This window comes from Xiphias gladius, chromosome 11, assembly GCF_016859285.1.
Source record: "Xiphias gladius isolate SHS-SW01 ecotype Sanya breed wild chromosome 11, ASM1685928v1, whole genome shotgun sequence".
Taxonomy (NCBI): Eukaryota; Metazoa; Chordata; class Actinopteri; order Istiophoriformes; family Xiphiidae; genus Xiphias; species Xiphias gladius.
This window is the reverse complement of record NC_053410.1, coordinates 25,505,267-25,566,703: the sequence shown is the minus strand read 5'-3', so window position 1 is coordinate 25,566,703 and position 61,437 is coordinate 25,505,267. Positions and strand designations below refer to the sequence as shown.

The 61,437-nt window shown below is 40.0% G+C and overlaps 2 protein-coding genes across 3 annotated transcripts; both read left to right on the top strand.

Annotated features, from left to right (window-relative positions):
• Positions 1 to 20,264: 20,264 nt before the first annotated feature.
• si:dkey-191g9.5 (rap1 GTPase-GDP dissociation stimulator 1) lies at positions 20,265 to 39,512 on the top strand. Of its 2 annotated transcripts, none has more exons than XM_040139693.1 (14): positions 20,265 to 20,396; positions 26,277 to 26,381; positions 27,075 to 27,197; positions 27,809 to 27,934; positions 28,299 to 28,427; positions 29,109 to 29,234; positions 30,071 to 30,214; positions 30,985 to 31,116; positions 32,404 to 32,538; positions 32,899 to 33,024; positions 33,995 to 34,134; positions 34,292 to 34,352; positions 36,456 to 36,584; positions 38,164 to 39,512. In XM_040139693.1, exons 1-14 carry the CDS (start codon positions 20,384 to 20,386, stop codon positions 38,289 to 38,291), a joined length of 1,617 nt encoding a protein of 538 aa, XP_039995627.1. In that variant the 5' UTR covers positions 20,265 to 20,383; the 3' UTR covers positions 38,292 to 39,512. The 2 variants fall into 2 exon arrangements, with proteins under 2 accessions (XP_039995627.1, XP_039995626.1); XM_040139692.1 differs by having other exon boundaries at positions 34,292 to 34,418.
• Positions 39,513 to 42,628: 3,116 nt separating this feature from the next.
• galm (galactose mutarotase) lies at positions 42,629 to 57,674 on the top strand. The gene is made up of 9 exons (XM_040139992.1): positions 42,629 to 42,736; positions 44,685 to 44,878; positions 45,700 to 45,854; positions 46,838 to 46,951; positions 47,418 to 47,510; positions 49,756 to 49,837; positions 56,265 to 56,415; positions 56,503 to 56,677; positions 57,298 to 57,674. The coding sequence occupies exons 2-9, from the start codon at positions 44,692 to 44,694 to the stop codon at positions 57,373 to 57,375; spliced, it is 1,035 nt and encodes a 344-aa protein (XP_039995926.1). The 5' UTR covers positions 42,629 to 42,736; positions 44,685 to 44,691; the 3' UTR covers positions 57,376 to 57,674.
• The last annotated feature ends 3,763 nt before the right edge of the window (positions 57,675 to 61,437 follow it).

The following is a 61,437-nucleotide window of genomic DNA, read 5'->3' as shown; positions in this document are numbered from 1 at the left end:
AAACTGAGATCCCAATTTGAATACAGAACTTTAATTTGATATGAGAAGGCATTATTTTCGTCAGGTTTGGACATGGCATCATGGTTCAGTATGGCTTGTTCTCTAGTAGTTTCAGTTTGGTAAAGCAGTGACATGTCCCAGGTTTATGCTTTCATAAGTTTAAATATCATCAATTGTAAAGTCACCCGCAGACAAAATTCTTGTTTTCCATAATTCTTCGTCATGAATGACTTTTAAGTACAAATGAAATGTAGGCTATGTGTGTGTGTGTGGGGTTTTTTTTTTTTTTTTTTTTATCATTAGAGGTAATATATTTGAAATGAATTAGAGAAAAAATTAAATTAATTAAATCAAAAGTTTTTGGATTTTTTTTTTTTTATATATGAATTTGACAGAATATAAGAACCATCCGATATATTTGGCCTGACTGATTTGTGTTTGCGCATGTTTTGTGTTTATGTTGGAAAAAAAAAGAACATTTCAGACAACGTAGCATGATGGCTTTTAACTCAAGTATTGATAGAAGTATCAAAAATCCTATTTTGTCCTAATTAAATATTTACTTTGATCAGCATCACAGTGCACAGTGGTTCTTGTGAACACCATGTGAACAACATAAAGACAACCATGCATTTCATCATGCCTCATCTTTGCAAATATCACTTTTCACACTGGCTGAGAGAGCTCATGGCACTGCAACAGGCATTCATCAATTTGACAGCATGTGCACATCTAAAAGAAACTGGCTTCAAATACAGAAAGAAAAAAGTGAAGAAAGAAGAAATTATTTAAAAGCAAGAGATTACTGTTGTTGCCAGTAAATATACATGACAAACAAGTGTAAGAGTTCCAAAACAAAAAAGAAAGAAAAGAAAAGAAAAATAAGCCCAGAAGGGGTGCAGTGTAAACAGTCTACCAGATTTTGCCAAATGACATGACGGGCTCAGAGACGAAGGAAGCTGTCTTAACAACTGATGGTAAAAGTAGAATGATGCCTTCATTACAATCCAAATTACTGTAGGCCATATTGTTTGTACTCATACATTTCATATCACTCCTGCTATTGCATGGTGTTAGTGTGTGCTACCAGTGACAGTGATACAGAAAGGTTGCGCACAGTTTCCTGTGGAAAAAGTCCTCTGCTCTATGTTCTTCTGGCACTCGGCCCATGGCTCCATGACATTCAAGGAGAATACAGGGCAAGTCAAAACATCAGCCTGTGTCTGAGGGCATGTTCAGTGTGGACGCTGTGTCAGCATATATTAGAGTTGGTACGATGTCAGACGAGATCAGGTTCAGTTTAACAACATTAGCCCTTGGGGGAAACAACACGCCCACATACTAACACCATGGTACTCACATTTCAGCGTTTCCAGTTTAGACTGATATGTAACGTAACAAAGCTCACTTCATTAAACACCAGGAATGCTTAAATATAAAGGTCACAGTCAGCTTAGCTGCACTCAAATAAGTATCATGAGATTTCTCTTGTTACACTTTTTACTATAAATAAGTGGTTCTCAACTTGTGACCACTTTAAAACATAAACCATTGATATACTGTAGATGAGTTGTAATTAAATAATGAATGGTAAAGCACACACCAAAAACAACCACAGAGGTTTTTTTTTTCACGTGAGATTCAAGACAACACCATGAGCTCTGACTTTGGTTAACATCTTTATAGTTTTTTTTATATTAAATATATGTTTTTATCTGAAATTACAGTTTTAAGACTCCCAAAAGAAAAAGCAATCTTAATCTTAGCGGCCTCTAAAGTAAATGTTTCCAAAAAAATTTTCAGCCCTGATGATTTGAGAAGACACATCAAATGATATCTGTTTTTTTATTAGAATATTGGATCGAAGTTTATCATTAAACAATTACGAACTGATCTGAGAAAGTAGTTACCAGTAAGTCAGGTTACAACACATTCAAGATATGTCTTTATAATTATGACATTGTTTGATAATCTTCACATAAACAGTGAAAATGACTTTGCCTGCCAATGTGTCTGCCAGTCACCTCAGAACTATTATTCTTCTCTTACTGCAGAGCATGAAATACAAGCAGATAGACACAGCTCAGAGTGTGTTGTGGGTTATCAGCAGTAATAAGGGGGGTGGTAAATCATTTCTGTCATTTCATCCTATCATAGTCCTGCTGGCTGACTGCAATCGAGGAACCAAAATGAATCGTTATAACGATGTGAGTAGGAATAGTCGTTGTTTTCATTACTACATAATCAGTATTATCTTCAGGCTCAATGAACTTCCAAAGGTGAAAAACTAATAGGCTTTCTGATGATTGAATGTAGACCTGCATACAAAAAATACAGTGCTGCTAAAATCTGCTCAAAATTTTACGTAAGTGAAACTTGCTGGCAAAATTGCACTGCAAAAGGACTGGATGACGATGAATATGCTGAGGAGATGGAAGCCCAGCATTTGTAAAGAGCTATTTTGTATCTTCTTTGTCGATTTTGTCAAGTGTGTCAGTGGACAGAGGATAGACCAGTCCAGACCCACTGTCAAGAGGCTCTGTAGCTTTGGTTTGCTCACATAATTCTGGTCGACAAATACGTATAAGGCAGACAGCTGTTCCCTTTTTTAATCAGTTAACTAACCAAACAACTACTCACCAACAAGCTTTTTGCACAGAAGTGCAGCACCTGTGCACCTTTGTGTAACTGTAAGCATCTGTTTAACATGAACAGATGAGATGATGCGCAGATGAACAAATGAGAGCAAGTTTTACTGCTGACTGGGTCTGAAGCGCTGATATCTGAGAGCAGTTTTTGTGGATATTATGAAAGAGCACCCGCGGCTGCAAGACGTAAAAAATAAGGTGATCCATGATTGTTTTTACGTGCTATGCAGCTGTTGCCATGTGTGAAATCACTGGTTGTAATTGCTTGAACCTGTCTTATTGTATATGAAAACAGGAGAAAATCAACCTTGAAGGGAATAAATAGACATGCCACATTTCAGGATTCCTGAAGCTGTATATTGTTTCATCCAGTGATACGTTTTTACACTTTTTTACAATTGCTCACTCACATTTCTCTACACTGAGGTTACTTTTTCAAAACCCTTCACACAGTCAGCACAACAGCAGTCAGTGTGGACTACACTGTGGATTGCTTTTAATTGCCTTGACGAAAAAAGGGGTGCAAAGACCACATCTTTCAAAACTGATTAACTGTTTTCACTTCCAGCTCAGATACAACCAAACCTCTGTGGATTTACACTTGTTTACATGTATACAAACTGTTGTAAAAACGGTTAATGTTCAAAACCTACAAACAGAACACAAACTGTAAACGTAAATTAAACTGCAATGTACTACATTCTGCTACGTATACATCTAAAAAGATTTTTTTTTTTTTTTTTAAATAAATAAACTCTTAATTGGGACAAACAACAGTGAGGTCTGATTCCATTCCTTGATGACCTCTATGAAAGACTTGTGCCAGGTAAGGAAAGGAGACAGGTGAGACAATGTCGTGTTTCACCATTCTCTTCCAGTCACAGAGTGGTGTAAAGCCCATCCCAGGACGGAGTCACTTTTCCTGCCACTTTACTCTCCATTCCTGAGCCCCACAGAGGAAATCTTCCTCTCATGGAGGTGAACATTTTATGATCAGACGCGCCTTTTGGACACAATTAATGCTGGATGTCTGGACATATCTGCAGATTGTCAGGATGGATCAGGCTGCAAAAAGATTCTGTCTCAGGTGTACTGAAGAAAGGACAGAAGGTGTGATGAAGATGAGGACTTCAAATGGCCAAATGCAGAAGTCAGGGTTGACTAGCACTGTTGTATATTTATATCTGTAGATATCCTGCACAGGTATGTATATTGGATATATTTAGTTTTGTTTTGCATTACTCCAGTTCCTTTAGTTTCATTTTGTGCTCTTGGAATAACTCTATGCAAAAATGGCAAAAAGATAAAACCTATGGAAAATTGTTGCAGCATTTCTAATTTAGTGTATTTACTGAAAGGAAGCACAGACCATGCGGTAAAGAAAGAGTGTCTTTCTATAAAAAGGTTGTTAGTGCAAGCAGCTTATTCCGACCCACATTTATTTTGTTAAGTGACATGTAGCGGTTGTGTGAGACAGCATCAGTCTTTTCAGCAAATGCACCGAACAACATGTTTACTTTCAAGTTCCCTCTACTGGCACTAATAATTATGATGCAAACACTCTGCAGCCTTAACCACATGTTTACTAGTTTATCTGTGGCATATCTCTCCTAGAAGCTACTTCAAAGATAATAGTGAAACATACTATACTGCTACTTGCTGTTAGTGGCTTTTCGGTTAGTTTGTTCTGAGTGACAAAGTTTTCTTGTCGGGAGACAGATGTTGTCAGTGTTCCGGTACCAGACTTGATCCTGAGATTTGGATCTAGTGTTACATTGCATTAGTGCAACCCTGGATGTGAGAATAATTGCTCTGCTGAGCTGCATGTTGGTAAAGAGACATGTGTGAAGAGTTTTTAAAAAAGTGTACACAGTATAGAGAAATGTGGGTAAGAGATGAAAGAAAAAAAACACAACATGCAAATTAAAATTCACCCTACATAAATGTGACTTTCCACAGGGACATTTAAGGTATTATCAGTAAAATCCAAAGTAATGGTTCTAATTAGATCCTCACTGCTACTGGACTTTACTTACTGGATTAAAATGTAAGCAGTAATTTAATGTTGAAGCTGGTCCAGATGGTCCAACAAGTCTAACTAACTCGTACGCTTTTAGACACTGCCTGAGTTTGTCATACAAGCTCTCTGGATCAGGATCTGTTTGGTGCAGAGACCAGACTGAGATGGCAGATTGAGAAATGCCTTTCAGCACCTCAGCTTTGCCTTGTCTGCGTTTCTGCCTCTCCAGCTGTAACATGACCTTTGACCCCTTCTGTCTTGTTTGCCTTTAGTGCCGCAGAGTCTGACTCAGCCCTGAAAGCCCACCGCAGATCTGCATATTTCCCAGTGCAATCTGGGAGGCCAGGCTGGGTCACTGCTGCTTTGTTAGCTCTGACTTCTCCTAGAGAGGCCAGACAAGTGTAGCGGCTGCAGACAAAGATGTCAGAGAAGATCTGTCTTCCCCCAACTATAAACAAAAAGCAACTGTTTCATTTCATAATTTGAATCTTTTTTTATTGACAACTATAGCCCTTTTTCACTGCAGGAACAAAACATATAGTAACATGTAATAATTTTTACAGCCTCTGCTTTTGGGACATTGTGACATCATATCACAAAAAGCACGACTACAGCAAACACAACAACAGTAATCAACATTTTACTAGTGCATCTGTATGGAGCAGCAAATGCCATCCTTTAAAAAAGAACAACAGTGGAGAGTGCTGAACTAACCAAGATGCCCAGACCCTCATTGGGGTTTGTGTTTTTCCTAAGTGTTTGGTTGAAACGGGGATATAACACACAACCAAGCACTGCAGCAAAAATAAAAAAGATGAAACAAGATTATAGTAAAATAAAGTGAGAAAAGTAAGTGCGATGGTGAAGGGGAGCAAACTGACACTACAAAGTGGTTTGATGGGCTGTACACTTTGTCAGATTACAATCATTGTCATAGTCAAATAAAACAAATCATATTGAGACACTGGTGAGTTTTATTAATGGAATTCATGTTGAACGGCCCCCAGATTAAAAGACTCAAGGGAAGCTACAAGGCTGGTTAGTGTTTCCCCTCTGTTAGGAGGCTTTCCACAGCACCACAGTAGAAGGTTCTTTAGGACCCTCAGAGAGACTCTGAGTTTCTTAAGCTGTCTGAGGTAGTAAAGGCGTTGCTTCGCATTTCTCAGCATATCTGTGGACCATGTCAGATTCTCAGAGTGGGAAGGAAAGAAAGGAGGAATATTCCATTCTTGTTGTCCGCTGACAAAATGCATCACCATAGGAAATGAAGTGGTGAATTGAGGCCATACTGTTGAATGCCACTTTACCACTTCATAAGTATTTGTTGTTGTTTCAAGGCTGCCCAGTGGTACATGACTGATTGATTTTTGGTCAATATTGACTCTCTGCATGTGTGTGTGTGTGTGTGTGTGTGTGTGTGTGTGTGTGTGTGTGTGTGTGTGTGTGTGTGTGTGTGTCATGTGTTTGTGTGTTTGTGAGTGTATGTGGTTGTCTGTCTTTTAGAACTGAATAATTAATGGAGGCACACGGTTTGGGGAAAGCAACAGCTGGTATGATGCGGAAAGGGCAAGGAGGAAGTTTGTGTGTGTGTGTGTGTGTGTGTGTGTGTTTGTGTTTGTGTTGGGGTTTGGAGGGTAATCACCTCGCCCTTTCCCCCCCTGCTGAGTGCCTGTCCAGAACCACATCTGTTGGTAACAGAGAGACAGAATGGAGTAGTATGTAAAGTGTGTGTTAAGGCAACAACACATGATGACCTGTAATGAGCAGTCGGAGCTTGGTGACAAGTCAGTGCTGACAGTTCTGCCCAACACGAATACACCAGTATAACCACACAGCTGTAAGGCTGTACTATTGGCAGCAATGCAACATAAGCAAACAGACTACATTTTGTTGCATAAGCTCTAGGAAATGTTACTGTCATGTGAAATCAATGGCAATCATTTAAATTTTAAATGCAAACCTAATGTTTTAATAGTGATTACAAAGTTACTGATAAAAGATAATGGTAAAAGCTATAAACAAATTTTTTAAAATGAGCCCTAAACTGTAATAAACTGGTATGATCCTTTAATAATTTAAGCCCTAATGCAATGATATCGTGAGTTATTGTGTGCAATGTTTGAGGCTATGGTATTTAATGAACATGTCACATAATGGACAGCTCCTGACTCTGAAATGAGGTCTGATACATATAAAGTGGAGTAAGCAGTTGTAATCCAATACACCTTTTTTCAAATTCAGTGAATTATCTCCTTAAGGTTCACTGGCTGTCCGTTCTGTGTGTGTGCTGAAAAAAAAAAATCTGATGTGCCCACACAGCCCTGGCTCTGTGAATGGGAACCAAACAAAATGTCTTGGACCAAGCCACACAACTCTATTCCTGCACATCAGCAACAGGGTTTGTGTTAGAGCACAGGGCAGGGGAAAGAAAAAAGAGGGGAGGGGAGATGGGGGAAAGGGGACCAGGGGACGGAGAAGGAGCTGCAGACAGAAGACCAGCAATGATGTTAAGGTAAGTGCAGGGAAGGAATACTCCGCAACATAATCAAAATCATGGCCAAGGACCAGCCAAAGATTATAGGAACAAAACTTTAAAAAAAGAAGGGGTATGACCAGGCAAGGGTGAAGGGCCATGTTAACACTGGTGAGACTTTCCAGTGGTGGAGCCTGCACAGTTGTTCGGAATTTCAGCCTTGGATTTATCCGCTGGGACTGGCCTTCACCCCCAAATGATAGGCACATTGAGGGGGCCAGTAAAGAGACTGAAGGGGCCGGTAAAAACTTTAAAACATTTTATGGGTGTTGTGACGGATTGGATCATCGGATATTCGGCATTTTTACGATGATGGTTTTATTTTTTAAATCTCATCACCCATAAAATAGATTAATTTAAAAATCCGCTATGATGCAGCCCCCCTCCACAGTACTATATGATTGGTTACACCTCACGAGTAATAGCCTATCAACACTGATGGCTGCAGGCACAGACGGGTTACAAAAAGAAGGCAGATGCTGACTGTAGCAGCTCCAGTGAGGGAGCGGAACTATGTGCTGAAGGTCGGTCCGAGCCTTAAGGCAGCAGATGCTGCTGAATTTGCAATGAACATTGCGATCGAATACGCTGAGGCTTCAAAACGACAAAATTTCATGAACAAGTTAATTTGTTGATCCAAGACACACCGACCGAGAGAGAGCAGGAGAGTGAAATGGAGAAGAAGAAACCATCACTAACAGGTCTCAAGAGCGTGTGAACAACTATGGGATTAGCGAGAAAAATCGCTAAGAGAAGGAGAGAGCTACAAGTACTTCAGCAGAGCTAGTACAAATAAAGTAAATGGCTAAATTAGCTGGGTTGAGATAGAGCAACAAAAATGCTAAAAGTAGCACTGAAACGCTGGCAACTGGGAATGAGACAATACGCCTACCCCACCAGGTCAGCACGGTAGTAAACACTCACCACTATTACCTAGAAGACAGTTTACCCAAGTTATACTCTGAGTCAACTTTACTGCCTTACATATTTAAAAAGGGGAAGGGGAGGTAAAAAAAAAAAAGAAAGAAGCTATGCTGATAATAATGATACATGATCAAACTGTGTCTTGTCCTCCCCTGTAAGTTTTTGTGTTTGTGTGTGTTGTGGGCACAGTTTACCTGATCTGGCTCCTGGTTCCACACCTGTCTACAATAATCTCATCAACTCGCTCGTTCCGGTATCCCAGCTCTCCTTCCACTCATCGCCAGATTGTTCAGTCAGCCCAGTATTCTGTGTACTTGAGTTATTATTGTGATTTTTTTTTTTTCCTTCTGCAACTTGCTAACATGACTTTTCCTGTTCCTAGGACTCCATGTGCCAGCTCATCCGCCATGGCATCTCCACCCATGCCACCATAAGCCCATTCTTCAGCCATGCCGTACTCCACCAGCCACGAGCTGGTCTATGCCATTCCAAACAATCGACAGCCTGCTGGCCCCTTGCCATCACCAATCCTACCATTTTGCTAATTAAATCATCCTTATCGTATCCTACGCTGTGTCCATGTCGTAACACTCAACACACATATTACAGTCTACACAAGAAGGTCTGTGGGCTGTAATATAATGTGGGGCCGTTCTCCACTTTTTACTCTTAAATTACACAGTAAGAAAAAGGTCAACACTATTTGTTCCCAAACTCCAGTTTTGTTTCCCAGTGCTTTACCTGTAAGTACCTAGTATCTACAAATATACTTGGAATTTAATGTATTTCTCCTTTCCTCTAAAATGTCTTCCTTCTTCCCCATCATTTATTTTCTTCCACCGTACTTACATTTAAGTGCCAGTAAGAAACAGTCAGTATTTTATTGGTACCTAATTCACACAATGAAATTCAACTGTAAATCACAGGCTGTATTATAAAGTATTACCATCATTTCAGATGCTTCTTTCTAAATCTGTACGAAATGCATGCAGCTAACTGGATTAGCTATTGCAGCTAATCGCATAGGGCTCTACCTTCAAGTTTGATTACCCAGCAAGGCATCTTGTTGTTGGCTCAACCTGCTGATGGAGATGACACAAAGCTCCAGAAAAAGCTTGTAATTGACTCTTCTTTAAAACTATAGTTCCAAGGTCAAGAATGAACTTTCCCACTCTATGGAATGCATTTTGCTGTTTATGCATCTTCAGTGAACTGAAATGATTTTTCATTGAACAGAATACAATGGACCTGAATTAAATTTAAAATGAGAGCAAGAACGGAGAGAAAGAGAGAATGCCAGTACTTAGAGAGAAGTGAGTTGGAGCCAAAGGGAGGTGAAGGACAGTGTGGTGGGAAAGCATCAGACTATCTACCTGTCTGACAGACTGAATTGATTATCCTGACAAGTCCATTAGCTAATGAAGCTCATGTCTGTCTGGAAAAAAATACCAGTATTTTCCTCTGAGAAATCACTATCCTCCCTCCCCACACACTAACACACAGCTGCATCACTGTTGCTTTATACAGGAGCAGCAACACTGAACATCCACATTCATGTGCATATATAAGTAGGTATAAAGGAACAGATTTTCTCCTTAGACAGTTGCAGTGATCTTGCATAAAATCCAAAAATTTTCCTCTAACATCTGCCTTAATGTCCAGTTAATGAATGACAAAGCTGTTCTCATGAGCCAGTGCATTAGTTTGAATTATGCTCCTGTATGACAAAGAGGAGCTGTCTGAATACTAATGACTAGTGCTACCTGTTTAGAAGAGTCCTTGCGCTTGCAGCAGGAGGTAATGTGTTTAGTCACTTCTCAAATAGCTTTTCTTAGGCACGGAAGGAAAACACTTTGGCATGTAATATTTTGGCAGATATTTGTCTTTAACAAAAATGTTGGAAGCAGGGGGGAAACATCTAGCCTTGCTCCTCATAAACACTCCTACCAACACCTCCACCCCCACCAGCTCATTAATTAATATATTATTTGGTTAATCTGTAAAAAAAAAAAAAAAAAAAGAGAAATGTAAAAACAACAGTTGGTAATTTTTTATGGGAACTATTTTTTTTTTACAGGGGTCTTGTAGTGTGGTTGTCATGTTCGGTATGACTGTGGCTGTACAGAGACCAAAACCTGGGCTGAACAACTGACTGACTCACCATGCCCACAGTTTCACTTTCATAACATGCATAAATCTCCAAATTTATTGGAATGATTGCCATGAGGTTTCCTGTGCACATTAATGCTCCCCAGAGGACGATTTTAACCATCTGACATTTTTCTTTTGGTACCACTACCTACATTATAAGACTCCAAGAATACAGAAATTAGCAGTATGTTTTTCTTTCTGTCTAGTCATGTGGTGTGTATACAATAAACATTGCAATCTAGTAACTCCTAAGAGTGGTACATACTTGGAATAGACATTGAATTCACTAAAGAGGCCGATCAGTGTGGCTTAACTGCCATAACTGGCTAGTTATTAATAACGTACTAAACTAAAAGACAGTCAAAAGAGAGGACAGACAGTCGTCCCATGGCTTGGATGCCAACCACTCACTGTTGGAGCGCTGGCAGTATCCCAACTGTGAAAAAGATAAAACATATCACACTCCAAATAAAACACCACACTAAAAAATGTGCCACCAGAAACCATATCACCATCAATATGGCAAACCACTGACAGGAGGCCATCACCACCTGTGGTACTACAAACAAAGACAGACTGAATTAAAACCATACTTCATAAAATCAAACCTAAAATGAATAACACTAAAAACAATAAGATTTGACTAACATAGTCCACTAAAATAGCACTAAAATATCCGGCAGTCAGTGATCTGCCTTACACAAATTGCAGTTAGTTACCTCTTTTCAGCTTTTCTACCAGAGCCACAAGTGTACAGAGCAACGTGGAGGGAACACAGGATGCACCCTAAGCTTACGGTGTGTCTGCACAGAAAGCGTTTCAGCTGTTTTTCAGTCGTCCATCTCACTCTTCTGATTGAACAGATACACTCCTATTTCAATCAATCCGGCTCTCTGCACAGGCGGCATAACAGCTCGTGTTTTACTCACATTATAACACTCTTTTTACACTCCAAGTCTATTTTCTTCTGTTTTACGTGTGTGAACATAATCCACTAACCGGAAGGTCGGTGGTTCGATCCCCTCCAGTCTGCATGTCGAAGTGTCCCTGGGCAAGATACTGAACCCCAAATTTCCCCTAATGTATCATCGATGTGTGAGTGTGTGTGTGTATGTATAGAAACTGCTGTATGTATAGAAAACGTTATACTTTATAATGCTGTTTTCACATATGCAGGACTACGCCCATCACCATCCCGAATCACATCCCTTTAAGACGTCTTCTCATTGCATTACACTCAATTCCTTAAAAGTTGCTAAAAATGTGTATCAAAAGGCTTATTCTTTCAAAATGAATCCTCATTGCCTTTGATTACTTAACCTTGAATGGAAAAGTGTGTGTACAAAGTGTGTTCAAATGTGTCAAAGGAGCTCTTCAGACCATGGAGTACACTTATGAAACCCGAGCACAATTAGATTTCCTGCATTAATAATATTGATTAGCCAGACATGGGCATGCTCCCTTTAGTATAGAAAAATTTATTAACTGTGTCACATTTGGTTATTAGACGGTGTTCAAACTGTCAACCAAAAGTCCAGTTTTTCCACCTGCACTGCTACTGTAGTGCTGTTTCTTCATCCATGCCCATGTAAACCCTCTAGTGATGATTGATTGTGTAATTCAGGATAGATTCACATAGGTGAACAACTGCTGCTGCTACAGGCACTAGTCCAGTGTGCAGTATGCTACACGGTGGAAGAAGATCCTATTCAGATCCCTTATTTAAGGAAAAGCACCAATACAACAGTGTAAAATACAAGTAAAAGTCTTACAATCGTAATCCCAAGTAAAAGTACAGAGGTACTATTGACAAAATGTACTTAAAGTATCAAAAGTAAGAGTATATTGCAGTTTGGCAAACGGTAAGAAGCATTTTAGAATTTTAATTTTAGCTGATTTATACACTGTTGGGTAGATTAATCAAGAAAATGCATCATAATTTATAAGATGATCATAGGTTTTGTATTTAAATCTTAATCTACAAAGTAACTAGTAACCATGGTTTACAGATAAATGTAGTGAAGTAAAAGGTACAATAATTACCTCAGGAATGTAGTAAAAGTATAAATTGGACTAGAATAAAAGATACTCAGGTAATGTGAAATAATCTCAAAACTGTTCTTAGGTACAGTACTTGAGTAAATGTTCTGAGTCACTTTCCCCCTTACTTAAAATTTAGCATAGGGCGCTTAAATACATGCCTTAAAGTTACTTATTCAACCTGTAAATGTAAGGACAGTCTAAGGAGCATAAGCAACATTTAGAGTTGGCTTTGGTTTTAGAGGATTGAAATCAGTTTCTTTATTACGTTGTTTTACTTATTCCCATCACATTAGATCTTGCTGTTATTTTAGGGGAAAGGAGAAGTAAATTATACTTTAAGTATTCTTGCAAATACTGGGTAACTGCATAGTACAACACTAGGAAAAGAAACTGAATTTTGGAAAAAAATGAACAATGTTTTTATTGTGTAATCAAAGAGTAAAAAGGGGAGATCAGCCACACGCAGCCCATATACATTATTCTTACTGTGTCATGCAAAAATCCAAGTTGTGGCAAATTTCTACAAGTTGTAGAAGATACAATATAGAAGAGGGGTGCTCAATTTAAAGGTATGCCTTTACAAAATAGTTATAGCCACACCCCAGAAAATATAGTCCAGAAATGGGACTATATTTTTGAAAATTTGCTCCTAGCAGGCGTGTTGGTCCAGCAGTGCAGCAGCTCATAACAGGTAGGCCGGTGCAGAAAACAAATTTACTTTTGTCAAATGTACAGGAATGAAAGCACCTTGTTGGTTGAATGGTTACAGCGCATGCCACGTAACCGCCACTTCCTTGGTTCGAGTCTGGCATGGGACATTTGATGCATGTCATATCCCCCTCTCTCCTTGTTTCCTGTCTCCCTCTATCAACTGTCTAATAAAGGCAAAAACTTCCCAAAAAATGTACAGCTATGGAAGGCCTCTATTTCCATCTGAGGAGTAAAAACTACAAAATATAGTCATGTAATAATATAACATACAGAGGTAAGTGGATCAAACATGACTAATATTTCATGTTTATGAAGGAGCCAAGTAATTACAAATTTAATTGTTACAATTATACTAAGAATAAGGTCTGTGGGCTGTAATATAATGTATGGCTGTTCTCCCCTTTTTACTTTTTAATTGCGCAATAAAAAAAACGGTTCTTAAGACCATTTTTCCCAACCTGCAGTCAATATTTTATTAGTACCTGACTGATACAGCTAAATTACTCTGTAAATCGTGGGCTGTATTACAAATTGTTACCTAATAATATTTAATATTGAGTACTGTAAAGAGGTTTTCTGGCTAGACAGCATCTTCGGCCTGACATTGTCAATAAGACCTACAGTTAGGTACATAACTGTTTGGACAGTGACACAATTTTTGTAATTTTGCCTCAGTATATTTTGGGTCATTGTCCATCTGTACTGTGAAGCACTGCCCTATCAGTTTTGCAGCATTTGGCTGAATCTGAGCAGATAGTATAGAACTATACACTTCAAAATTCATCCTGCTACTTCGATCAGCAGTCGCATCATCAGTAAACACCAGTGACCCAGTTCCATTGGCAGCAATACATGCAGATACCATGAAACTACCTTCACCATGTTTGACCGATAATGCGGTATGCTTTGGATCATGAGCTGTTCCTTTCCTTCTCCATACTCTTCTCTTCCTATGATTCTGGTACAAGTTAATCTTGGCTTCATCTGTCCAAAGAATGTAGTTCCAGAACTGGCTACGCTTTTTTTTAAATGTTTTGTAGCAAAGTCTAATCTGGCCTTTCTGTTCTTGAGCTATACCAGTAGTTGGCACCTTGGAGTAAACCCTTTGTATTAACATCCACGAAAGCATCTCTCGATTGTAGACCTTGAAAATTATATGCCTCCCTCCTCAAGAGTGTTCTTAACCTACCTAGTTGTTGTGAGGTGGTGTTTTGGTGTTGCTGAGCTCAACAGTTCATTCCTTCTTTTTAAGAATGTACCAAAATGTTAATGTGGCTTACTTTCTGTCATCCGTCTGATAGAATTGTTTTTTTTTACAGCCTTATGATGGCCTCCTTCATATATATATATATATATATCTGTCTCCCTCTGTCTCACCAGAGGGAGACAGAGATAGACGGATAAAATGTACAGATGAAATGTATAGATGAATTTACCAGCTAACCTGATGATGCACCTGAAATTTTCTCAGGCCGATTGATGCAGGGTTACATCATGCCTTGGTATCATACTGATCTCCAGATGATGAAACTGGATGTAAGCACAGCTCAGGAGGGGTGAGGTTTTGTGGTGGTGACTACCACCTGTATGCACAGTCCTGTTTACAGTCCCCCATGAGCAGATAAAGGTACAAGTACTCCCTCTGCTGTACAGAGAGGAGCAACAGCAGAAATCCAGCCACTGGCCTCCCTCTCTTTTAGCTTTCCCAGCTGTGGTTTTTGCCTCCTCTAGCAGTGAGCACTGCTTAAAAACTTTACTACAGACTTCGTGAATTAACTTAGTTGTTTTAAAAAAAAAAAAAAGGTTTTCTCAACTGCTGTGGGGCATGTTGAAATCACAATCACAAGTCAATAGCGATTTCATAGATAATGTTTTTTTAGCTTGTTGTGAAGTTCCTCTGTCCCCAAGGGGCCAAAAAACACAAAAAACAAAAATGTGTTTAAGCATTAATACTATGAAACTACAATGAATGAGTTTTTGTTGTTGTATTAAAACCACCAACGCAGCACTTTACTGGCAGTGAAGCTGCCTATTAAGACTGACCTCTTACAGAAAAATGCTGACTTTGTATACTGAGACAGAATGTTGCACTGTTTGAATGAATGTCTAAGGCACCAGGGATATTTTGAAGCCACAATGTGGCCACTAGCCGTAATGCATCTGAAGACATTTCACTTACGCATCAGCATTTAGTCATGGTGGTGCTGCTTTGTTTAAAATGGAAGTCTGTATTGTGAGCTGTACTATATACTATTGTTCCTCACAAAGATAGCTACTCCAGTTGTCCCCCACCCCCTCTTCTCCTTTCTGCCCACATACAGTTAGGTACATAACTGTTTGGACAGTGACACAATTTTTGTAATTTTGCCTCTGTACACCACCACAATGGATTTGAAACAAAGCCATCAAGACGTGACAGACGTGTCCACTTTTTTAGATGTTTTCTGACCAAGTCTAATCAGGACTTTCTGTTCTTGATCATCTGCAATCATCCACTAGATGTCTTTCGTGGTCGTCCAAGCCTTTTGGTTCCATGCCTTTCGCTATCTTTAAACTTCTATTGAGCTTTTAAAGAGGAAATAATGAAATGTGTATCACAGCTGTGAAACTGTATCAACCGTGTAACTCACCAGTGAGGGCCAAGCCGAGAGGATAAATTCTAATAACTTTGGTGATCCTGTGACTTTTCACCTGGGGCCTGTTTCAGAAAGCAGGTTTAACAAATTGATCTTAAAGCTGAACTCTGGGTTGACTAACTCTGAGCCGTCAAACTTAGAGTTTTCGGTGTCAGAACAGGTATTAAAAATTAGTTCAATCAACTCTGAGTGATGTTAACCCTGAGACCCAGTTCCAATGTCCCCTCTAAGACCTAAGCCCTGAACCCTCAAAGACTTGACTGACGTCAGCTGAAAAGTGATTAAGTGTGAGAGGCTGCAAAGGCTTAAAATGGTGTAAACAGGAATGGGACAACACTTTGCAACATATCAAATTACCTCGATAATGCCAAAACATGCTTTGAATTATTGTGGGTTTGGGACTTTTTATTTTACTTTACTTCACGGCCAAGGCACTTAAGGGACCAGCTTCCTAATTTGAACGTCTTCCAGGCTCTTGGCTTACAAAGTGGACTACATTTAGGTACATAAGTATTTGAACAGTGACACAATATTCATAATTTTGCCTCTTTATATCACCACGATGGATTTGAAACAGAGCCATCAAGATGTGATTGAATTGTAAACTCTCACCTTTAATTCAAGGGGTTCAACAAAAATATTCCATTAACCATTTAGGAATTACAGCCATTTTTATACATAGACCCTCATTTTCAGCGGCTCAAAAGTAATTGGACTAACATAATTATAAATATAAGGATTATTTTTTATTATTCTTATTTTTATTATCATACTTGGATTTAAATCCTTTGCAGTCAATGACTGCCTGAAGTCTGGAACCCATGAAATCACCAAATGCGGAGTTACCTCCCTTGAGATGCTTTGACAGGCCTTTACTGCAACTACCTTCGGTTGCTACTTTTTTGTGGGTCTTTCTGCTTCAGTTTTGTCTCCAGTAAATGAAAAGCATGCTCAGTTGGGTGAGGTCAGGTAACTGACTTGGCCATTGAAGAATATTCCATTTCTTTACCTTGAGAAGCTCTTGGGTTGCTTTCTCATTATCGTTTGGGTCATTATCTGTACTGTGAAGCATCATCATATCAGTTGTGCAGCATTTGGCTGAATCTGAGCAGATAGTATTGCTATATACACTTCAGAATTCATCCTGCTTCTTCTATAAGCAGTCACAACATCAATAAACTCCAGTGACCCGGTTCCCTTGGTAACCATACATGCCTATGCCGTAACACTGCCTCCACCATGTTTGAGAGATGATGTGGTATGCTTTGGATCATGAGACATTCCTTTCTTTTTCTATACTCTTCTCTTCCCGTCATTCTGGTACAAAGTAATCTAGTTTCATCTGTCCAACAAATCTTGTTCCAGAACAGGGCAGGCTTTTTTAGATGTTTTCTGGTAGAATCTAATCTGGACTTTGAGTTCTTGAGTGTTACTAGTGGTTTGCACCTTGTGGTAAACCCTCTGTATGTACATTCATGGATCCATCTCTCGATTGTAGACTTTGACAATGATACGCCTACCTCCTCAAGAGTGTTATTGGATAGATTTTGTGAAGGCTTTTTTTTTCACCAAGGAAAGAATTCTGCGATCATCCACTTTAGTGGTCTTCCAAGGTCTTCTAGGCCTTTTGGTGTTGCTGAGCTCGCCAGTATATTCCTTCTTTTTAAGAATGTATCAAATTGTTGATGTGGCCACTCCTTAAGTTTCTGCCATCTGTCTGATCTGTTTGATTTGTTTTTTCAGCCTAATGATGGATTCCTTCATTTGTAGCGACACACCTTTGGAACACATATTGAGAGTTCCCATGAACAGCTACCAAATGCAAAGTCAACACTTGGAATCAACTCCAGACCACCATACCTATCTGCTTAATTTGTCATGAAATAAGAAGGGAACTGGCCAATTCTGGCCATGAAACTTTTGGGTTTCTTAAAATAGAGAGACTATGTATAAAAATGGCTGTAATTCCTTAACAGTTAATGTAAAATTTTGGTTAAACCCCTTGAATTAAAGCTGAAACTCTACACATCTTGATGGCTTTGTTGCAAATCCATTGTAGTAGTGTACAGAGGCAAAATTCTGAAAATTTAATCTTGATGTTAAAAATCTATTTTAAGGTGACTCAGAGTTATATATTTGAAAATATGTCAGTATGATGTGGCCTGCACACTGTTTTAAAAATAAAATTCAAATTAGGTAGGGCACTTCTCTGGCTAAAGTTATAATTTAACTGTTTAATCTTCATCTTTTACCAGTAACTGATGGTGTAATATGTCTAGTGGAGCCTTATGCCATAACAGACCTCCATATAGTTGTAAGCAGTCAGATTTTTCATAACGGGATAGAGTATAACACAGAAATTGCTCATTTCTATTACAGCAGGATGATGAAGACACCTCGTCAGCTGCCACAGAGAGGGAAAATACAGAGAGGCCTATTGAGGTTTCGACCTTAAAAATAACATTTAACAGTTATGTAATAGTGTTGTACCATCATAAAACTTGCACCTTCTTTTTATCTAACAGAGCAAAGCTGAAAATTACAATGACGAAGAGGTTCCATTCACCTCCTCAGCACAACTTCAGTAAGATATTGTTAAGCATTGGCCCATGACTTGCGATTAAACCAAGTAGACCTGGCACTGTGAAATTAAGTATCATTTATTTGTGTGTTCCTATAGCTCCCTGTGGAATAGCTGTATAAGGTATACTTAGAGAAACAACCAAGCCTGGAGGCTGGAGAGTCGATGAGCAGGACACCTTGGGCGGACGGCCCAGGGGCTTGACAGTCAAACAAAACTGGTTTGTTGGGCGTTGGTGAAGGCAGGGATGAAGGAAGAACTGCTCTGTTGAGCGTTAGAATTGGCAGCGGTGAAGGGTGAATCGCTCTGGTTGGCGTCAGTATGGGCAGTGGTCAAGGCAGGATCCACCTGGAGGTTGAGTAGGAGGCCGACAGCAAAGGCGGGATCCCCCTGGGGGCCGAGGAGGAGGACAACGGCGAAGACAGGTCCCCTCAGGAGGCAGAGCAGGACGGAAATGCCGAAGGTGAAGCTGGGTCCCCTCAAGAGGTAGAGCAGGGTACTGGGGTCCAGAGGAGCCAGTGAAAGGAGGCCCTGACTGACCAACAGGTGAAGCTGAAAACTAGATGCAAGAGGCTGGCAACTGGAGCATCAGGCAGCCAGCCTGGCTGGTCAGCTTTGGGAGCAGACTCGTTGGCGGTGGCTGAGACAATGGCTGATGGTCTGGGAGGTCTGGCAGTGTGTCAGTAGGGACTTTCACACAGATCACTGGCAGGGACGACTGACTGGAGATCAGAAGCAAGTATCAACTGGGCAACCAATTGGGGAACAGGAGCAGACTTGACGTTGGCTGACTACAGAACAGGCTCAGGAACAGGTGAGTCTGAATGTGATTTGATCATGGCACTTGGCAGAGGAGGTTGCTGGGCAGCTGAGTCTCTGTGGTGGTGGGCAGCTTAGGGGGTTGAAGTCTCTGAGAAACACTTATCCTCCTAAGGGCTCCGACCCCTAGATACCTCCAGGCAAAAGCACGGCGAGTCCAAAGGAAAGAGGACTGCTCATAGTCTCCTGGGTCAGGATCAGACACGAAGCTAGCCGACTCGGGGACAGGGTCAGACACGGAACTACCTAACCGGGGTGAAGCCTGCAGGCCAAAGGTTAGCTGACACAGGTGCAGACTGGAAGCTTGAAGGCTGGGAGACTGGCTGGGAATCAGGGATGTTTAAGAAGTCCTTAAGCCAGTCAGGTAGGGACTTTCTGGGCCACGGTTTATAGGATGTTCCCCTGCCTGCCACCCTCAAAGCAGCCGCTTTGTAATCCCGACTAGGGGCTCTTTTCCACTGTCCATACAAGCAAACAAGGGTATACGACAATTAATAAAGTTCATCCTCAAATAAGCCTACTGGGTCCTTGGCTGGTTGGTTCATTCTGTCACACCTGGAAACCTTAAAATATATCAAATTAACTGATTAGTGCTTCAAGTCTCAAAGATGAAGTGAAAGTGAATGTGTCAGTGCAAGAGTCATATCTCTGACAGCCCGACAGATGGTCTCCTTGGAAAAATGCTTGGCATCACTGCTGTTATATAGAAAACTCCTGTTGACAAAGTGCATTACCAATTTATTCTCAACTGAGAGCACGTCAAAGATGTGTCCTATGAACGCTACAAGGGCTGAGAATATTGTTCAGATAAATAATCAATCATGTTTATCATGTTCTTATGTATAGTAGAATAGACAAACACTCTTGTCTGAACAATAAAGCTTATTTGAATTTGGAAATTGTAAGAGAGAGTGAAAGAGCGAGGTGGGAACAGAGAGCAAACAAGCAGAGAGGACGCAAGCGCAGTGGGGGAAGGGAGGAAGGCGAGAGATAGAGAGAGACAGAGAGAGAGATCTGGATAATGGGATTGAGGGAGCGTGAGTTAGGAGTAGAAAGAAACAGACAGACACAGTGAGAGACAGTGTTGGGGTACACCTGACCTTAATAAGGGAGAGGAGCTCCTTTACAAGCCATACGGCCAGACACACACACTCACACACACACACACACACACACACACACACACACACACACACACACACACACACACACACACACACACACACACACACACACACACACACACACATATACACATACAGTGCTAGCAGGCAGAAGCAGTGAGCCAGCCAACAGAGAGCCTGTCGACCAGCAGCCATGACAGACACCGGTGAGTAGCTTCATATCTAACACCGTCTACCGTGTGTGTGTATGCGTGCATGTGTTTGGGCGTGTGGTGTCATTTGAGTGATAACATATAATACAATCTGTCGTTATGCGATTTTAGGCATCACACACAAGGGAATGTGAATATGTGTATTTCAATGTGTGTATGAGGGCATTTGTTAGATAGATCGATAGATAGATCAATAGTTAGATAGATAGATAGATGACCTAATGTTGGGTATCTTGACAGACAAATCACACAGATGTCAGGCTCTAACACAAAATGCCTGTAAAATCATTGTTTCCAAATAGTAAAGCATGCGCTCCTCTCTCAGTTTTTGGAATTTCATAAAATTCAAAATATTTCCATCTATTTTGGTGCAAGGCGTGGAGTTGCACCAGTCCCCAGTGTCACACTCAATCCAGACCACTCCAGCAACACCAAGCTGTTTGTCTTACTAGCCAGTAAGAGTGCACTGTTTAGCTTGAGAACGGAGGGACAGAAACTATTCAGTAGCCAGTGGCTGTCATGCATTACAAGCTGAAGACAAACCACCACCCAAGAACCCAGCCTCTTCAGAAGCTACTGCTGCTGCTGACTGTTATTGGCCTTGCTAACTGCTGATGTGACACATTAACCCCACTGGAAGCATTGTAAATTTACAGTCTAAGCACTGCCAAACATAAGAATCTTCACAGTGACTGGATTTATTGCTGGACTGTTGAATTGGATTAGACTGTGCACTTGTTCCTCATATTGCTTCCACCCCCTGCATATATGTATGTTAATGTAAGTGCATATACATATATGTTTTTATATGGGGAAAGATGCATGTAGTTGAAGCAGCTGCAATAAGCACCCTAGGGACTCCCTTGCAGCACTCTGTGGAACTGATTAGTAAATTGCTTGCCTGCTCTCTTGTCAAACACACATGGAAGCACATAGACACATGGACATGGTCTCTTTTGCTCTCTCGCTCTCTCTCTCTGACACGCAAACACACACACACACACACACACACACACACACACACACACACACACACACACACACACACACACACAAACATGCACACAAGGACATGAGGGTTAGATCCAGCCCTTGCAGGTTGTGTATTAGTCTGATAGCCCCCTCTACTCAGGCTATTTTCATTCGACTTACAAGGGATTAGCTGAAGTGATTACCATCTGCAGGTCTCTCACTGTGTGCGTTTGTTTGAAAGGCATTGTATTGTACGTGTATTTGTTTAAGCAGTTCCTAAAGCTTGTGTCTGAGCTTTATTCCATTCACCAGCAACATTATTCTCACTTTCTATTTCTGCACCTGGCAAATGGGGTATACAGTGCATTCAGAAAGTATTCAGACTCCTTCACTTTCTGCACATTTTGTTATGCTGCAGCCTTAAGCTAAAATCATTTCAATTCATTTTTTTCTCTCATCAATCTACCCTCTACGCCCCATAATGATAAAGCAAAAAAAAGCCTTTTTGAATTTTTTTTTGAATTTATTAAAAAGAAAAAAAAGAATATCACATTGACGTAAGTATTCAGAACCTTTGCTATGACAATTGAAATATAGTTCATGTGCCTCCCATATTTCTTGATAATTTTTGAAATGTTTCTACACCTTGATTGGAGTCCACCTGTGGTAAATCAGTTGATTGGACATGATTTGGAAAGGCACACACCTGTCTACATAAAGTCTCAAGGCTTACAATGCATATCAGAGCAAAAACCAAGCCATGAGGTTGAAGGGACTGCCTGGAGAGGTCAGAGACAGGATTGTATTGAGAAACAGATCTGGGGCAGGCTGCAAAAAAAAAAAAAAAAAAAAAAAAATCTGCTGCATTGAAGTTTCTGAAGAACACAGTGGCTCTTACATGAAAGAAGTTTGGAACAACCAGGATTCTTCTTAGAGCTGGCTTCCCGCTAAACTGAGCATTTGGGATACTAGGGCCTTGGTACGAAAGGTTAGCAAAAACCCAATGGTCACTCTGGCTGAGCTTAAGAGATCCTGTGTGGAGATGTGAGAAACTCCCAGGACAACCCTCCCTGCAGCACTCCAATGATCTGGGCTTCATGGCAGAGGGGACAGATGGAAGCCTTTCGTCAGTGAAAGACACATGAAAGCTTGCTTGGAGTTTCAAAAAGGCACCTAAAGGCCTGTAAGAAACAAGATTCTCTGGGCTGATGAAACCAAGATTGAACTGTTGGGCCTAAATTCTAGACGTCATGTCTGGAGGAACCCACGCACTGCTGAACACCTGCCCAATACCATCCCAAAAGTGAAGCACGGTGGTGGCAGCATAATGCTGTGGGGGTGTTTTTCAGGGCGTGGACAGGGAGACTGGTCAAGGTTGAGGGACGGTTGAACAGAGCAAAGTACAGAGACATCCTTAAAGAACACCTTCACCAGAGCGCTCAGGACCTCCAGAATGGACCAAAAGTTCACCTTCCAACAGGACAATGACCCTAAGCACATACCCAAGACAACGCAGGAGTGTTTTAGGGAAAACTTTGAATATCCTTAAGTTGCCCAGCCATAGTCCTGACTTGAACCCAATTGAAAATTGTTGGAGAGACCTGAAATTGGCTGCCCACTGACGGCCCCCATCCAACCTGACAAAACTTGAGAGGACCTGCAATGAATGGCAGAAGATCCCCAAATCCAGGTGTACAAAGCTTGTCGCGTCATACCCAAAAAGATTCAAGGCTGTCATCGCTACCAAAGGTTCTTCCACTAAGTACTGAGTAAAGGGTCTGAATACATATGTCATTCAGATATTTCTGTTTTCCCTTTTCTGTTTTTGCTTTGTCATTATAGGGTATTGAGTGTAGACTGATGAGGGAAAAATTTCAATGGTTTAGCTAAGGCTTAAACATAAAATGTGAAAAAAGAGAAGGGGTCTGTATACTTTTTGAATGCACTGTAGTTAATGTCAGAAAAAAGACATGGTTATGGAAAATAAATTATGGTTGCAGTAAGCCAACTAAAACACTTCACTAAGGTTAGGGAAAGTACCTGGTTATTTTTAATGAAAAGGCATTTTTGTAATGACACTAAATGTTAGCACTGAGTGTAAATCATGTGGTGAAGTCCAACATGAATGTAATTCGTAGATACTGGACTGATTTATGATCATATTGAAATGAGTGCATTCGGCAACAATATTAAATGTCCATTACCCATCTAGAGGCCAATAGTGGGGTTAAATAGGTAATATTTGTCCTGAAGGTGATGCTAGCAGAAAGATCATGGTGTAATATGAATCCAAATGGTTCAGTCACTTTGCAGCATTAATGTGCCCTGCAAATTTCACGGCAATGTGAGATTTCATGTGGGCAATGTTGACATTTCACTTATCAGTGATCAGAATGGAAAGGGTATAGTTAATTCTAATCTGCCCTTTCTTGTATATAAGTGATATGACTTGATGGTGGAAAGCTCAGGGGGTCATAATAAACATTATGCTTCATCCTCTGGGGCCCATCAATATCCAAAATAAATTTTATGGAAGTCTAATAATTAATTTCAAGATACTTTGGCATGTTTCATCCTTTGTTTCTCAGGATGAAACCTTGATTGGGCAGTTATAGAAGAATAGTCGGGGTCAGGACAAATATGCGGGATCATTTCCTCGGGACCATCAATATCTGTACCAAATTTTATAGTATCCATGCTAGCAGCTATTGAGACATTTTTTCTGGGACCCACAGCCAAAGGCTGGACCAACTGATTATGTAGAGACAGGGCTATTTCCAAACTTGATTCAGTTGTTATCAGGAAGCTTGTTTTCAGTGATTAGTTTGCATGGCTTTAATTTCAAAGTGTGTTTTGAACAAATATCATGATGTATGCTACTGTTTTATTTTCTTTTTACATATCATTACAGGTATAAACTGAAATACGGAATAGTTTTCCATTGCCCTCTGTGCTCAAATATTTAAGCTAAGCTGATGTATTACAGTAGATGTCAGTTATTCAACAATAAAGCAGATATGTTACACCATAAGCTTTGGGATGCATGTTACATATAGAGCTTTGGTAGCCCCTGTGCAGATAGTTTTTTTTTTTGGCTCTGGTCATAGAGCAGAGACTCCACAGGTACTTTACCTGTGGATCCTTAGTATTTTTATATTTGCCTACTGGATACAGTTGCACAGTGCATAAAGTAGTCTATGGCAAGCCTACATTAAAATAATTTAAGTCAATCCACTTTTTGTGCACCTGCATCACAGCTCTCCTCATATGTTTTTTTGGTAATGTAATGTTTTACTGTACATAGTATCCAAAGAGACTGGAGAGGTGTGGATGTGTGTAGAAGAATAACAGGATTTAGGCAACCTCTTTTCATTTCCAGCATCAACAAAAAAAAATATCCAGTATTTTAATGGAGCACAATGGGGTGTTTTCGACAAATTGTATTAGCAGAGTGCACTTTTGTAAGACACAGAGGATTGGAAATGGATTACGTTTTATACATGCCTTAATTGGCTCTGACATATTATTGGTATTGGTGTGGATATATGCTTTTGGACCTTTGACAAAACAAAACAAAGCACACAACTGTTTATTTCAGCTCAGCACACAGCAAGTGATTCTTACTTCAAGACCAGTTTCTGGTATCATGTAGTGCCAGTGAAACAATTAAAATCTATGTACTGCTGAAAAAAAAAAAAAAAACACAACAGACCAGACAAAGTAAAGAGAACAGATTATCCACCACAAAATACAACAGTGAGCAGTACTGCACAATAATGTTTATATATATATATATATATATATATATATATATATATATAAACATTATTGTGTGACAATGAAGAGCTTGTAATTTTTTTAAGACAATAGATTCCTTTAAACTTGACAGATGAGCGGATGTGGTATATTTTATTTTGTAAGTAAAAACCACAGGTCCATATTCTGTGTCAGTAAAGTATCTTCATGGTGTTATGTTCAAACAGGTGGCAGAAGTGGGATGGTGAATAAGACATGTTCATATTTTATTTTTGGAATCAGTCCATGTTGAGACACCATTATGACTGAATATCTTACCTATCGACAAGTTGGAATGTGGCCAAGGGATGGCCGGAGGCCAAGATTAACAAAAGTATGCAACCTACTGGTGTTATCCCCTTGTATGGGAAAAGGTAGGGGGATACCTAAAATAAGCCACACAGAAGGGAATGGTCAGAACACAAACGGGAGTGTCCAGCACGATATTTAAGGTGAGAAGGGTTTAACTCAGATTCAGTGTCTGTGTTCTTGAACCAGACTCTGTCTGTCTTTGGGTTTTTATTTGTTTAAGTAGTTGAGTGATTGAAAATTGCCAGTTAGTTATTAGAAAGTAAGTGTTGTGGAAGATCTAAAGATCTACTGGACCATATGAAGAGTTTTCCCCCAAACAGACATAATATATAAGAAATAAGTAGAAAAATATTGATTGTCTGATGTACTAGTATGAACTATGAAACTTGTTTTTAAAGGAAATTGGGCAATAGTTTAGGCAGAGCACAAAAGTTGCACTTGCGGTTGCTGACTACCATCATATTTCACTTAAGCCGCACAATCACTGGCTTTTTCACAGCTGTGTTGGTATCAGCCGACTAGTCACGTCCCATCATATTCATGCAGATGTGTAGCACAGCCAATTATAACCTGACGCTTCTAGCTATTACTCTGCTGATACACTCATGCTAACGCCATTTACTGTACCCTATATTCCTTTAACGTGATTTACTTTTTGGTATTGTTAATTTATCCAAGATTTAGTGTTCATGTATGTGTTTATTTAGGGGGATAAGGAAGTCTTTTGATGTTGGCTTATTGTTAACTTTTATTGTTGTTGTTTGGTGATGGTGCATGTTTGTATGTGTGTTGCAGACTCTCTGAGCGAGGCACTAAAGGCTATCAGCGTGAGTACAGAGCTGATTGAGGAGGAGCTCAAGCCTCATTTGGACACAGTTCTGGCTTCTCTCCTGGAAAAGAGTAAGTCATGTCACACACCTGCACACACACTCTCTCTCTGTCTCACACACACACACACACACACACACACACAGACACACAGTATCAAATTCTCGCTGTGAAAAGCAGAAAAGCAGTTCAGCTCACAGAATCACTAAATTCAAAAGAGTCTTTCTGGGGAACATGAATTTGCTCAGCAAATGTCACAGCAATCTGCCTACTACAGTATGCCCTTTCCAGATAAGGAATATGTAACATGCTGTGTTTATCTATCTGTTAAAATGTCAGCTTTTGGCTCTCAAACATAGGATTCTGGAACATAAATGTTCTGTAATTCTTCTATGCAGACATGATGGGTCCGTCACATTGAACTGCAGTACATATGGAAAATAATCATATTAAAGTTCAAAATGAGACCGGACTCTACCTTAATTCCTTTTTGCTCACTTACTTCAACCTTGTGTTATGTAACCTTACAGAAATGTTGCAGGACTGACCTCATCAGACTGATTTTTAAAAGAGACTCTGTGACGGTGTCTTTTTTAATGTAACCACTTGGAGCCACATACTAATTGATTTGCAGTCACATCAGGGCTTCAGTGTGTAAACTAAAAACAACCAGCCAAAACTAACTTAACATATTTCTAGTATATGCTGTGATCGGATATCCTGCCATTGTTTTCTTTCTAAACAAATGGATTTGTGTGTCCACAGAGAAAGATGCTGCTGTTGAGATTACCAGAAGTGGGATTCTACCCACACTGGCTGAGGTTTTACAGAGTAAAAGCAGCCTGAGCTGCCAGGTGGCTCTGGTGGTGGCAGAAATGGCCCGTGAAGGTATAGTAGGATACTGCTACATTTTTTATCAGTTATGTTCTTGGTTAATAGAAAACAAGATAACGTTTGTGGTGTTGCAGCTGCAAATAATAATAAAATACAGCAGGCTCCTGGAAGTTGCGTCACGTCCTCCCAGATCATATTCTATAATGTAAATCTACTAGGTTGCTCTATTCTGTACACACAACATCTATTTCCTTTCTGTCCACCCATGAAGAGGGATCTCTCGGCTGTTGCTCATCCTGAGATTTTTTCCACTTTTTCCCATTGAGGGTTTTTCTGAGGGAGTTTTCTGTATCTGATTTGAGGGTCTAAGGACAGAGATGGTTGTATGCCGTACAGATTGTAAATGGGGTAAATTTGTGATTTGTAATGTGATTTGTGGCCTGTATAAAAAAAATCCTATGACTTGAGGAAAATAATGTTGATTGATGATTATTTTTGATTATATTTCCACACGATGATGTAGTGTGGCGCTGTAGTACCACGCTACAGGACATACACAGCTGTGTGCTGTCACAGGTACAAAAGAGGTTCAAAGGACTTGAGGGGGCATTTAAGGGAAATGCCAAAGTTCAAGAGGTAATATCTTATCCTTGTGTGTGTTGTAGCTGCAGTCAGGGAGCCCTGCATTGAGGCAGGCCTGGTGAAGGTGCTGGTTCCCCATCTGAACAGCAATAACCAGGAGGTGCTGCTGAACACTGGCCGGGCCATAGGACGCATCTGCTTTGACAACTGTGAGTTGGTGTGACAGTGGTAGCTCAGTCAGAAGGGTTTACTGGTGATGAACAATGTGCTGATGAGGCAGAGACTGTGTTCTGTTGAAGGTTACAGAGAGTGACAGACAGCAAGTCAGGCTTCAACTTTAACTAGGTGCTATGTATGTGGCTTATAATTCTGAAATGCAAAATCATTTTTTGTTAACACTCAGTTAAATTTGATGAATTGTATGCAATTATCATGATGAAAATGGTAGTAAACCAGTGAAACCTTGAAATGAAACTATGACCTTAAAAATTCTTTTTGTATCAAAAACAAACAACAAAATAAATCTGTCACCTTATTCTTGATCACTTCTACTGTCTCTCTCTGACCTCCCAGCATACCAACAGGACCAGTTAGTCCAGAGTGGTGTCATCCCCAGACTGGTGTCCATAATGAGGGAGTATCCAGAGAACGACCCACTGGTTAACGTCTGCCTGCTGGCCCTCTGTAACCTGGCTGACATGGGTGATTATTTAGTAATTGTACTTACTATAGTAATTTAAAATTAATTAGCTTTATTTGAATCACACCATTATTTAGACATGTCTTTTATGGCTACCTCACTGCCCTTTTCATTCTTGGTCATCTCTGTGTTATGTTTAAATGTTCTCCATGTGCTCTGATGGGTTTCCCTCAACAGTCATATAAAACACAGACTCTAAATTACTCAGAGGTACAAAGGTACAGTAAATGCTGGCACACGCTTTCATTTCATTTCATCATTCAGTACTGTGGCAACCCCATCAGCCCTGTGTTTTTTTTTTTTTTAAAGTGTTTGTGTACAGTGCGAAGGGAAATCAGTGGGAAGAAGGAACAGACAAATACAGATCTGACTCATCCTTGAGTGCTTCCCGAACTCATGTCATTATGGAGAATGTCAAACAATGAGCCTGAGTTACAGTTTACACAGCGACGTCACCAGGATAAAGCAACAAAGCTTGTCTCAAAATAAGGAGGTTGTAATTACTCTGTTGTAATTTTGTATGTTTGAATTGAAACCCTTATCAAGAAGAGGGCAGGAAATTCACCATTTCAAAAAGCTGCTGTGTTAAACCAGCAGTAGATGTCAGATGTATGATCACGGGTAGTCAGGATAATTAGTTACCTCCAACACTGTCTATAGTTATAGACCCCATATGTTTGCAGACTCAGCGAGGGAAGCCCTGGCAGAGCTGGCCATGGCAGATGTACTGACATTTCAGCTGAAACGGGCGCCTGATGCTGAACGCCGACATGTCATCCTGGAAATACTGGGCGCACTGGGCGAGAGTGGTAAGACCTGCAGGGCGCTTCACGAGGGAGGCTAGGAAAAGGAGGCCTTATTGATGAAACTCTGGTTTCATCAAGCATGAGTTAATATTAGATCTGAGATCCATTTGGAAACCACTCAAGTTAGGATTGATAAAGTAAGGCTTCATCATGAGCCAGCAGAGATTTATACTAGTTTTTATACTGAGGTAGACATCTCTTTATATCTCTGGTTGTATGAGGCCATTGTGGGTAATATTATAAATCAAACCCCCCACTTGACTTGTACGGCATTTATTTCGATGGAATAGCTAATAACAGACCTTTCTGTCTGGCTATTTTATCCATGTATTGTGTATTGATTTTTCATAACATTTGCTGTATCGCTTTATATAGAAAAGAAGACCAATAGAAGATTTCATCCCCATTGTTCACTCTGCATTAGAGGAATGCACAATTCAGATTATCAAGGTTAAGAGAACAATAGCTGATAATAGTCACCGATCACAAGCACATAATTATCACAAAAGACAACTGTTCTTTAGATTCATCAGCAAAAAATTCCTGAGGACATCTTTTGAGTGACAATCACTGAATCTGTTTTAATGCAATCAAAATGAAGAAACACATTCTTCTCATCAACCTGCCATAATAATGTATTACAAAAAATTGTAATCTACTGGTATGACATCAGATTTTCCAACATGAAATAATGCTCAATACCCTGTACTACAAGTTTAAACATTTGTTTTTGTGTTTTCTGTTTTCATAATGTTATATTTATTGGAAGATGATGTTTGCTGTTCATAATGGTTAAAAAAGACAGTAGGAAAGCTTAACTGGTTGTACTGTACCACCAGATACACTGAAGCTGCAGTTTGCAGAGTCGGGAGTACCCGAGGCTTTATCAGAAATGATTCAGGGCCTGCAGGGAGGTTCTGACCCCCACGACCTCTGCAGCATCAAGATTGCCTCCAACCTCATAGTCTCCCTGCTTTTAGGAGGTGAGTGATGCAGGTCCTTGTCCTCGTTGGACATCTCTGAATGTATTTGTGTATACAGCAACAACTCTGTCTCAGTGTAGGTATTCATTGCCTTTTTTGCCTTTTTTATGTCTTTCTGTCTGTCTTTCACCTCATTCACCTGGTCAGACTTTCCTTTAAGTCAAAGAAATTTCCCCGCGCTCCACACTGAATGTGCAGAATGTGATGTGACAAGTCTGATATAGGTAACCAGAAAATTCAATGCATGTAATTTACGCTGCATATTCAGCTTGCCAGTTCAAATAACACTGACTGTCCTGTTCTTTCCTCTATCACTGCATCCATACAGTCTGTCTGAATGCACCATAAATGTAGTGTGGACTCATTGTCATCAGCTGTGATTTTAAAAAAAAGAGACATAAGAGATAGAGATAGAAAAGCACACAGGGTGGGCATGACATGACAAACCAGCCAAGCAGGTTATTTACAGTATTATGATTCCTTTCTGCCTCATTTACATTGATAGCGTGACCTTTCTGGGTGGTGGTGTGTCACAGATAGTCCATTATGTGTCCATGTGTCTGAAAGCAGAAATCTCTGACGTCGTTGCACCAGTGTTGTTTTATTACTAATTTGTTTACCCAAGTAATATGAAGCAACTCATCTTTATATCACCTACAATACAATATATTATTATACAGGGATGGTAATGTCAGTGCTGCTTATTGGAAGAAATTATGTGTTGTTTGAGGGTATCATAAAGATTGTGTGTGTTTGTGTGTTTGTGTCAGATGAGTCTATGCAGAAGTGTTTTGGTGAGGGCTCAGGTCTGGTGTATCGGGACGTTCTGTCCTGGCTACAGAGCCCCAACACTCAGCTGCAGCTGTCTGGAGCCTTGGCCATTGCCAACTTTGCCAGGAATGGTGAGATATTTGTCAGAAAAGAACACAGACTGTACGGAGATATGTATCTATATGGAGCTGATGTGGGATAAACCAGCAACCACCACAGCTGAGACATTAGTCAATCAAGTAAACACACCCAAAAATATACAGTACTTCTCTTTAAAGGGGCTATGACCGATATCTTTATTATAACAATCGATCAAATGAAAAGTGAAAGGTGTCACTCATGACCCACAGGGAATTATCACCACAGAAAATGCTGTAAAAAGCCACTGTCCACTACCTGCTCAGCAGCAAACAACAGACAGACACTGTTAGAGACCAGCTGGTGAACAGAGTGGAGCATTTAGCAACTAAAGAGCCAGATATATCCCTCATGAGTTGGTAGAGACCAAAAACAGAGCGAAAAGAAAGTGAATATTTGACTTACATTCATCAGGGGGACACAAACACTGAAAGAATGCTAATGTTGCTCTGTGTCTGTTGGATGTGTGGGGACTGGTTGCGAACAAGTTCACCATATCAACTAATATGGTAATGATACTGTATATAAGGGATCTATTAACATGTTATTGTTGCTGGAAACAAGTGGCCAAAAATAAGTCATTGCAGGTTTAAGATTTACTATCTAATGGGAAAATCCTCAAAGTCACCACCAAGATGCACTTCACTGGAAAAATTGATATTGAGTCCTTAACTCATTGTAGAAAAAACTGTATTCATTTCATGTTCCAAGGGAGATGCTGGGGCTTTTCCCACTGATGTCAATACAACTTTCTTGGAGCCAAGGCCGGATTACCAACTAGGCAATGCATGTAGCGGGCTTCATCAACTGGTTGGTTGTAATCAAATTGTTTGGGAATGTGTACCAGTAAAACATGTCTGACATGTCTGGCCTTAAGTATCTATCTATAAGTTTTAAGACATTTGTCCTTACAGTACATGTTGCAAATTCTTAATTTAATGTGTGTTTAATTAAATTCAACAGGCGAATCTAAGGACAAGTACCCCTATTAGGATAATGTAGCTAGGTTTGAAACCAGTACCTGGAGACCATTAGAGGAACTGCTGTTTTAGACCATTCAACAACATGTTGCCTTAGACAACAACATCTTCTTTAAAATACATTTCAACAGGTTACACGTTTGGCTAATTTTTAAGTAAAACAATATTACTTATTTTGGATAATTAAATTCTGTTTGTGTGAGTTGGGATAACATGTCTACACTTTGAAGTGGTATACTGTAATGTAATACAGTAATCAGTTCAGGTTTTGAAAGTCTTGGCCTGTTGTGTTTCTGTCAGACAGTAACTGTGTGAAGATGCTGGACCTCGGGGTGGTTCCTCACATCCTGACCTTGTTGGAGCAACATGTCGACGAAGGAGATGTGTCTGTTCAACATGCTGGACTGAGCGCACTCAGAAACCTGGCCATTCCTGGTACTAATCAGAGTAAAACAGTAGATATATGGTTCCACCAACCAAATATCAAAGTAATTACTTGAAAGTTTAACAAAGTAACTAATCTTTCAAAGGACAGAGTCATAATAGTCATACATGTTCACACCAAGAAGCACACAACATGTACTGAGTCTTCTTCAAAAACCTACTGATGAGCAACTTAGATGGGTTTCTATGGGCAAATGTCCAAAAAATACACTACATGAATCAGTCTGAAAGAAATTAGTAAAACATGCTCGTTAAGGCTTACAACAGCACTTTTAAAATAAATTATTTCATTCACACCTCTTACACTGTGACATTTAAGAAGTGCATGAGTATGACATATGTGTCTTCCAGCCGCTAACAAAGTACGGATGCTGGAGGATGGGGTGACTGAGAGGATAAAGACCCTGCTGCGCTCTGACATGCCACCAGTTCAGTTCAAACTGCTGGGTACACTACGCATGATGGTGGATGGACAAGGTGAGTTTAACTGTTAGTTTAAAGACTTTAAAAATTCATGCATGAAACTAATTACGTTCAATATCTCATTGTGGAATCTAAGAGAGTCCATGACTCTCCTTGCCTTAGCACCACGCTCAGGCCAAAATGTCAACTTGACCACTACTTGTCTAACAGGCAGATTTCCACAATATGTATTAAACAGAGGTTAATAAAACACAACATACAAACACTGAGGCAATCACAATTACTAAGACATTTCTACAACTACCAACAACAAAAAGTAGTGTGTAAGTTCAGAAGAACCAGTGGTGCATGTATCGGCGTGATGTAAATGACTGGGTCTGGGTTAGTGTGTGTGTTTGTGTGTGTGTGTGTGTGTGGGGGGGGGGGTTTAGAAGTCTGAAAAGAAATGGAGAAGAATATAAAAAGAAGGAAGACGCAGTAAGACAGGAGAAAGAAGGGAAAACTGATTTAGGTTGATTTTGAGAGAAGTGGCATCAGAGGGTTGCACACAAAGGTGGACCCAAATAGCAAGAGAAGGAGTCAGGAAGGTCTGATTATTATTATTATCCTTATTACCATCATTCTTCCTTTATTTTCCCCACCATCTCTCTCTTTTTGCTTTATCACATCTTTTAATAATTTATTTACCATATCAACCCAGAGAAGGCAGGCCAGTTGGGATACCACGTGTCCCACTTTGAACAGTCCCCTGATGCCTATTCATTGTGGGGTGAAAGAAAAACTGGCTACATTCAGTATAAAGTTAATCTTAAGTACCTCTCATATTGTCAGTTTAATGTACAATACATTGGAACTTCAAGTGGCTGTTTTTTTAAATTTAGAATTTAAGTCTTGTCTTTTCTTTTTTCCCATGTACAACACAGTGGCAATTTGTGGCCATATTTCCTATTTTGTTTTTGATTTTGGTCTCTGTTAACATTTTTCAAAGTATTTTTACTTTTCTATGCTATGTTGTGGGTGTCAGAGGAGGCAGCTGTAGTGCTGGGGAGGGATGCTGTGCTGCTGGCTCGGGTTATGGAGTGGTGTGAGGCCAAAGACCATGCAGGAGTCCGAGGAGAAGCCAGTCGCCTATTGGCTGCCTTCATCAGACATAGCCGCAGCCCCGTGAGTCCTTTTATTTTGATCTGAAAATTAGCACAACTTTGAACTATAACTCAGTTTCTTTCTTCTTAGTAATCACACCCAGTTTGTTGGAGTTAATATAAGTATATGCACACACACATACACTGACTGTAAAGGGCTAATTTCCTCTGTCTTACAGGAAGTTGTCCATGCTGTAGCCAAAGCTGATGGGGTTCGGCACCTCATCTCCATGGCAACAAGTGAGCATGTCATCATGCAGAACGAGGCCCTGGTTGCCCTGGCGATAGCATCTGCCATTGATCTTGGTAAAGCAATTTCAGAGACTATGTATAGTCAGAGGTTCTGGGCAAGAATTTATCAGGCAGAACCACTGCTAGAAAGTTTGACTGGATGTGAACTCTCAGCATGGCTGAGGAGGATGCATATGTGTGGAACGTTTAACAGGTTAGGTCAGCTGTGTAGCTCTTCTAAATCCTGAACGAAGGGAATGTTGTCACTCCAAAGCCTGGAAATGTGTCACTCTGAGAATTGGTGGCGACTTAGGAATGATTTTACCACTCTGAGATGCTTGATAAATATGGGCCCTGATGTCATCACGAACATCATTTTTTATATGTTTAAAGGTACAGGAAAATCAAAATTGGGAATTTGTAACTATATTGTGATGGTGGTCTTGCTGTAAGCTCTTAGAAATGTCATCACTAATTGTTATTTGCTCCTATATTGTTTCTTTTCTGGGACTTTATCATTTGTATCATTTATCACTGGGTTTGTAAATAGTTGGACAGTATTTCATCACGCAAAAACTCTATCTTATCTGAATTTGGCCTTGGCTATCACTCCTTCTCTCTGCAACAAATACACACACACAAAGTGAAACACAGAACTTGTTTTGTCACTCATGGATTGTTGAAATGATTTGGTGTATATGATGCATGAGCCTGTCTCTGCCCTCAGGTGTAGCCTATTGATACACCATCAGTGTTGAGCACAAACTAACTTTCCATTCTTGTTGTGTGAAGCTGCTCTGTAGTGTTTTCAGTTCTGGTCATTAATGGCTCGTCCGGCTCATTGTTTATGTATTATAACACACATGGCTGTATTGTTCCTGACCTTATATGCATCTTTGAACTACCATACCATCCTGCTGTTTGATTCCTATTGAGTTTTAAGCATTTATTTTAGGTTTTATGTAATTTCAAATGCTTTGCACATTACATCCAATATACACTTGGTTGTCAGTTTATTAGGAACACCTAGCTAAAACTAACACAGTCCAATACAATATTCCCGCTATAAATCCTCTCTTATGAAGGTTTCAATGTTCAGTTTTTGTTGAAACGACATGTTGAGTCACCTTTATGATCTTTTTATAGGACATAGTTTGTGGGGCTGTTGAACTGCATTGCGTTATGTTGAATGATGTACCTTTTATTTTGTCCACCCCATTTAAATTAGTGAGAGTATGTTAAATAAAAGGTACTCCCCTTGAATAATGCAATACAGTTCAACAGCACCACAAATTGCAGCCTTCAAAATTATCACACAGTTGAATCAACACCTTTTCAACACAAACTGAACGTTCTAACCTTCATGAAGGAGGTTTTATTACAGGGCTGTTGGATTAGACTGCATTAGTTTTAGCTAGGTGTTCCAAATAAACTGACAACTAAATGTATACCTGTACCAAACTGTTTAAACAAGGTATTTCATAAGAACCAGTTGATGTTGATATACATTTCATCCAAAAAAAGAAGTCAGGCAAGTTTGTAAGTTTTTTGAGACATAAAGGGTAAGAAAGACAAGCTTTTGTGTGTGAGGAGTGATCAGCACCACAGTGGCTGGACAGCTCCGCCTTAGTCTAACCAAGGTTTAGTATTAGCCCAAGACTTGAAATAGACACTGTGAAACATGTTTGTATGTTCCACCGTTGTAATGTACTGAAGCAGAAGCGAAGACCCACCCTACACAAAACTAGGAAAGCAAAGTGTCTGCTTATATAGTATCAAACGACCCCAAAAACATAGCAAGGGAATGCAAAAGCTAATTAAAAATCAAATACACACGTGGCTCTTTGGGGCCACTCTAGAGATTAAACTACAGCTAGAAATGACATACAAGTCTAGCCAGATGCAATCAGTGTGCTAAGGAACACGCAGGACTAACCACTTCCATCTACTAACTTGTTTGACCTATTTCATGATACTAGATACCTGACAAATCAGTTAGGGTCTGTTATATGACATATTCAAATCTGGAATGAAATTGTGTTCATTTAGAAATACATTTGCATGTGTGTTTACCCATATTTGTGTGTTTGTGGGTTTGTGTGATCACTGTAGAGTCTATGAAGGATCCATTTGGGGAGGTGGAGCTGTTGTCCATGCTAAAGAAGATGTTGGAGGATCCCGTAGGGGCAGTTGAAGTCAAGTTCAGTGCTTTAGGTCTCATCTGCAGCCTGGCTAACTCAAGTATGTGTTCGATTTTACAACACACATTAACAGAAATTCTGTTCCACTGCAAATTTCAAGCATCAGGAACATCTATTCAACAAGAAAAAGAACTCCATCAAGCAAGTGTAATTTTCTTTAAACTATAATATGTAAATGATGAAACTGTGATTTCTATTGAGACATCAATATCTCACTTTGTGTATTGAGAGAGAAGTTTGGACTTTGTAAATACACTCACCGAGCACTTTATTAGAAACACCTGCACCTGCGTATTCATACCGTTATCCAATCAGCCAATCATGTGGGAGCAGTGCAATCCTTATAATCATGCAGATACAGGTCAGGAGGTCCAGTTAATTTTCACATCAAAAATCAGAATGTGGAGAATGTGGTGATATCAGTGACATTGACTGTGGCATGATTGTTGCTGCCAGACGGGCTGGTTTGAGTAGTGCTGAAACTGATGATCTCCTGGGATTTTCATATATAACAGTCTCTAGAGTTTACTCAGAATGGTGCCAAGAACAAAAATCAAGTGAGCAGCAGTTCTGCAGACAGAATCACCTTGTTGATGAGAGAGGAGAGAGAGGACCTTGTGTAAAAGACAGTTGAAGACTCGAAAAACGTAGCCTGTTCTGATGAATCTGGATTTCTGCAACAATCCAGGCTGATGGTGGTGGCGTAATGGTGGGGGGAATGTTTTCTTGGCACACTTTAGACCCCTTAATACCAATCAATCATGGTTTGAATGCCACAGCCTATCCTACCCTATGAGTATTGTTGCTCACCATGTGCATCCCTTCATGGCCACAATTTACCATCTTCTAATGGATACTTCCAGCATGATAATGCACCAAATGTTGCAAAGCAAAAGTCGTCTCAAACTGGTTTTATGGACATGACAATGAGCTCAGTGTACTTCAGTGGCCTCCCTACTGACCAGATCTGAATCCAATAGAAAGCCTTCAGGATTTGGTAGAATGGGAGATTCTCAGCTTGAATGTACAGCTGACAAATCTGCAGAAATGATCTGATGCAATCACGTTAACATGGAGCAGATTTTTAAAGGAATGTTTCCAGCATCTTGTGGAATCTATGCCCCAAAGAACTGAGGCTGCTTTGAGAGCAAAGGGAGGCCCTACCCAGTATTAGAACGGAGTTCCTAATAAAGTGCTCAATGAGTATAGATTTCAGTACAGCTGAAGTCTATTTGGAGCCAGCATCCAGTGGCCATTAGGAGAGATTTAAGACCCTTTGAGTCGTGGCTTCAGCAGTCAGCTATCATATTGCCAATTAAGGTCCAGTAGATGCAGGTGTGCTACTAGGTTTTTAGACACTGGTCCTTTCTATAGTCTGTTGCAAGGGAATGCAGGGAGAAAAACAACTCATCTTATGTTTTTTCATGTTAAAAGACAGGTGGAAAAGTTATACATGAGACAAACAATCCACACATATACACAACACTTACATTCATACAAACACAGAGATGAATATTCTGCCCCTGAATACAGCTTATATCCAGATTTTTACTTCTGCTGCTTGTTGCAACCCATCTCACACTTGTCTCTCTTCTTTTTTCCATCCTTGTCTGGTCTAGGTGTGATGAAGGCGGAGTTGAACTCAGTGAATATGAAGGAAAGCCTAAGTAAACTGACAGATCATAGCAGCAGTAAACTTGCCACACAGGCCAGCTCCATACTGGCCATTCTCAGTGACACCAGCTAAACCAGCACACTACAACAACAAATGGTCTCACTGTATCTTCTGTATGGATTTAGCAGCTTGTTCAATGACATATTTTAATTCAAATGATCTTACTGCACAGATGTTGCTAAATATCGAATTGGCTTCTAAAAATGTCACCTGTTTGTGGCACAAAAAAAAAACTAATTAAAAAAACTAGACTAGCATGACTCTGTGCCCCCAGTTACAACTTCCAGAGGCTGCAATGTTCACAGGAGGAATAAACAACATACTGTAATTTCCAGTTTTTAAACCCTGAACAGAAATAGGGCTAAAATTTCAATGTTGGGTGCAAATTTTGTCCTAAAGGAAAGGCCATGAGGTCATTAAAACCGAAGTGGTTCATACAGTCAGGAGCATGAATGTACTCAGTGAATTTCATGGTAACCTACAAATAACTATACAAATGTACAGTAAATGTTACATTGTGGTGGCAGTAGAGGAAAGGTCAGGGGGTCTACAAAAACAGAGAGATTCATCCTCTGTGGACCATTAATATCCACAGGAAGTTTTATTGAAAATCCAATGTTTGTTTTTCAAAATACCTTGACATGGAACAAAAAGTTGTTCAAAGGAAAATAATGACAATTACATTTATCTAATGACATTGGACAATGAAAAGTCTAAAATCTGGTCTTTGCATCATTCTGGTAATCTGGCCTGTAGTTGTTGTGGTATCTTGCTCTGAACCAAAGTTGTGGGTGGATGGGCAGATGGACTTACATTGCCTTCTTTGGGCTCCTCAGGTAGGGGGTCAAAAATATTAGTGCAAATTACTTATACTTATGGGATGCAAGCTCATGCTTACAATTTGGTATACACGGAAGTTTGATACTTCAAAGCAAATTATCAAAATTTCAATTGTGGTATCTTTAACTTTAGGTGAGGTTTAGCTGCAGGTATATCATATAAAGTTCAAGAATCTCAAAAGATTCAGAAATGTACTAAAATATGTTGAAAATGCACCCAGAATATAAACAAAGAAGATTACAGTAAGAAGTTTTCTTTTTCTATATTGAACAAGTGAAAATGTGGCAAAAAGTGACTAAAACTTCTAAGGTCCACTTATTACATTCCCTTCAGAGCTTTCGGCGACATCTCATGGCCTTCAACAGTGGATTGAGTTTGCCTGTTGTCATGGAGATTGTTCGGTTGTCATCACATGACATAAGCTTGGAACTTCGGTAAAAAAAAAAAAAAAAATGAAGAAAAAATGAAAATCTGACTGTGTAAAATAACTGAATCCAAGGAGTCAATCGCTCCGGCAAAGTTGATTTTCACAAAACAAGTGAGACACTTTATAAAGTTTCAGGATTGTGCAGCAATATTGTTTGACTTAAAATATTTGAAAGTTTTAATTTTAATGAGCACTTTAAAGCAGATTGTCGAGTCTGTAAATCACCACTGTCATTCTGAAGAGTAGATTCAAACTAAACTATAAATGGAGCCACATTAAGAAGCAATAAATCTGCATGACATGGCCTACTGGTGTCCTTGAACCTTTATGGTATATTGGATGTTGTCTTTCTCAAAGGGTCCTGAGCTCCTCCAGTAAGAACTGTACTGTACGTAAATTGTTTGCTTTTTCAGGCACTTCAGTAATATTAAGGGACAAGTCAGAAATGTCAGAGCTTTGGGAAAATTCAGTTTGCTGGTCATAATTATGACTCAGATGTAGCTGTAACTGTTTTTTGCAGTAACTCTGATTTGACATGAATGCAGCATAAAGGCTTTATCACACCAGAATGTAGGAATCAATATCAAGTGTTTGAATGGTGGCATTGCATTTAGTGGATACACTCAGTTTTGCACAAATTTGCCATCCCACAGTTTTCTCTTTGATTTGCACATTTCTTTGATCAGGTTAACCACAAGCAAAGAGTGTTAATTGACTGTGTTAATCTAAAAGGGGTGCAGCCTCACTGACCATGATGGGTAAGCTCTCTGAAAAGCATTTAATTTTAAACAGTTCATTGCTGGCAGAAGAAAATTCCTGCATTCCAGCCAGTCCAATATGCCCCCCAAACTATGCAACAATATAAGTGTTTTCCGGTCTGAAACCTTATCAGCAGGACAACATTGTTTGTCTGTTTCTGCCAAATAAATGTTACAAAACCATTCATCTTTAATGTTTTCTCATCTTGGTTGAGTTTAGGCACAAAAAATGGCTTGGTTAGTGGTGAAACATCATAATTAGAGTTTACAAAATGACTTGATTAAGCCATTGCCATCATGCTGTCAGAGTCTTGGTTAAATGGAACCACTATTAACCACTAATGCCTAAAATCACATGCAAGGGAAGTTGTCTAACCTGAGGTCATGTTTACATGAAACATGAAAGCCCTGGCTGTTGTGCTGTACATGCAGGATTATTGAGGAGAGTGGAGGAGTCTGTGGGAGCGTGCTCTGATTACAAGAAGCAATTTGCAAACACTTAGCATTAGGTTCTACTTATTTGCAAATGTTGTAACCATGATCTTTTCTGATGGGCAGGTGAAATGACTTGCAAAGACCAACAGGCCACAATGTCAGTGTTGCAGCAGTTAGATCATTACAGAGACTCAAACATTTTAGCCGGAAAATGTTTTTCTTTTGGTCTGAATGTGATGGTGATTCATTATTGTATAGTTACATTCACAGGCACATCTTATCAAAGAGTAACATAACAGCAGTGGTTTAATTGCTAGTCTTGTTGCAGTGACGTAGAAATGCACTTAGGTTAATGATAAACAGTTTGGCTGTGGTTACAGGCTCAACAGAGCATACTTCTGACCAGTAGTGATGGGTGTCATCAGAGGTCCAACACGCCTGAAACTTTTAACCAGAGAGGACAATCAAACTTCTATCTTTAATCACAGCACAAACAGTAGCCTTCAGCCACTGGCTGCGCTCACAAATGTCAGTGCAGCTCAGGGTCAAAATCAAGATATATGAACTCTCAGCTGCACAGTACAGCCTCCGGGAAGAAAAACACACTACATAGACAATAATGGAGGAGCTGCACACAAAAGCTGTTTTTCAGGGATAATGTGAATACAGTGTAACCGTGGTGGGCTGCGGGAGTGGGGGCTAGGAACCTCCACTTTAAAGGAAACTTCCTGTTTTATGTTATACAGCAAACAGAATGCAGACAAGCAAGTTTTCCATCTGACACAGGAATCCTATAGAAGCACAATATGAAGAAGCCACGCATAACATGTTGAGCTGCAGCCATTAAACATTTGTACATACAGTATACAATAATTCTGATACAGTACCTATACAACAATGGCCTAATCACTTTAGTGTGCATTTATAGTTCAGTAATCATAGGAAAAGGGTGAGCATGTGTGTTCTATACAGCATAAAGTGAAAAATCTGTCAATGGTCATAAGGCAACAGTTTTGCTGTGATGTTTCATGTAATATCTATATTGACATATATTCTGTATACATAACTAGATATCATTTACCATTTGTGGACAAATCTGTATATTTTTCCAGGAGGGCATTTCTGACATCGTCAGAGCTTTGTTCTAGAGAGAGCAGAATAAAGTTAAGCAACGTCTTCCCCCAAATGGTGTCTACAGTGTATTTTCTTCAATTCTCAAATCAGATTAAAATTAATTTCTTGTCTTTGAAATTCTCATTAGAATTGAAAATGCCTCAGCCAGCTGCCTTTAAATAGGGAAAACCACTAAGCTACACATCAATATGACCATTCACTCAAAGTAACTCAATGATTTCTTCCTTGGTGGTGGTTTAAACACAATCATCTAATGAGTTTGTTCTGCCCAGGATAAAATAATCTCCAGGTGTACTGTGTTTATCATTCTATTTAGCCATATTTCGGTGAAACCATGTCTGAAACAGGGAAAGAGTGATTGATTTTCAAACATGGCCATCGCTACCATGGATGACAATGAAGTCATGTCCTCAGTATTTTTTCTGGGAATTTGGGGGTTTAGGAAGCTGCATGGGAGGATTTTACACCCCACAAGTAAAAAGACCACACACAGTTGTGAATGATCCCAGTAGTTTTTTTCTTAATATATATGTGTGTCTACTTCGAGGCCAGTAAATATAGAATGATTTTCTCATTGTAATATTATTCCTGGCAGTGTGGAGAAGGCCTCTAGATGTTCATGATGGGATATAAAATTTACAGAAAATACTGAACAGTTGATTGAATTAATAAATATAAAATAATCAAGATATTTAAACAATTTTATTTAAGATTTAATTTTTAGACTTTACTTTTGGTGCCTGGAAAAACTAGCATTTGCACAATCCTGATTACAGCCTGTCAGGCTTCCTGGCTGGCTGCCTGCCTGTCAGGCTATACTGAGGGGGAAACTTTCGGCTTTTCTTGAACGCGTCATCATCATAGGAAGTCGGACGCGAACACGTCGAGGTCCGAGGTCTTATGACTTGATAAACCGTTTCGAGGTGAGAGACAGCAGAACAAACCCCAGGAGTTGCAGCTAGCTGTCGATACATTTGTCGTACTCGCCGACTGTACTGTCAAGACATTGGGGTTGTGAACAGTCACGTAGTGCAGTTACAGCGGTTAGCCGGTAGTTTACTTACTGTGCTGTCCATAAGCTCAGTGTGTGTGTGTGTGTGTGTGTGTGTGTGTGTGTGTGTGTGTGTGTGTGTGTGTGTGTGTGTGTGTGTGTGTCTTCCTGTGTATGTGCACGGGAAAACATATTTTGGGTCCAAAAGCATTTTTCACTATTTAGAATCTTGTACATTGTAAGTATAAAATAAAAAACTGTGAATGCTAAGGGAAACTATACACAAACACTTGTATCTAGCCTCCATATCTGTCAGGAAGTTACACTAATGTCCAAAGTCGTACGTTATAATTATGAGTAATTAGTCGGGGCCAGAACTAACCCTGAAATTGGAGGAAATTTAACTATCAGTAAAGGAAGTTTATATTTGAGTCTAAAATATACAGTGGCTTCAGAAAATACTTAGAACTCTTCATTTTCTTTACATTAAATTCTGCTGTAGATTTAATTGTAAATGACTGGAATTGTCATTTTTGCCCATCAGTTTACACTCAGTAACCCATAATGACGGAGTGAAAAACTGTAAAAAACTCAAAAATGGAAATTTCTCATTTACAAAAGTATTCAGACCCTTTGCTGTGGCATGTGCTCATGTGTATCCTGTTGGCTTTAATTATCCTTGGGAAGTGTCTAGAACCTGTTCACCTGTGGCAAAATGAATTAATATGACATAGTTTAGAAAGGCATGTATATATGGTCCCAGAATTCACACTGCATGTCAGGACAAAAACCAAGCCATGAACGCCAAGGAACTCTCTGTAGACCTCTGTTATAAACCTGTGGCATGGCATAGATCAGGGCAAGGGTACAAGACCATTTCTAAAGCTCTGACTGTTCACAGGAGCACAATGGCCTCAATAATTGTGAAATGGAAGAAGTTTGGAACTTCCAGGACTCTTCCTAAAGTTGGTGGTTCAGCCAAAATGAGTAAACGGGCAAAAGGGCCTCGGTAAGCGAAGTGACCAAGAACCCAACGGTCACGCTAAGAGAGCTTCAGAAGTCCTCTGCCGAGATGCGAGACCTGCCTCTGAGAGTATAAGGGAAATGATTCTCTGATCTGATGAGACAGAAACTGAACCCTAGGGGCAGAACTCCATACGCTATGTCTGCGAACACCAAGCACTGCTTAACACTTGGCTAATAACCATCCCTATTGTGAAGCATGGTGGTGCAGCATCATGCCATTGGGTAGCTTTTCAGTGGCAACGACAGGGAGACTAGTCAGAGCTGAAGGAAGGATGAATGCAGCCAAATACAGAGAGGTTACCCTCTCTGAGACTGGGGTTAAAGGGTAACCTGTCTGTATTTGGTTCACCTTTCAGCATGACAGTGACTCAAAGCATACAGCCAAGACAACACTGGAGTGGCTTCGGGACATACTTCCATCCAATCTGTCAGAGCTTGAGAGGATCTGCAAGTGAGAATCGGATAAACTGCCCAAATTCAGGTGTGGACCAGCTTGCAGAAACTTACCCAATAGGACTCAAAGCTGTAATTGCTTCCAGAGGGGCTTCTACAAAGTACTGAATTAAGGGTCTGAATACTTTTGTAAGGAAGAGATTTTGGTTTTTGAATATTAATACATTTGCAAATATCTAAAAACGTTCTCACTTCATTATGAGTTATTGAGTATAGATTGATTGACAAAAACAGCAATTTTATCATTTAAAATTAAATGTACAACACAATAATGCGTGCAAAAAGTGAGGTGGTCTGAATACTTTCTAAAGCCACTGTACATCTTAGAGATAGAACAGCATTTTAACCGTGATTTAAAGGTGATGTCCTGTTCTGTACTGCCCTGTTGTGGTTGCTGGAAGGTCCAAGATGACTGAGGTGAGCCATCAGCAGTGGGGAGAGGTGTCCGGCCTGGGCAGTGTCGACCTGTGGGTCCTCCAGTCCTCCCAGGTGCGGGTGGAGGTCCTCACCCTGGGTGCCATCATCAGGTCTGTGTACAGCCGAGGGAAGGATGGTCAGATGGAGGACATAGTCTTGGGCTATGATGACCTGGAAGGTAGGAGGGAATATAACTGTTTTGATTGATTGTAGCGCTGTATTTCAGCAGACTGGATTTCTTGGGCCAGGGATTCGAAACAGAGTCTGTGGCAATATTTTGCTTGGTGGGTAGAATTCTCTGATCATAGAAGTGCAATGTTGAAATGAAGTAACTTGTATTAAAGGGATCCATACATGTGGCTTTCGGAATTTAAACAGTGTAAGTGTTTAAGTGTTTCATCAATGTTGATGAGTGATGAGTGTCAGATGACATATTTTGGAGGCTACCAGTCCAACCCCAGGTTGTTGTATTTATTATTTATACATTTAAAAATTCTGTGTTGTTCAACACATTCAGATAACTTACATAATATTGCTCTATTAAAACTAAATAAAACGTTTGACATAGGTTTGTTTTCTGATAGTAGAGTTTCAGAATTAAGGAAGCCACATGCACAACATGTTGAACTACAGCCATTAAACAGTTGTATGTACAGTATACAATAATTCTAATACAATACATGTACAACTGTGCTCCAAGCACTTCAGTGTGCATTTATAGTTTAGTTTAAACTTATGTTATGCCAGAACAACAGTGTTTGCTTGGTGGTTTGAATTTAAGTAAAAACATTTTAGGCAACACTTGAATAAAGGAACATTGTACATCACATAAATTCCACTCCACATAGTCCTCATAGTAGTACTAACTGAACTTGCATTTGATAGAACAATAGTGGGAGATACGTCCAGAGCTGAGGGAGAGTACGTGAGGTGAATTTAAACTGGGCATTATTTTGGTGAAGGTGAATAAGAGTAAACCGTATTGTGTTTTGTTGTCAGGTTATGTGTCAGATAAGCGGTACCTGGGAGCTGTAGTGGGCCGTGTGGCCAACAGGATCGCACGGGGACGCTTTTTAGTGGAGGGAAAAGAGTACCAACTTGATATCAACAATGGTCCTAATGCACTGCATGGGGGGCTGCGAGGGTTCAATAAGGTAGGTCTAAGTGAATGTGTTTGTGTTTCAGCAAATTGAATGAGTTTATAGAAAGCTTCTAACAATTTCTGGAGAACTTGAGTGGAAAAATACCATTTGTTTTCCCTCTTTCACATAAGTTTCACTTCCCATTTGCAGGTAAATGAGGGTTTGTAAACCCTAACCACAGCACACAGACATCACAGACATTCTGCTGGGTCTCTGATCTACTTTGAGAAGAAATTTTCCTAAATTCATGAAAAAAGATTGGCTCCCTATAACTTATTTTAAAAATCAGATTTAGCCTCCTAATCATCAAATCGTTTATTAAATATTTTCAAGTCCGCCATGTTAGCAGCTCTCTGTTGTTACTACCAAATGTCATGGCAATCCATCCAACACAAGATGTTTAGCTTAAAACCTCAAATGTCAACCTCATGGTGGCATTAGAGGAAAATATCATTAGAATCCTAAGGATTCATCATCTAGGAACCATGAATGTCTGTGTGAAATTTTGTGCCAGTCCAGCCAGTGCTGAGATATTTACCAGGTATGAGAAAATTTTCACCTGCTGGTGGGCGTAGAAGAGATGTTAGGACTCAGTAAAGTCAGTAGGATTCATCCTGAGGGGAACATGAATGTCCGTACAAAATTTTATGATGGGGGACCATATCTGGAGTCCTCTATCCAAAGTTCCATTCCTTACCTAGTCACAGTCCTTTTTAAAAAAAAAAAATCACTCTTTGCGTTACATTCCCGCCACTGTAGCTCAGCAAAGAAAAATTGTACTGGGATACAGAAGGAGGAAAGTTGGGTCTAAAAAGCCCAGAATTTTGGAAGATATCTGCTTGATTACTATAAGTCAGACTGATGAAGCCTCATATTTATACATTAATAAAATTGAGTTATACCTGCATATCCAGTGAATATATGCAGGTGATTTGTCCACACCATCACTCCACAACAGTGTATATTGCATAATACTCTATATATGTGTTTGTCAGGCTATCTGGCATGCCTCAGCAGTGGAAGGTGGTGTACAGCTGAGTCTTACCAGTCCAGATGGGGACCAGGGTTATCCTGGAAAGGTTCAGGTCTCTGTCTCCTACACGCTACAGGTAAACACACCTGGTTTACTTTACAGCTCTGTAGCTGATCTCCGTTGAAGCATTCCAGACATTTTTCTGTTTATCAGCTGAGGTTTGTTTTTGGCTGGGCTGATCTGGCTGAAGAGTTTTGGCTCATGAATCTTCCATTTCATTTTCAGTTAAGGAAACCAGACAACTTTTGGCAAAACTAAACATCCTGAGATTAAAAGGGTCCCAGATTTGGTAAATGTTGAGTAAAGTATGTGTCACAAACCTAGGAAGAGGATGTCTTTTTTTCACTGAGAAAATCTGTTTTGTACATTGCAAAATGCCATACTGAGTTGATTGTCAATTGTTTAGTTGTTCCACTGAATTTAGAAAACTGTCAGACTTAAAAACAACCATTTCCACAGTTTTACAGCCTTGACATTTCATTTTGCATATAAATAAATGGCTTGCAGGTGTGAGTTCAGTAAGATCTGAGTTGTGTATTCAGGGGGAAACACTAACTGCTGACTACCAAGCCGTGTCTACCAAAACCACCCCCATCAACCTCACCAACCACTCATACTTCAACCTGGCTGGACAGGTAAGGACACATGATCAGCTTTATGATCATCCAATATGTCAATGCCGTATTTGTTGTAGGAAAGGTGGAAGAAATATAGGAGGAGAGAGGAAATATGAAAGAGGTCCACTGTTTCAATTCACCATTAATTGTGATCATCTTTAATGTAGAATGATGGAGATTTGAGCTTTAGAGAGGCAACACTAAAGTAGGGAGAGAGAATACACAGGAGAGATGAGGTTGGTTTAGTTAGTTAAGGTGTGTGCGTGAGTGAGTGAGTCATCGAGTCAGTCAAGAAAATAAAGAAGTCTCACTGAGAAAAAATTACATAAACACAAGATCACAACAAGAAAATATACTCATTCAAAACAACCATCACACACACAGACTATTTAAAACAATCACAAATGTTATTAGAAATATAAGCCAGTAAAGCTTGATGAGTGTCTCTAACTTCAGCTTGTATTGCAGCTCATTCCAGTAGTGAGGTGTTACTGGAAACCAGGCTGTCCTAGTTCAGAGTTGGTATGAGGACCTTTTAAAGCCAACATCCCCTGTTATCTGGTGTCATGGTTATCGGTGAAGTCAAGCCTGATAATGTAATAGAACAACAAAACCTATTAAAACACATAAAAGAGTCCCTCATTACATGAGGACACATTCCTGTATTATAAAGAACCCATGTAATTTATCAAACATCCCTGGAACTGCATTTTAATTATAGCTGTAAGGCAGTCAGTCAGAGGATGATGCTTTTCTTCTCTCAGTTTGATAAACTGAGAGAAAAGAGTAAACTACATTTATATTCAGCTATCGAAACACACATTAGACAATTGAGAAATTCACATTTAATTGAAATGTTATTTTTAAATAACTTTATCAATCCTCCAAAAGAGGTTAGTAAATTCCTGTACGGTGTACAGGAATTTACTACAAACATTGGCTACAAACATTGGTTTGTAGCCAAACCAATGTTTCAGTCATAAACCTTCACCTGGAAACTGAAACGTCGTTTTTTACCTCTTCTGCAAGACCTAACTCTACTACACATCTGTGTGGTTTGCATAACACAGTACTTAATATGGCGTTCCTCATGTATATATACAAAAAATAGAACTGTCCCTATACCCTTTTCAAGGTGCAAAGGGACTAGGTAAAATTGCCAATATCAAGTTCTATAAAGCTGAATTAACGATGCAGTTTTTTAAAATAGTTGGCTGTTCTTAGACAGAGCCCAGGGCTGAATCATATCTGACCTTCCGTGGGTCTGTGCACAGTGTTTGGCCTGTGCATGATTCATTTTTATTTACATCGCCGAATGCAGCCTAAACTCTCCAAATGAATTGCTAAATCGTTAGCAACAGCATCCATTTGCTGACTGATAAAGAAACCTAAAATAATTTTTTAAAATGATATTAAATTAGATAGGGGTAAACTTTTTGTGTCTGAAAATTAATTTTGAACATTCCATCACTGGTATTCACAATTAAATAACTGAGAGTGATCAGTAAGTTTTAAAGTAATCCACTCATTAGATTTTGATACTTTGTTGTGGACAAATGGAAATTTTGCCATGATGGTTGCGCTAGAGTTAAGGTCAGGTGGTCACCAAAACCAGTGAAATTCATCCTCTCAGGTTCATGAATATCTTTCATTGTAATAAGAAGTTGAAAAGATGTAACGGTTTGGAGTAGTGACCACAGGATGGAGGTCCAAAATGCAGATACAGGCCGGCAGTGCAGTGAAGTGCATTTACTAGACAAAAGACTAGGTCAAAGTTATATTTACTTAGAGTTAGAAACTCATTCAGTTCTGTGCAGCTGCCGTGCGGTCAATTGAATGAGACGCATAGAGGTGTTTCTGGGGAGGGAAAGCCCGACCTTGTGCTTGTGCGGTAATAATGGTCACTCTCTTCTATGGAAGGAGCTAACGTTTACCCAATAGTCGCTAGATTTGTTGCTATGTGCTTTTATGAAGAAAAGTAGTTAAAGGGGTGTGAAAAGTCAGTTAATAGTGACAAAAGCACTAAGTTGTTCCCCTATTGCAGTCCAGCAATCAATATAGACCGAGACTTACAGGGAAACAGGCAGGCAAAAGTACAAAACCAGGCAACAGGAAGATGGAAAATCTGAAGCATGAGAGACAGATGACAATCTGGCAGAGGGAAATGGCTGTGAACTGGTGAAATAAAGAGAGGGTATTGGGGAATGAGCAACAAATGTACAAAAAAGTACAAATGTGTCTGTGTGTATGACTGTTTTTGCAGGGTGCAGCAGATATCTATAACCATCAAGTGTCCATCAGTGCTCAGTCCTACCTGCCTGTGGATGACACATCGATTCCTACAGGTACAACATTTACATCACACATGTTCTCTCTCAACAAAATGACACAGAAACCCAGCCATGGGAAGTGATTTATTTACAGTCCTGGTTGTAATTATTGGCACCCCTGAATTTTAATTCAATTCAGTTCAATTAAATTTTATTTACATAGGGCCAAATCATAACAGAGGTTATCTCAGGGCACTTTTCATATAGAGCAGGTCTAGACCGTACTCTTTATAGTTATATTTACAGAGACCCAACCTTTCCCCCATGAGCAAGGACTTGGCGACAGCAGCAAGGAAAAACTCCCTTTTAACAGGTAGAAACCTTATTGTCTCAGGGTTATCTCAGGGCACTTTTCATATAGAGCAGGTCTAGACCGTACTCTTTATAGTTATATTTACAGAGACCCAACCTTTCCCCCATGAACAAGGACTTGGCGACAGCAGCAAGGAAAAACTCCCTTTTAACAGGTAGAAACCTTGAACAGAACCCGGCTCATGTTGGGCGGCCGTCTGACCAGGTTGAGATAGAAAGGGGGGGGGGGGCATAGCACAGTACAGGTATAACATAAAGATGTATAACAATAATGAGACTAATAATAAAACTAATAATTATAATAATAGGAATACAACTATTGTTAGAATAATTATACTAATACTAATAACATTGAGTATAATAATAGTAATGATAATCATAATAATTGAGGCAGTGGGTGTTGAGCAGGATCATGGGGGCAGTATGTGGTTTGCAGTCACAGATCCAGACTCTGCAGCACCAGGGGCAGAAATACCTCCAGAAAGCGTCAGGAGGAGAGAGGAGAGAGACAAGAAAGAACAAAACTATGGGAGAGAGAAGAGTACAGAATTGAGGATATCTTCAGAAATAAATGCAAATGAAAAAATTTTGTATAATCAGAATATTTAATAAAAGGTCAAAAGTTACTGAACAACAAGAAAATGCTTTCAAATAGTGACATAAAAAATACAAACATAAAATGTAGGCTTGACTCAAGTAATTGCACCCTTTTGATTAATTGAATGAATTGGTTCCTCAAACAAAATAAAAAGACTCACCTGTGCTTAATTTTCAGTGTTCACATGACCCGAATTAACCAATGAATGATGGTTTTACTGCATAAAAAATTGATTGTTTATAGTTTTTTTTAAAAATGGTGAAGACGAGCGCTGTCTCAGAGTCTTTTATCAAAATACATAAAAATCCCAGTGGCTACAAGGCAATTGCCAAAGATCGTGAAATCCCTGTTTCAACAGTTTGTAATGTCATCAAGACGTTTCACAGTCATAAAACTGTTATGACGCTTACAGGACATGGTGCTAAGAAGAAACTCAGTTAGAGAAGTCTGAGAAGGTAGATGCAGATTGTAGAAAAATCACCACGCAAGACATCTAAAGAGCTTCTGGCTGACCTGGAGCAATCTGGAGTGGTGGTTTCAGCATGTACCATATGTCACACACTAAACCAAATAGGGCTCCATGGGCGAAGGCCAAGGAGGACACCACTATTGAAAGAAAGGCACAAAAAGGCTAGATTAATGTTTGCAAAAACTTTCATAGATGAGCCACAAACCTTCTGGGATAATGTTCTGTGGACGGATGGGCAACCTCAGTTGCCATCTGGGGGTGCTTCAGACATGTTAGTCTCCTCAGGCAGCTTTTCTGATGGCCCTCTCTGGAGGAGGACAATGGGAAGTTTATTTCTGTCTGTCCTGTTTATGTCCGCTGGGTTGCTCCACCCTTTTCCAGTGCCATGGTGTCCCTGGTCCCACATCTCCCTCGACTTTGATTGCCACCCTCCAAATTTAACACTGTTATTCGCACTACTATGGACCTTTTCTCCAAGACGGGACAATTTTTTCTTCTGTCCAAATGCCCCTCTGTCAAAGAGACGGCGGACGTCATGCTCTCTCAAGTTTTCCGTTTGCATGGCCTTCTACAGGATGTGGTCTCAGACCAGGGCCGCCAGTTTTCTTCTCGGTTCTTCAAGCAGGAACTGGTTGAAGAAGGTCGTTCACAATGGCAACCAGGTGTTTAAACTCAGCAATTGGGAAAAACACCCCATGCCCCAGTTAATCGTGGAGAGTGAACCGAAGATTAGAACAGGCCTGTTTGGACTGTTTAACAGCATTAAACAAATTACAGTTGTCCTGCTTCAGTAGCTCTGACTGCTGAACGCGAATGTAGTTTGTACCGTAATGTATAATAACAGCTTATGCATGAGGATGAGTTTTAAGAATATTTATCCGTTATATCGCGAACTTTTGCATCCTGGAAGCAATAGGTTTTTGCCAATCTTTCCTTAAGGTCTCTGACGATGGAGTCCCCTATAATCAAGGTGGAAAGAGAAGGCAGCTGAAAAGCAGGGGGGCGTTTCCCAGAGATTTTGTCAGGTGAACGCCTTGAACATGGGCGAGGATGGACTGGATTACCAGCCTGTCTGGTTGGCGTACCTAGTGAATGTTCAAGAGAGAGCTCCAGAGGTGAGGCGATGGAGCTGCCAAGTTCATCCAGGACAGGAAACCTGTTACTCAGTTACATCTCTGAGGCACACTGATGGGAAGACCAACTGTCTCGATTTCTGTTCCGAACCAGGGCCAGTGGTCAGCAGACAAAGGAGTTGTACAGGGCAGTGTCTCTTGCCACCGCCTTAACCAAGGAGAAGTTCACTACGCCAGCTGTAGGATAAGGGGCATGGGCTACAGAAGTAGAGGGAAGCCAGGGAACTGTTGCTTCCAGAGACATCGGATCAGAGAGCGCCCCGGCTGGACATGGGCCGCCACACACCAATTTGCAGAACTGGTTTGGCTGTATGTCTGTAACATCATTTCCATGGATCTTTTAGCCTGTGCAACAGCATATTCAGTAAAACTGGTAAGAAATTCCATTCTGATAGATGACAGTCTGTGTCATCCTCCTTTAGATGAAAGACGTGATATTTGCCTTTTCATATAAGAGGCATTTGTCACATGTATATCCACTGTGCCTTTCATAGAGCTGGATCTCACACCCGCTTTAAGCATTTTGCAGCATAAAAATAGCAGCGACAGAGACTTTTCCAAGTCTGTTCTGGGTATAGCTGGAGTAGGGTACATTCCAGATGAATAGTTAACTGATTTTTTTGTGAACTGATCGTTTTAATGCTGTAGTGCATGCAGTATTATATGTCTACACTGATTGCTAGGTGATCCAAAAAAAAAAATGTACAGAAGGTAAATAAAGAAACTCACTTACATTAGTACATTCAAACAAGGACAAATTGGTGGCAGGATATGATGCAGAGGGAAGTGAGGACAACATACAGTTATTCAGCCTCCACAAAGTTAATCAGAATGTGTTAATATCAACTCATGAAAACGATGAAATACTTCATCAAATACTGTTCTAAAAAAAAAAAAAACTTTCGGTGATACAATCGCTGGTCACCAGCTTTACAGCAAGAACTTCATTGGTGAATTGTACAGTTAGCAGCTGGTGACCAGTTACAATTGGCTGAAATGCTCTTTTCAGTACTTTCTCAAAGCACAATACAACTATTTTTGATTTCTCTTTTTTCAAATACACAGTGCAGTACAAACCTACTGGGAAAAAAATGAGGAAGTAGTCAGTTTTTATAGAAATTAAGATTCTTCTCTACTTTTTTCCTCCAACAGAAATCTTTTGTCTTTAAACTCTTTAAAGAGTTGCTCTTTTCTACCTACCTCTGTGCTGTAGCCTCCTGGCTCTGCGTCTGCTTCTGCCTGTGTGTAATCATCTGAGAGCCTGTTGTCTTTGTTGCAGTTTTAAATAACTGTTTAGTCCACATTTTCTTTGTGTGAATGTTGAATCCACCTTTATTCTGTCCTTTGCACAGTATAAACTTTAATTATTGTGTATGTTTGCTATCATGCCACTGTTAATACAGAAGTGTGGAAGCATGAACAGCACGTACTTTTGTGTGGGAGTGTGTTTCTTCAGGCTCTGTCAGACAAACATTCTCATTACTCTGCAATTATCCTTGGGTTCCCCTGGAGACAGAGGAGCTAATGACTATTTATATCACACAATCTGTGTTACAATGGAAATCCAATGGCTGAATTAGAACATGACTTAAAAATATGTAATAAATTGTGTCATGCACTTTTAAAATTAGTGGACCGTACTCAATACTTGACTAGCTGATCCTGCCTATTTCCGCAGCAAGTGCTTTATGTCTGTTAAATCCAGAACAGGAGGATAGTTTTAGGGTGAGAGGTGGGACAGTATTGTCCCAGAGTATTTCCACTCGAAGCCGATTATATTTACAGGAAAATCTGTATTTTTTCTTTCCATTTCAGCCCTCTGTTCAGACCAAAACAGTGTTTTGCTCCCTCACAAACGAGCTTCTCCAAAGCGTTATAAATCTGAAAACACTGGTGTGGTGTTTCAGTGTGTTTGGTATGAACAGAGCTTTTCCAAAACAATGATGTGAGCTGCTAAGTGAGGGTTGTGAGGTAGTGAAGTTCAGAGAATGTCTTCTGAACTTCACTTAATGATAACAGCTCTGCTCTGAATTAGAATGCTTAATTACCTAGACGACACCCACGCAAAAAAACGTTTTTTTAGTGCTGAGGCTGCTCCTGATCCCTAACTTGTGGCCTCATTGATCAAAACACGAAGAGAGCATGTTTTAAATCTGTGTAGTGTTAGAAACACCTCTAAGGGGTGACCTGATATCCAAGTGATTGGGGCGCATACCACATAGGCGTAAGTGCTGTGAGCAGTGAGCCCACGGTTTGACTCCCAGCCAGACCATTTGCTACATGTCATTCCCCTACTTTCTTTCCCCACATATCCTGTCTGTCTTCACTGACCCTATCAAATACAATAATAATCAAACAAAGAAATGCCTCTAAAAATGTAATAAAATCCTATGGAGCTCATGTCAGTGCCTCATTGTCATATGTTAGGAACTTGACTAGGTCAAAAACCTAGTATGTCGCTGGACCGCTCTGTTTGCTTCTCTCCTGCTGTTTGTGCTCACATATACAGTATTTTAATACAATTCCAAATTCCCAATAAAGCTATTCTTATTTACATATGTTCTGCTTCTGTTGTCAGATAACATTAAGACTACACATTAATCAGCAGTCACTTCTAAGCCATTTCCAAGCTGCTGCTCTGGATTACTAAAATCTTGATTTTATAACCACTATGTTGGCTGACAAAATCACCGTACACATAAGTTAAAGACAATGGCAGTGCTATGGCTTTTTCTATATATACTTGTAAAATGATCACTTAGAGAGAAAGTAAGAAGCTTATTCACGTCTATGCAGCTGCTGTGCGGTTAATTGAATGAGACGCATACAGACCTGTGCCTAAAGAGGGAAAGCTCGACCTTGCGCTCGCAGGGTAAGACTGATGAATCTCCTCCAAGGACAGCTGCTAAGGTTTGTCTAAAATGTCACTAGATTTGTTGCTAGGTGCTTTTGCGAAGAAAACTCGGCAACATTGTCTGTAAACGACCCCTGATGACGCAATAGAAACCATTTGCGCCAAGGCATTTTGAAAGACCAGTGACCAGTAGGGAAATTCCAACATTCGGCCAATGGTGTAATGTCAGCACTCAGTCACGTGGCATTCGGCTGACCCAGTGGTCAGGCACTCAGTCACTCAATCAGTCACTCAGTCACTCACTCTGTCACGGACATTCGCGTTTATAGGGCTGGCCCTACTGTTGCGGTCCACCCAAGAAATACTGAAGAGGAAAATCACAAATGAAAAGACTGTGCAAACACATGATGAACTCTAAAGTGAAATATTTAGGACTCAGGCAAGTGGCGTTCATTGGTAAGATAAGACTTCTGATATGGACCTCAAGATAAAAGGAGTGTTCAGTTAAGTTATAAATGGGTGTTAGATAGTGTTCAGCTAATATCATTTGATATGTACAACCACTGAAGAAAAGCACAGACCAATAATCTGTCGGAAATTTAGAACACTTTAATACATGTCCTCCCCAGTATGCTGCACATTATAGAGTGACAATCAGCCAATCAAAGCAGGTGTGAAGTAGACAATGGGCATGATTAATGTGTGATTTCTATTTGAAGATAAAGTTAAGGCTGGAAGAGAAATTTTGAGATGGAACTTGTATCTAACATGCTCTAACTCGCTTGTTTTCTTTCTAGAAGGATAGGGTAGGATATTAGTGTTCTCATTATTTTTCTGACATCAGTTGACATCAGTTAACAGTTTGTGCTTTCATTTACTTGCTGTGACAATTACATGCCGCATCAGATTTCTTTAGGGCCGTGTTTCTGAAAGAATTATTATTCTGCATTTGAATTCTGAACGCCAGATCTGTCTTCCGGAAGATTTCCCCTAAACTGTCCCCTAAACAGACTCCATTAAGGAGTCTGTGCACATTCCTTCTACCAATAACCTCTAATAACCTAATGTTTCCACAGGAGAGATCAGAGCAGTGGAGGGCACACCCTTTGACCTCAGAAAGCCTGTTCTAATTGGCCCTCGGTTGAAAGAAGTTCCAGGCCCGGGGTTTGACCACAACTTCTGTCTGTCATCACCCCGAGACGCCTGCACAGAGAGACATGCTGCCAGGTTTGCTGAATTTTCTCACACACACACAGTTACACAGAACAAAACATATGCCTTTGTCTTTAATTAAAACTTCTTTCTTCATCTCAGAGTTTGTCACCCAGCCAGTGGGCGTGTCCTGGAGGTTTTCACCAGCCAACCAGGAGTCCAATTTTACACTGCCAACTTCCTGGATGGCTCTATGACTGGAAAGGGTGGGGCTAGGTATGGGAAGCACAGCTCCTTCTGCCTGGAGACACAGAATTGGCCTGATGCTGTCAACCAGGTATGATGATGATGATGGAGAGAAAGTCATACAAAACTGTTGTATGGATTGATTTGCTGTTAAAACCAACTATTAGTTGTTTTATGATATTATTAAGAAGGTTTTAAATTGCAATTTTCTGTGTAAATGTAACTTTACTCATAATTGTCATACTCATATTGTTCGTGTTTACCTGTCAACTGAGTCAGAGAGAGAGATGTAACTGTAATTCACATGCTTAGAACAGACAGCATTTTGTTAGCAATGGTACTGAGCAATAGGGACCACCCCATTCAGTATAGTTTTATGTAATGCTTATCTGTTTAAGTTTTCACAAAAAAAATTATTGAATGTTTTCCCCATGCCTCTTACCAGTGTGTCAGTCTTACAAAACCCCGTCTATATTTCAGTGAACTCCATATAACGTTCAGACCGCAACATTAAGACACTGGTTTAGTATTTCTCAACCTAGCAAGTGTTCCACAACTCTCTTTGTAGCTGTGAACACAGATACCAACAAAAAAAATATTTTTCTCTCTCTCTCTCTCTCTCTCTCTCTCTCTCTCTCTCTCTCTCTCTCTCTCTCTCTGTCTCTGTGTGTGTGGGTGTGTGATTGGGTGTGGGTGTGTCTCTCTCTTCAGGCTTCATTTCCAGACTGTCTCCTGCATCCTGGTGAGGACTACCGACGTGTCACTCACTTCACTTTCACCACTGTCTAATCTGACCTCTACAAACAGTGGGACAGAAAGGAAGAAAACTGGATATTTTGAAGTAGAAAATTAAGTACATCCGTTTTTTCCACTATATAGTGTGATCATGTACCATACAGTTTGGCAGCCAGTGCATTTTTCAGTGCACATTTAGTTCCCAACTGTTTAGTTCGATGCAGATTTTTTTAATATGAAGAGCTGTGAGGCAGTGACATGATGCTCATAGTGCAACCTGACCAAACACAGGTATAATGCGGTTTGTGATATGATGATCCTGTGCAATATTAAACTAAAAAATAATAAAGAGCTTACCCACTCAATACAGTGTGTCAAATTGGTCCCTGTCCATTGAATGTTTGTAGTCCATCTGTCCTATGTGTGCAGTGTTAAAAATAAGAGAGCAGTCAGACTGAGGCTGTACACATTATTTATGGAACATTGCAGTGTGTTTGAGTCTTCACCTGTGTGTGCTCAACATCTTTACACAGGCTGAACTATTCCTAGAGCATTAGGTGAGGAGGCTGTTTTGGGTGAGAGTGCATCCTACTACTCTGCAAAAAGACAGGCTGTGTTGCTATGGCAACCTCTCATCCATCACTCAAAGCGACTTTTAACAGCTGGGGTTTCATAAAACACGATAGAAGTTGTGAGCCTCACTGCCCCAGAGCTGCAGAAAAGTTCTCCATCAAAACTGGCTGTGTGCTTTCCTCACGTTCCCTATCTGACTGTAGAGAGCAGAGTGTGCGACAGCCTTTACAGTCAACAGCATGAAATTGCAGCTGAATTTCATGCAGGGAGGAGTCAGAGCCTTGTTTCACAGTGGTAACAGTTTCACAGACACAGAGGGTGGAACACTGACATCACCAACCTCTCATTCTAGTTGCTTTATTTCCTGTCATAAACTGGCTCTTCTTTTTGAGGTTTCTGGTTATTGCTGTTTTTTAATTGATAAGGAGGGCTTTGATGTTAGCAGAGACTTGGAAGCCTTAATTTCTTTATCCCTAAAACAATTTCTACTACATACATCTTAATGACAGGTCCACAATTTTTCAAGTCTGTCTTAAAACAGTAGTCAGTTGCCTGTCTGACGATCTAAAATGGTTGTGTTTGCCCTAATCATTCCTTCTGTTCATACTGCCCATTAAAACATCCTTTGCAAATGTGATTCATTGTAAGTGATGGAGGACAAAATTCCCCTGTCCTTGTTCGATGCAAATATATTTCAATGTTTATGTGACACTAATATGAGGCTTCGGCAATCTGAATGAATCAAATCAAGTGGATATCTTCTTTTTAGTATAAAATTTCCTCCTTGTGTTTCCATGGACAGGGCTTTCACACTGGGTTGCAGTGCAGGGACGGTAAGAAAAAGAGTTCAAAAGATTTCATAAATTTCATGTAAAGTTGGCTGCATAGGTGACAAACTCAATACATTTTACAATTCGTTTAAAAAAAACCCAGCTATTGATAATGGATGACTGGGGACATCTTTAAAAACTATAAATACTGTATATATACTTGAAAATCATATCATGAAAGTATCGAGGACTGTCCTGTTCAGGCATGTTCAAGTTTAAGTTTGTAATTGCATCTTTATAAAAATACACATATGCATCAAAATATACTGTACACATATAACTTATATGATGAAACAAACTGATAATTTTCCTAGGCTATGGTGCACAACAAGGTAGTTAAAATGATACTGCAGCAATTCCATGCTGCACTTCCATGAATTTGGGAGATTTTGGTGCCTCCAAAAGGTCATGGTGGGAATATTTTTTCTGAACTTCTATGTTAGCTTGCAATAATCTCTGCGTTCCCTAGCAATATTCTTGCTTTCCCTCTGATCCACAGGAGCACTTACTGTGTTGGTCCAGTCCACTTATGATACACCACCAGTTTAGGAAAACACTCTGCAGACGCTACAGAAAGGAAAGATCATGTATCATTTTACATAACCCATTTATTTCTCATTTCTCCTTTTAAAGACTGAGGTCTGACATGCAGCCACCAGCTGCGACCAGCTGCAGCTGCTCGGCTGAGGCTGTGGTGGTGGATATGGTTATTGCTCTGGCTGCTGCCGTGGTGGGATCTCTGAGGCTAAGGATGCGGCGTCTCGTTAAGCACTGTTAAGCTGATGTGAACCCGCGGTGTTTCTATCAGACGTCAAAGATGTGTTTACCACTATGAGTTGGAGAATACAGTAGCATCAATATAATGGTCAGCCAACCCCTGGATGTATGTTGCACCCCTTAAAAACTATAGCACAATGATGGCTGCAGCAAAATTCATAGAGACAGCAACAGCCAAAGTCATGTTTTCCCATGGTTATAGTCATGATCACAGCTCAAGTCTGCCTCAGTCAGCATAGTGTACAGAACCAGGTTATCTAGCTCAGCTTGTTACCTATCTAGCTACAATTATGCAGACTGCGCAGCCATAGCTTAGTGTGCCCACTTGTACTGTGGTCACAACAATGGCCTAACACTTATTACATAGTACTATATCGAATACAGCTCAGCCTTTCTCTGTGGATTAGAGGGAATATACAATGTATTGCTGGGTAACACAAAAATATTGACAGGGGATGCAAAAGTAGTTTTGAAAAAAATCCCACCATGAGCTTTCAGAGGCTCCATAAAGGACTCACAAGACCTATATTTTAACAAGAATGGTCAAAATCAAAGGATGTGCGTGTTTGTTTGTGTGTGTTTACTTGCTAGTTTGAGTTTTAGACCTTGGGAGTTGGAAAGTGGAGACATTTCGGCCAATCCTCCTTCAAAGAGGTATTTGAGGGTTACGACTCTGTTTTAAAGTTCAGGTTAAAAATAAGTTTAAGTTAGGGTTAGGGTAAGGGTTGGGGTTTGGCATTCAGTTGTGATGGTTAAGGTGAGGGTAAGGGGCTACGGAGTGTTGTGTGTGTGTGTGTGTGTGTGTGTGTGTGTGTGTGTGTGTGTGTGTGTGTGTGTGCGTGTGCGTGTGTGCGAGTGTGTTGTTCCCTTTCAGGAGGCAACTCCGGCAAGAAAAGACCAAGTAAGGAGAATATGTTGTGATGATAGTATTCAGAGGGCAGCACTCCATTGTGCGCAGTGTTTGTTCGTCATACAGAAGTTTGAAACAATGTGGAATTTCTTTTCTTCCCTCTGTGAGTATGTTAATGATTATTATACTAAGGTCCATGTAATAATGTTCACCTTTTTGACTGTCACTGCCACTTTCCTCACCATATGCTCCTTACTATACGACTACAATACAACTGCTGCCAGTCTTACTGTGGCGCGAGAATAATGTGATCATCTACAACATCAGTGCCAAAAATGTAGGTGTAAATCTATCCATAGAACAATATAAGCCTTCAAAGAGAATGTTGAAAAGAAGGGTGATGTGAAGGGAGAGACAGCCTGCAGCAGGGAACAGAAAACTGATGAGGTGATGAGTGGGAGGGAGAACCTGGCTTTTAGATGGACTCCGTAACAATAAGAGTAAGAGTGTAGCTGTGCATGAATCATGTGAAACTGCACTGGAAGCAAAATGCATTAGAAGCAAGATTTTTTTTTAAATTTTAAATTCAGCTGTTTATTTATAACATTACAAATTAGGACAGAGACAAACATACCATCTCCAGTGATTGGAGATCACACTGGACTAAACAAGTTAATCCCACCATCTGATAAATGATTAATTTCTTAATTTCAGTTTTTATTTTAGGAACAAGAGCTTGTAAACCATTCTGTTGATGGAGTATGGCCTAACTCTCTAGCTCTACTGAGTTTTTAGCCTAAGAAACCACCCACCCACACTACCAGTCGGTCCAGCAACTTGCTGTTCAATGCAATTAACTGTTTCATTCTTCTCCATTGGATAGGACAAAACTCTTCATGTATGTAAAACTTAAACTTTAGTAACTCAATCTGGTAGTTTTAAATTACTGGTTGCACTGAATAATTAACTTGAATCAAACCATGTTACTGTGACCTCTATTGTTACCTTAAACAAGTAGCGGCCCACAAGGTTAGAGAAGCTGGCTTGTGATCAGAAGGTTGCTTGTTTGATCCTGTGACCGGGGAA

Excerpts from the sequence above, each read along its gene's own strand:
- si:dkey-191g9.5 (XM_040139692.1), top strand. Across the intron at positions 31,117-32,403 it reads TGCCAACTTTGCCAGGAATG|ACAGTAACTGTGTGAAGATG; the intron begins GTGAGATATTTG and ends TGTTTCTGTCAG. Across the intron at positions 36,585-38,163 it reads CTGCAGCCTGGCTAACTCAA|GTGTGATGAAGGCGGAGTTG; the intron begins GTATGTGTTCGA and ends TGTCTGGTCTAG.
- galm (XM_040139992.1), top strand. The coding sequence starts at position 44,692 with ATGACTGAGGTGAGCCATCAGCAGTGGGGAGAGGTGTCCGGCCTGGGC. Across the intron at positions 46,952-47,417 it reads CTGTCTCCTACACGCTACAG|GGGGAAACACTAACTGCTGA; the intron begins GTAAACACACCT and ends TTGTGTATTCAG. Across the intron at positions 49,838-56,264 it reads TGACACATCGATTCCTACAG|GAGAGATCAGAGCAGTGGAG; the intron begins GTACAACATTTA and ends ATGTTTCCACAG.